Below are 59,706 nucleotides of genomic sequence, written 5' to 3'. Positions count from 1 at the left end.
TATGTCGTGTCAGCAATATGTCGTCACGATATTTGGCGATATATATCGTGGAGACTATATATCGCCCATATCACGATACGGAAAACATATCGTATCGTATCGTTTGTGTCGATATTTTCTTGACGATATATCGCGATATCAAATCTTCGATATCGTCCATTCCTAGTTGCTACATTTTACAAGTGGAAATCCGGGACGCCGCTGACCGGAGGCTGTTGGGAACGGGGGGGGGGGGGCTGGTAATATTGTGATTGATTGATTTATTTAGTTTATTTTACTTCGCATTTCTGCCGCTTTTGACTAATCGCGAAGATGGGGAAGAGTGATGATGTAATGAAATTGATGAAGAGACACTCTCAAAGAACACCCATGCCGAGGTCGGGATTTGAACCAGAGACATACACTGATACTTCCATAGGTTTCCAATGATGGTGTGGTATTTCAGAACGATAGAAGAAGCGTTTTTTCAACAAAATACACAAAATAAGAAACTTTTCGGGACACCGGGACGTATGATACCATTCCGGGATGTGTAGCAACGTATAGGTAAATGATTAAGTTGAAAATACAGTAAAATCTCGTTAATCCGGACTAATGGGGGGGGGTTAAGTTGACCGGTTTAACGAAAGTCCGGATTAACTGAAATAACCTAAAAGAACAGTTGAAAGTGCATTAAAACTCCATTTCTAGCAACAAAACACGTTTATTATTGCATTTAAAGGGCATAGGCCTAAATACACTATACAGTACAGTAAAATGTAAAGCAATAGTGTGGAGCAATATGACAAATGCGATTGTTGACTTCTAGCCACATTTAAAACCTTGCATTCTGCTTTTTTGTTTGGCCTTTTGCCTGTCCGGATTAAGCGAAGTCCGGTTTATCGGGGTCCGGATAAACGAGGTTTTACTGTAGGTCAGAATATAGATAGAATGGCATTAGTGGAAGACGAAAAAGAGCAAAGGAGAGTAACAAACATGTAAAAAGAGAAAGAGGCAAGAAGAATTCGTGAGAAAGAAAAAGACAGAGGAGAGAAGAAAAAACAAAGACAGAAATAAAATGACACGAAGGAAAGAGAGAGAGTGAGGGAGAGAGAGGGGGGAAATACACAGAAAAATACAAATAAGAAAGGGAAAGATAAAAATAAGGAGTGAGAAATTGCTGGAAAATATTTGAAACAGATAAGAACATAGAAAGAAAGAGTAGAAATTAAAACAGAAAGAAAGAGTCTACAAAAGAGAATACAGAAGACAGTTGTTAAATGAGACAGGATCATATTGCCAAAAAAGTTAGCTGGTTCAGTGGCGTGCCTAGGATCTCATTCTGTGCCCGCAGCCAGACAGGGGCCAGGGGGTACGTGTACTCTCCTCTCGAAACAATAAAATATTATCTACGGAACAGTACTTCTCAACAAATAAAAAGAAACGTATCCATTTTGAAAAATGAGATCAGGCAAACGGAACCGGTTGAACACATTCTTGAAGCAGTTTGCTCTGCCAAAACACGCAAGCGAAAAGTTTAGTTTTATTATTCTGTGCGGAATCTTGATTGTTTGAAATATATTAATGAGTTGTTAATGTAAATGCAAACGTTTCACACACCCACCCAACTTTTTTTAACTTAAATATGGACTTAAAAAGATTATAAACATCATTATGTATTGAATGCATCATTGTAATACCGTCCCTACAGAGGAAAAATTCAATGGCTCGAGTATTGGTATGGTAGAAAGGGGGGGGGGGGGTTGTAAAACAGAGCTGCCTGAGCCTTCAACGTTTTAGTTACGTCACTAGGTCATGCATTTTTTTTTGTAAAGAAAAGAACGATACGTCCCAAGAGCAGGCACGTAGCCAGGCGGGGGGGGGGGGGAGGCTAAGGAGACTGAAGCCTCCCGCCCCGAAATCCTTACAAATATCTAATTTAAATGTTATTTTTATTGTTAATAACAGAAATAAATTTATAACCACAGTAAAAACTGCATTACATCGAAAAAACTTTAGTGTATAATAGAGGTTATATCTTGATATTCTACCATTTAATCCAAAGAATAAATGAATCCACAGCTTCCAAAACTTATAGTTTTCTTTGTGAGAGGTCACAGAATATAAAATTTGGGAGTAAAATTTACCACTAACTGTTAAAACCTCTTTTGAACGATTGTGCAAAAGTTAATAACAAAATACAATAACTATGATTTTCGGTACACTAACTGTACAAAATATAAGAAAGATAATGGACAACTATTGTGTTAGGTATTCACTGATACGGTGGATTGAGTAGCAAAGTCTCCCCTTTTATGTAATAACAGCAATACATTTGGATTGAAATTGGTGTATTTTTAATTATTTATAATAGTAGTAACAGTAAAATAATAATTATTATTATTGTAATTATTATTTGCATTAAACTAGCTGATTTTCTAGCTGACCCAAGCGATATTCTAAATGGATGGAAGAACTACCGTGCGTCCATTTCGATCTGCAGCCGAGAGATCGGGAGAAGCGTGGCGGGCGGCACTGACGGAGATGCCGACATTTGCGGCCTGAAATGTCCGCTTATTTTTATGGACATATGCAGACATTTATATAAATATTGCAAAACGAGCACTAACCTGTGTTATAAGAGTATGGTTTTAATTTTAGTAGCTTAGTGACTGTATGTGCCGATGATTTTGACACGCCCACCTCTTGTGAAACACGGCGTAGAGGTTTGTTTGGAGAACGTTCTAACGCTGCACCAATATCATCGAGTTTTGCTTCGGTTAGAATCCGTCGTTTTTGCTTAGGTGTTTTAAAATTTAACGATACAGTTTCTCGTAATTTAAGGACAAGATGTCTAACCGTATCTCTGTGTGGAGTTGAAACGCATGGGAATTTCTGTACAAATTACCTACACACGTCTCGACACGAGTTTGTTTTCACGTAGGTACGTGTCATACATAAAGAAATCTTTGTTCTAACGTGAATCTTGCGGCTGGCATTCCAATCGTCTCACTGACACGTCACACATACACACTACAATAACACAAACAAGTAACTGCAAGTAACCAAGAATAACACTCTTGGGCACAGTACGAAATTAACACGCTCTTGGTTTACACTGCTCGCCACTATATTTACAACTCTGTCTTCATCTAGTCGCGAAGGAACAAAAAACTCGAGCTCGGAGATTTCGGATTGCAAGGAAGCTCACGAACACTATTGACTTTTAACGGTTTCTTCTACAGCGTAATCTTGATACAGTGTTGCACATTCAAAACCTCCAAACGATCCCCATCGGCACAAAACTCTTTCAAGGATATAAACTTAAGCAGGACGTTACTGGTCAAATCTATGATTAAAATGTTTTATTATCTGTGGCTCTTAACATCGTTTCTAAAGCGTATTTTTTTGCGTATATAAGAGCAGAACTTGGATGAATTACAGAAGAACTTTTGCGTGTTATAACACAGGTTAGTGCTCGTTTTGCAATATTTATATAAATGTCTGCATATGTCTATAAAAATAAGCGGGCATTACAGGCCGCAAATGTCGGCATCTCCGTCAGCGCCGCCCGCCACGCTTCTCCCGATCTCTCGGCTGCAGATCGAAATGAACGCACGGTACTTTAATGACCTTTTAAATGTCCATGTAGGAGATAAATCAGAAGTAAATGAAGTCCACACAGCAGAACCTTTAGTTCCAGAACCTAACTTGAATGAAGTTAAAGATGCTATTAAAAGGTGAAAGAATAACAAGGCCCCTGGCATTGATTTAATACCAGCTGAGTTAATTAAATATGGTGGATATTCATTAATATGTCAAATTCATAAATTAATTTGTTTAATATGGAATAAAGAAGAAATCCCTCAACAGTGGAAAGAATCCATAATTGTTCCTGTGTTTAAAAGAGGTGATAAAATGAACTGCAGTAATTACCGTGGAATTTCTCTACTCTCAACAACTTACAAAATATTGTCTAACATTATTTTAACAAGACTAACCCCATATGCTGATGAAATTATAGGTGATTATCAATAATGGATTTAAACGTAACAGATCAACTACAGATCAAATTTTTCACATCAGACAGACACTTGAAAAAAAGTGGGAATATAATCAAAATGTCCATCAGCTATTCATTGACTTCAAAAAAGCATATGATTCGGTCAAAAGAGATAAATTATATAATATATTAGTAGAGTTTGGAATACCTAAGAAGCTTGTTAGTATGATAAAAATATGCAGCAGTGAAACAGAAAGTAAAATTCGTGTGGGTATTAATATGTCTGACAAATTTACAATTCATGATGGGTTAAAACAAGGAGATGCATTATCTCCATTGCTCTTTAATTTTGCCTTAGAATATGCTGTTAGGAAGGTAAACGAAACTAAAGAAGGACTAAAATTAAATGGTGTGACTCAGTTGTTAGCATATGCAGATGATGTAGACTTACTGGGGGATGATGTGAATACAATTAAGAATAATGCTAAAACATTTTTCAAAACTGCTAAAGAGATAGGTTTGGAAGTTAACAAAGAGAAAACTAAATATATGCTTACAGGCCGAAACCAAGTGTTAGGTAATAATCAAAATCTAATTATTGATAACAACTCGTTTGAACCAGTTTCCAAATTCAAATACTTAGGAGTAATATTAACAAATGAAAATTATATTAAAGAGGAAATAAAAAGTAGGCTTAATTCAGGAAATGCATGTTACTTCTCTCTTCATAAACTTTTGTCTTCTCGTTTAATATCTAAGAAACTAAAAGTTAAAATATACAAAACAATAATTTTGCCTGTAGTATTATATGGATGTGAAACTTGGTCCCTTACATTGAAAGAGGAACATAAATTGAGAGTATTTGAAAATAAGATCCTTAGGAAAATCTTTGGACCTAAAAGGGATGAGGAGACAGGTGAGTGGAGAAGGTTACATAATTTAGAACTACATAATTTGTATTCATGTCCAGATATTATTAGAATAATTAAATCAAGAAGACTTAGGTGGGCAGGCCATGTGGCACGAATGGGAGAGGAAAGAGGAGTTTACAGGATTCTTGTTGGGAAACCTGATGGTAAGAGACCTGTAGGATGGCCAAGACGAAGATGGAGGGACAACGTTGAGATGGACCTAAGGGAAATCGGTAGGGATGGAAAAGAGTATATAGAACTTGCTCAAGATAGGGAAAGATGGAAGGCCTGTGTTGCTGCAGCCATGAACCTTCGGGTTTAAGAAGGCTAGAGAGTTAGTTAGTTAGTTAATTATTTGCATTAATCAAGTTTTATCCATGGCCTGATCCCTCTACAAATATTTCTGGCGACGATCTTTCTTATAAGAGATGAGCCCCCCCCCCGAAATAAAATTCTGGCTACAGGCCTGCTCAAGAGTGTCAATTTCTATCGTTGGGGGAGGGGCATACTTGGGAGGTTACCTTCACAGATATCTGTGCAACCTCTCTTGCTGACGCCCTGTTGTTAAGTTCAGACAACTTAGAGGGACAAATTGACATAACCTTAACAATATATACAGCGCAAACTAATGCTTTTGACATCATCAACCTCAGCCCATGTTATCCTGAAAACGTAGTGACCAGCTTTGTCACAGAAAGGTTCGATTTTTGGTTGAGGCACCTAGTTGGAGATTAGCTTATGTGAGTGTGAACATTTCGTTTTCAAACTCAGCACTAGATGGCGTGCGTGTCGCTTTACAGATTAACGAAATTTCAAATTTTGCCGCTAGATGTCGGGAGTGTGACTATAAATGAAAAGGACGGAAGATATGCTGCACGTAGCAAGAGCTGGCAAAAACTTCGTAAAGTTAGTGGTAAAAGGAAAAGTAGTCTCAGAAATGTGGAAAACGAAATAAAAGTAAGGATAAATAGGAAGATATCGACATTCTCGCAACTAAACACTCTAGGAAATACTTGAAAGAAATGAAAAAAGTATTATATTTAAATTATACTACCTGGTAAAGTCTCCGTCGTACGCGTCCTCATAGCAAAACAAATGTTCCGCGCACGGTACTCAGTGCCGCCTCATCAAAACCAATATTATTTACGTAAATTCTTGATGCAAATCGAGGTTGAATTACACTAGCACTTACTGGAAATCAGGGGAAATATACATGAATTCAAACGTGTCCATTTCGGACATTTTTATTATATATTAGAAGAAAAGTAAACAAAAATGACAAAGTGTCATACAATTACAAGCTTAGACTCTCGAAGCATAATGCACCAAAATATTCTTCTAAAAGTAATTAGAACTTGTCCATATACTGATGCACTAAAAAGTGAACTCACTATTCACAAAAATATTAAAGTATTTTCCAAAAAAATTCAACGTATTTTTTTTTAAAAAAATTTCAACGTATTTTTCAAAACGGGCTTAGAAAGGAACTACGAGAGGGGGCTGGAAAGTTCATTAAATCACCCAGAAGAAATAAACATTGAAACAAATCGTTGTAGCCATTAGAAATAGCATATATTGTAAACCTCTTATCCTGCATATGATCCTTTTGTCATTGTTATTTTTCTTGTTTCACGTTCAGTAAGAAGAGATGGCGGAGGACATAAGGAAATTTGAGAAGAATGAGCTTCGCAGTGTCATCAAATTTTTCATGTTGCAAGACAAATCCCCCATGGATATCCATAAAACTTTGCATGAGACTTTGGGGGAACATGCCCCAGGATATACAACAGTAGCCAAATGGGTGAAGCATTTTAAGACTGGACATGGTGAGACTGAAGATGAACCCCGCTCTGGCAGGCCTGCAAGTGCAGTGACTAGGGAAAACATTGTCAAAGTGCACGATATGTTCATGGAGGATAGGCGCATATCCACCAAAACCATTGCTGCGTATCTGGGGATATTGCATGAGCGTGTGGGTGTCATAATATCAGAGTATCTGGACATGCGGAAGCTTAGTGCGAAATGGAACCCAAAATGTCTGAATGCTGACCAGAAGAGAACACGGGTGCAGATGTCACGGGAGATCGTGAGCAAATTTCAACACCCTGATGATTTTTTGCGCTGTCTGGTGACTGAAGATGAAACATGGATTCACCATTATCACCCACAGATTAAAAAGCAACCCATGGAGTGGCGCCACCGTGGGTCTCCTCGACCGAAAAAGTTCCGAAGTCAAAGGTCAGCAGGGAAGGTTCTGGCATCGGTATTTTGGGATAAGGACTGTATCATCCTCATAAAATATCTTAAACAGGGTGAAACCATCAATGCTGCTGTTTATTCCCAATATTTGATTGAATTGAAGGCGGCTCTGAAGGAAAAACGTCGGGGAAAAGTGAGCCATGGTGTGCAATTTCTCCAGGACAATGCGCCCTCGCACAAGGCCCATCAAACCATGCAATTGCTGGCGGATCTGGGCTTTACCTGTGTACCCCACCCACCCTATTCCCCTGATCTTGCCCCATCCGACTATCACCTCTTTCCAAACCTCAAAAAACATCTCAAGGGCACACATTTTCCATCCGAAGAGGCACTGGTTGAGGAGGTGGAGGGCTGGTTTGCATGGCAGGACAAAACCTTCTATTTGAAAGGGTTACAAATGTTGAAATATCGTTGTGAAAAGTGTATTGAGCTTCGGGGGGAATACATTGAATAATGTATTAAAATGGTTGTTCCAGCTGTATTTCTTCTGGGTGATTTCATGAACTTTCCAGCCCCCCCTCGTAATTGTTCCAAAATTCTATGTCAAAATCTCTCTGACTCACAGAAGAAACAATCGAATGTAGAAAACACACCTCGAAGAAACTTACAAGATATTTTAAAATATTCAAATCTCAATTTGTTTCTCTCTTATGAGGTATACGTAAGAAAAGACATACTGACTCAAATATAAGGAACCGAATGTTGTCACTTTTCAATATCGTCATTTTCATAACTCCGACATTTCGTATGGGTACTGAAACGGTTTCTGCATACCAGTGGCGGCTGGCCAAGTGCAACAAGTGCAGATGTTTTCACCTAATTTTCAAATTAATATTGACATTTTTCATTTGCTTGTTAAATTAAACTATTTCCCAGCAGAACGCACACGATAATACTCAAATAACACGCCGCTCGGCGCTACGCACGTATTGAGTTCGTCCCAACCCAAGAGCAAACACCGCTAGGTTGCGGAAAACTTAGCCGGTTGTCATGGCAACGGTGACGTCACCTAGCGTTGGCCTTGAACGGGTGTCGCCTTCTAGATGAAGCAGTTCTCTCGTCGGAGAAAACATCGCATCCAGTGCTTGTGGCAAAATCTTCGCGTTCTCGCGAGATCTTGTTCCGCGTGTGTGTTTCGCGTTTCCTGCCGTGTGTTGTGTTCATGTGTTGAGCTGTGGTTTCTACAATGAACCCAGTAAATGACTTAGTGTGTAATTTGTTGCAGACAGCATTTTCCAGATGGACGGATGAAGACAAAAAAGACGTTTTAAATTGGGGGGGGGGGGGCACTGGCACTTACTATTTGTTTTCATTGCCTATAAATATACTTCTTCACCTGTTATTTTAGGCACGAGCCGCTACGTGAAATAATTTGCATTCCGAACAGCGTACAGTGGTTTTATTCTTCATATTTCCACCAAATTCATGACTGGAGTGCTGTGATTTAAGGTAGGAAACGTTCCGCGCGCGGTACAGTCACTTGAGGGGCGTGTAATCAACTGAAAGAAGGACAGAGAAAAGGCGCCAAAGCCTCTTACGTTTTCGGGGAAATAGTGAAGATAAGTTACCTGGTGATTTCCCGACCACGATTGCGCTGGGAAGGAAAATAATTCAAAATTTTAGAAAAGGCTGCCGCCGCGCAGGTTATGAGGGTTAATAGACCCATACCCCTTCTTTTAGTATAGTTATTTGTTCGTATAAGCATCTATTAGGATAGTTGAAACAGATTCCCAGGGAAAGAGGTGTAACTTCAGGGACGGCGACAAGGACGGGCGCGGGTGGTGGCTCTACCCACCGAACATATTAAATAAATATTTACGCTCTAGGAAAATGTCAAATTTATGGTCTTCACCCGATGTACACATATTTTTACTTTAAATATTATCGATACTAGAAATGTTCACAAATTATCAGCACACAACAAACGTTCCAGGCTGGGAAAAATAATTTAAACTTTTCTTTCAGCTTCCTTAATACTTGTTATTCGAAAGTGGCTTGTTAACCTAAAGTCGACGCCTATGCTAATCGGGACTGGACCTACAGTTTAAGGTGTGATCCGATCTACTATGTGCTCACACCGGGTATCGAACCCGGAACACTGACAAGATGATGGAGGCTGGAGAATACGTTATAATCATAAATTAAAGAAGTACATGCATCATGATATTGCAGAAATCAAGGCAAGGGGACTAAGCTGGACAGGATAATTATTAGAATGAATGACGACAGAGTAGTAAAAAAAGTTTTCTCTGTAAAACCTGAAGGCAGACGAAGTGGTCGATCCATCCACGACGACATGGATAGATGGTGTGGAGAGACAACAGGGCATAGAGGCAGAAAGTAGACACGTATCTAGTAAAATATTTCGGGGAGCAGGAGTCCGACCAAGTGTCTCAGAGATAAAAATAATACTAATATAAATGTATTTTATTTAATTAATTAATTAATGTTAATATAATTTATAGTTCTATTTATAATGTAAATTAATTAATAACTGTATTATTATTACACGAATAGGTAAAAATGCGGTATAAGAATATATTGTGTAGCTATAGCAGCACGTATTCATTATCTACTGTAGCATACGTGTAGTTAGGATCACTAAAATGTGTATAAAAGCAGCTGTCCTGGAAAGGAATTAATGTTAAAGTGATAAAGAATTGAAAATTTATTGTGTAACAAAAAGGATATTAGATCCAGTTGACGGAAAGTAAAGTTCCTGAATAATATTTTATGTATAAGTGGTGGTGTGCATAAATCTTTGGTACTGCCCTTCAAAGCCGTATGATCCAATCTAATCCTTGCTTTCCAGTAAGTTCGGCGGAAATAAAAAAAAAAAAAACTCCCACGTCACCCCATTACCGGTTGAAGATCTCCACACCTCTAGGTAGGATTGTGAGAGGGAGACTGTCAGCTGGGAGATAGGCCCATACCCTTTCGAGGGCTGTCGAGCCATGGGCTATTTAAATTGTACAACACTAATTTTAGTACTTGGTAAGTCTTTCGGGGGTCCGGACCCCCTGAACCCACATAAATACCTAACCTGGCAAAAAGGAATGGACCGGGACTGTTGAGATAGTTAAGGCTATACTGCACGGGCCATAAGGACAAAGGGATACAAGATATATATATATATATATATATATATATATATATATATATATATATATATATATATATATATTAGACACACACACACACGAGACATGTCACGGGTTTGCTATTTTTTTAAAAAAAATACCACAAAATTCACCTTTTCTCGGGAATAATGTCCAGTTTGCCGGAATACAAGTTACAAGTTAAAGTGAATTTACTTTCCGATCATCCCTTCTAAAAACCTTTCATGCATAAAAATAAACTGTCTTCCACTCCTGTCTTGTTTGAAGCGTCGTTTTAAGCATGACCTACTTGCTTCATTTCACTCATCCACTACTGTGGAGTAAAAAGCCATTATCAACCACCCCTTTCGTGGCCATTGTTTGGCCTCCCAACAAGCAATTTACAGTAAGGAAGGGGAAAAAAAGCTTTCAAACTCCAGTTTGTGTCGGACGGTTGAGTTAGCTCTACTTATTGGTAACTTCCTGCGTGTCTTCCTTCCTCCTACACTTAATTGAAGTCAAAAGCAGAAGGTGGGTGCAGGGGAGGTTTTTGCGTCACCAGTGAATGTTGTCGAACTTCCTTGTATTCTTTACTGGACCGGAAGAACACTTTCATAAAGATCTATTGATTGATTTAGTTTATTGACATTTATTGAATGTACATTCACAAACAACCAAGCCCAAGCGGGATTCGAACCCGGGACCCTTGGCGTCGCAACGCTCATAAAGGTCTAGTCCGAGGCCTCGGAGATAATACGGGCCAGCTTCTGTGACGTCACAGGACTGGTCCGGTATAATTAATTTACACAACGCACGCACCATAAAAGAAAAATATTTAGCTTTCTGACTAAATCGTTCTTTCTTATTCATTCAAACTGTTGCTTTCACATCCAAGATCATTTCACATGTATTATAACATTATCATTAACGTGAATAATACTGATAAATCGAAAATCTAATCTATACCATTCTGCTTAATCTACCAAGGGAAATAGGCGAAATAGATAAAAAAAATTGCCCTACGTTTGAAACTTTTAAACTTACTCTAAATTTGTACAGAATTCCCAACTTTCATATATATTTAATTGCTGTACAATAATTTACGAGCACATTTCCATATGCAAGATAATTATCAATGCTGTTGAATAATTATATTATAATCATTAGATGAAATTGAAAAAACACAAAGGAACGTATGTACATGCTTTAGACAGGAATCAATGCTAGAACTTCTGGAGTAAAGACCTTTTTTATTAAACATAGGATTTAGTAAAAATATTTTTACCTCACAACCAACATCAGTAAGTTGGCTTTTAACAGTTAGTAATAATATGCAGTCGTCTGTGTCAAATAACTTTATTTGTGCCTTATTTCTACACATTTCCTGTAACAAAGGAATTGTACAAAAAAAAATGATTCAGATCTTTATGAAGTCAAAAATTTATCGACACAGTATTGTAAAAATAATTGTTTTCCTTTTAAAAAAACTAGTAGAGGAAGTACATTCGCAAAAAGCACACATGTATCAAATGATAATCAGTACAAATACTACAAATGTAAGCAATGTTAAAGAAAAAAATATTTGTAGAAAAATAGTGAAGTATAAAGTTCCAAAGATGAGAATGAATATACAAAAGTCAAATTTTATGAAAATACCTAACCTCTGGAAGACTTGTTTAAAGTTACTTCATACATATATTTCAATATTAGTTCGACATACTCAAATAATTCATTATTTGATAAATTCTCAGATTTAAATTATCAATCTGTTTTAAGACATGATAATTTATGCTATGTATTAAAGTTAATGATTTCCAGTACTACCAAGTATGTCTTAATCACAAGATTATGTTTTTACATATTGTGAGGTTTCAATCTAGATTTTTTTTTACCTTTTAAACAAGTTTTCCCAGTTTACAAGATAAAAGAACCAAATAAACAGTAGCATCATCCAATGTTAATATTTAGGATCTGAGCTACTGTAACCATTAATCTTTTAACAGTTATGATTTGTATAGAGGAAAAATCACAATTCTACACAGTATTCTAAAGGTATTAGTTGATTGGTTACCCTGAGAATCAACATTTCTTAAAAACTGCTCTATTTCGTATAATGTTCGCGATATTTACATATGATAGCAAATGAAAAATATTGACATTCTTGTATATGGCGGAAGTTATAGATAAATGATCTTGGAACACTAATTTCCTCTTGTACTAAGGGAATGAACTTTCGTTGCAGCTACTTACAAATATTGTAAGGAAATACGATTTACAAAGAGAAACACAAACTCTTACTCATTCTAACACCTCTAAACATTTAGAAAGATAATGTTGGAAAGTAGCACAAACTTGCTCTAAGCAGATTTAAAGTTTAGTTTTCTACGACCGTGACTGAAAAGATATCCAATTTATTATTAACTGTAATGAAAACTCGACAATAAAAACTAAACCAACCAAAATAAAAATATATTAAGATCTAGAAATTTCAATGATTATCTTCCACAGTGATTATCTCACTACACACGTTCAAATTTTTATCAAGAGCTGCATAAACTCGAGACAAAACACACCCGTGCTTTACAACAGCGCCTTCAACGGGAAGGTGAAGAAACTGCTGCATTGTACAGATATAGGTCCTATTATTCCCAGGCCTACACAACTTCTGAAGATGAAAACTTCGAGTCCTTGAAATTAATAAATTCATTTTTCATGGTTATATGCCTTTTAAAACAAGGCTTTCTTAAGTGGAATTTAAATAAATAATTTTGTCGTAAGAGTAATTTTGTTGAGAAACACGTATCTTTTGGACACAGCCACGCACAATTTGTTCAGATCTGTAAACGCTATGTTTGAAAAGAAGATACTAATGATGCTTCAACAGACGGTTTCCTAAGCTTCATTAAATCTTTGTTTCTTTAAGCTTATATTTTGTAAAGTGAATGAATACGGTGAATGGCAAATTGTCCACACATACTTTTGTGGGTAACTACAGTCTTACAATGGACATTGTATATCAAAGGCCTCACAATAGATTAGAGTATCTTTTATATATGCAAAAATCTTCGGAAAATACACTGAACACAGATTCTGCACCAGAAATGACTGAGGGTATACAAGCAAATTTTCCTTTGCTAAACATTTACAAAATATACCTTTCTTTGTATGGAGTACATAAAAAATGCCAAGTGGAAAGATAAATGCATTATGTGTGTATGTGTCATTACAGGCACGTTTAGTCTCCAAGTCTAAACGTGAAGACTGCATCAAGGAAGAAGAATATTCCATTGATGATGGCCATAGATCCTTTACTGAGTCCCAAGTCACCTTGCTTTGTACCCTCAGAGCCCTGCCAGAAGTGAATGGTGAGACCACCACAGGCCAAGAACAAGGCACATCCAAGTAAACTGTAGAAGATGTCCTGCAAATACAAAAGAGAAGTAAAATAGGAAGTTGAAACTTCCTCGCATTTGAAGTAAGTAATATAAATTCGAAATATATGTTAACACTATGATCAAATTATTGTCATATAGGTCAAGATAGTTGATCGTGATTGAGTTCCTGCCAGTGATTGATCTGTTAGCAAACTTGTCCGTTTATCAGGAAACAGTTTTCATTCACTGACAGAATTGTTAGAGACAGCATGTGCTTGTTCTCTCTCAACAAGAACTAGACGTCCTTTGAGAGAGGAATTTGATCAAATTCACAGAGCAGGAGAGGGGAAGGCGAAGACAAATAGTAATGAATTCTCCCTCTAAGTGCTTGATCAAGTTATTGTCTATAGATCCCTTCACGGGTGGCCACTCATGCTTCAGAGAAAGTCGCATATTATAGCAAATGTGGACGCACGATGTGCCGAAGTACACATCGTATGGCACTTCGCTCCGTCCACCGGGGATGAACGGCGCCACTTTCAACTGAATGACGAAAAGACTGCTACCGGATAACCCAGTACAAAGGTAAACATTTGTGTCAATCTTTTTGAAGCTCTGGGTGATACAGTAGTCTTTCTCTTAGTGCTTGTTATATTCCATTGTTTTCTATAATGGAACTGAATATAGAAGAGGAACATATTGAGATACGGACAGCGAAAGTTATTATTACAGTCGTTAACTTTGAAATATGAGGGGGAGGGGGGGACACCGCTAACGACACTCGTGATTACACCAACAAAATATTAAAAGTTCTTGAGAAGTACTGTACTTTCAAAATTTCCATCAGATTTTCTTCTCTCCTTTCATCATTAGAAGCAAATGCTGCTTGTTCTCATCTTCTGGATCCATATTTGCAACTGAAAATATATATTTACACGGAATTTCTGACAAGCACGGGCGCGATGGTGCATTTGGGGAAAGGGGTACACTCCCCCCCACACACACAAAGTTAGGTCTCAAGTTACGCTGCTGCATTAGTGGATCATCTATAGAACTTTAGTAGCTGGACGAACAGTCAACCAAAGCCCGCACGATCAAAGAACCAACTTGGAATTCTAATTCTGTCTTTCGCGTCGGAAGGCAGGGAGGGTCACATGAATCCTTGAACCAATCAGATTGGTCCAGTTGCCATGGTGACAGAAAATTCTTGAGTTATACTGCATTGCCAAACTTATGCCTCGGAGCAACAATTCGGGATCCAGGGCGCGGATGCCTGGGTCGCCCGGCCCCTAAGCCACCCCTGGCCTCTCCCTGAACAGCGAGCGAAGGGTGCATGTTGACAGCTGATGTCATTTGCGACTGAGCAAAAATCAGGCGAGTGGCAACACCGCTTTTTGCACTTCGAAACTCCCCACATCTGGAGGCGAAAAAGTCTGTGTAGGCTCTTTGATCGTGAGGGCTTTACCGAGTCACTGCCTGGCGGGAAGTGGAATATCCTGCTTCAGAATCTAGCGTATGCTCATAAAACGCACCACAGACGGTCTACAAAAAAAATCACAAACGTGATCTTTGGTTCATTTTCTGATAAATAAACTTGTAAAACGGAAAATAATTTTAAAAATCGACTTACCACTCTCTTTGGCAACTTCAGTCCGGTGACCTGGCCTGCAAGAACACCCAAAACGACGATCAGGAAACCTCCAAACGTGGCACACAGCAGGAAGTTCTCTCTAAGGTCCTTCGCCACGAAGTTTTGGTCATGAAGACCCACGCAAACACACGCAACGATCTGGAAAACAATGTTATCTAAGTGAAATCTAATAGAAAAGTATATTTATTATTCCATTATTTTAGAAACAACTCTCTCAAAAATACTTTTTTAAAAGAATTCTATCCTATTAGACTGTGAAGATTAACAAAGTACGGCTGTTGTATTGGTCTAGTCATATTTTTTACTTACTTCTGATAATACCCAATCTATAACATAATACCAGCCTTAATTACATGAAGGCGACCCTTGATTTTCTAAAGAAAAATAATAATAGAATTTTAACAGTCTTGTGCAGTTAATTTCGTACATACCGTACGTCTCATTATGCATGGAAAGTTTAAACTGAGAAAAATACTTTCATTTTGTGCAAATTTCTAACTACCTACAACGAAAATCCGTGGACACATTGAGACATATCCTAACCCAGGCCTTGTAATCAAGGAGTCCCGAATGGGGCAAAAGTGGTTCGGATTCCACTTTAAACTGTAGGCCCAGTCCATTAACCTTCCTGTGCATAAAGTGGACTTAAAACTCAAAATCAACTCAAATCAACTCATAACCTAACTCAGGTAATCATGAGTGCGAACAGGCATTGGAGATTATGTGGCTAATTAATTAAAAATGTTGTATTGAGATTTTGGTAACTATTAATTAAATATGCTAATTTTAACTAAATTATTTGGTATGTCTAAAAGCATGGGCCTGATTTAACCAGTTACTTAAAATTTTGATGGTAGTAAGAAATCTTTTGTTTCTTGCTTATTTAAACAATGGTTTGTCTACCATTCGCCAGCACCTATATTTAGTTATTCAAGCATTTCTTTCTGTGTAAAGTAGAAATATTATAAACTAAAAGTGCAATTCATTAATATGCATTAAGAGAAAGGTTTCGTTCAACTACTAGTTATTAGTGTAACTAATCCGATGATAGAAACGAAGAAATATAAATAAAACTTGGTTTACAAATACCCGAAAACTCAACTATAATATGTACTGGGTAAAGATAAGGGATCAATGTTGCCAGGGACTTACCAGTTCCAACACCTTCAGTGCTGTAATCCTGCTGATTGTAATCGCCATTTTTCAGTCTGTTGTTCCTTGATTTGATTTGATCTAAAAAGGAAGGAAGTCATCGTTATTAGCACAATTATGTTTTAATCCAATTAAGAAATTGCAAAGAGACATAGAAGTAGCTAACTCGAAAATCCTAATTCTTGGTTTAGCGATTGGATCATTTTCCACTACGTGTTTCTTGACGTAGGAAAACCGCATTGGTAAGAAATTAAGGCGAGGAGATACAGTTACGCACCATGTGTGACTTTATTTGAATGGGCAATGCTACTGAAGAAAAACGTGGGGGTACAAGAGAGTATGAATTTCTCCACATGTAGCAGGTCGAAGCATTTTTCAAAGTTGATTACGTATTACGACCTGTAAAAAATATGACGAATAAGAATTTTCGGAATCCCATGTATTCTTTATGGGGAATCAACTTCAACATCAAGATACAGCTAATCAAATGGGAGTTTCGACTTTTCTGCTTAGCAATCAGTTCTTCAAACTGCCCTCTTCCCGTTGATATAATTTGCTATTCCATCGGAAGTTTGATATTCCCAAGATAACAAGTCAAAAAATACTCCCATATGCCCAATGCATTCCTCCTTGCCTCCTGGCAGTGTTGCCAAACATGGTGCGCATATAAGAGCTAAATTTCACCTTAAATGGAGTTAAAACTGACTTTCAAGGAGATAGATTTACGAAGTGCTTCCTAGAGTAATGTTAGTTGTCAATGGGGTGGGGCGCTGCTCTTTCCGTTAACTCTAAATTGATGACAATTTATTCTTAGTTATCACCATCTAGATCCGGCGGCATCACCCATCTCATGGTCGTACGAAATCGAAAATAAAGGATTCCCTGATAACAAAATTATGCCAATTTTACGTCAACACGGTGCTATAAAAAAGTAGCTGGGGATATAAGAGGGGATGGGGCGACGCAGCCAATATAGCAATATTACGTCACGTGCAAAATGTATAATCATGGCAAAAGTTGATCTACTGTATGTGGGCCGGAACCATTGATGGTATCATAGTGGGGCACGGGGACGAGCACCCCAGTTCACAGCCAAACGAATGCACAAAAGAGCCAGATCTGGCTCCAAGAGAGCTGAGTTGGCAACACTGACTCGGAGGGAAAAGCCGGCAGGAGACTGTCTCGCATGCCCTTAAGGATGATCAAGAAGAGGCTAAATGATAGCATAAACTGTGTACTGTACTCAGGAATTAAAACAACATTTAAAAACTTGAAAAGTCCGAAACATTTTTCTGATTCATGTCTAATGTTGGTTTTAGATTATGCTGTCCTGAGTCTACGGTGTTAATGATTGTGCATCCACTGGACTTGCATTAACAGATTGTGATTCAAAGGAAGGCAAATAACTCATGATATCCTGTGTTGTAACAAGACAGCATTCGATAACCTTATCAACCAAATTCACATTTCTATAGTTGGTTGTAATGTTAGAAATATCAAAACTTAAAAGTCACATACATTTAAAGGACGACGTGCCAGAGGTTGAAAATTCACTATGAGAAACTGCTGAAAGAATTCGCTGACATCTAATGACTTATAAATAACTATATTATTCAAAACGGGTAAAATGTTTGTAGACACTCCTCTAATTCAAGGTCGCTACAACGTTGTGTGATCATCGAAGCATTACTGGTCTCTTAGAAGAAATCTACCAACTTTAAAAGAAACAAGTTTTCCATAGCGGTAAATTATAAATCTTAATATGTGGCCTTGATTCTAAACTTGTGTGCATGCTTTACGCGTATAAATACAGGAGGCTTGTGTTTTGACTGCTCATCTGAAAGCACGACGAAGCAGCAATACGTCCCGGTAAGCGGGCAAGCCAACTTCTTTCATAGATGGCACCAGAGAAGCGACGTGATGTCATCCAATTTATGAATCAACCTGGCACACTGCCGAGGCACGGGACACGCGAGTTTGTGACGTAATACTTTCGCCCACGCCGACACACTTCACCGCTATATCAGATTTAATCCTTTTTTCTTCTGAAACTAGGCTAAAAACAACGGCCAGACTAAACATTTCTAATAATCTTGCTTTTTCATTCATAGTTGGTTAAACGTGCGTCTTTCTACTTCAAACTGAACATTAACTGTTATTTTGATTGTCAGATTTGGATCGAAGTGTGGATAAAAATATATAAGTGGGAGAGAAAAAGAGAGCATGATGATTGATTGATTAGGTTTATTTTACTTCATTTTTCTACCACTTTTGGCTGATTACAAAGATGATGATGAGTGGCGATGTGATGGAATTAATGAAGTGACACTCACAAAGAACACCCATGTCCAGGCCAGGATTGGAACCCGGAATGTCTGGCGCCGTAGCAGGAATTCGCATGATTATTTTCATTATGTATCGAACCAGATGTTTTTCCTTTAGTTATCCAACAAAACAGGTTTTATTTGAACCTACTATACAAGGCGTTCATTATTCAAGAATGCAATAGATGAAACATTATAATGAATATCAATTTTTCACACTCATCTTTTACAAGTACAGTATGTCACTTACAAAGTGTATTGCACTATGTTCCTGCAATGAATAACGTCGTTAAAAACAAAACAGGTTATTAGTTTCATTGACGAGCAAGACATGGTAGTGATTGACTGGCGATTAGTAACAGTTTCCGATAACGTTTTATAGATACAGATTGCATTGTATTGCATATAAGTTTTTTGGGTGGGGAGTTTGTGTCCCTAGTTTATTCTTCAGAGAGCTTGTTGAAAAATCATATTTGGTAAATTTTTGCCTCAATCGGTACAGATTTTCGGTCGTAGACTCTATATGGGTGATATAAAATTAGTAGTAGCAGGTGTAGCCAGGACTGGATGTTTTCTCGGTAAAAATTCAATAATATCAATGTAGGTATTTTGTTTATAGCGCACAAATGTTTTTTTTCTAGTTGTTTGTGATTATAGGTTTACATACATACAATACAATTACAAACATATGGCAAGAGTCTGTTTGAAGTTTCCTACTTCTTTGTTCGGTGTTGGCCGCCCATCACTGCTATATAAAATAAGTTTCAAAATTCGAATTGGTTACATTTGTATTGTTTATTTTTTGTTTTGTGCCTATCTAAACAATTTCAGACATATTTCAAAAAATTTAGTGAATAAATAAGTGCATATTAGCATTTCCAAGTACATAGTTTATATCTTAAGTGCTTTTAAACCCACATTCTACGTACATTGTATTACGTGTGTTTCATATTATAATGTTATGATAACCTAAGGTAGTGGAAGATTTTGAAAATGTAAATATTTAAGCTTTTGTCTCAAATTATTAAGTTGAGAGCAGCTAATCAGACACCGTATTTTCTTAAGACGTACAATTACACAAACTTCTGTGTTGAAACAACTCCATTGAATGTCAATGGAGTTGCTACCGCCCAGTTGAATATTCCAGATACCTTTTTGTAGTCCATCTTAATACTTAGTCAAAAAAAAATAGAGTCTTAGATTTATAACTGGGTGTTTCTAAACTTGGCCAAAACCAAATGTAACCGCTTTAAATGTTGTCATATAATCAGTTTGTCACATCTTTCATTTCATGCAATTCTGTCTGTATCCAATGCCATCGTAAAAGTAAAACTCTGAAACAACAATTTTCATTTATAAAACTTGTACTGGCAACTCTGAGGCATCCCTGGGTGCGTTCTAAATACCTTCACGATGACAACGTTCTGATCAGAAGCACAGGAAGCTACAGCGCCTACAGTTAGTTGCACATACGAATGTTGCCCTACTTCTCATTTCGCAGTAAAAGTTGTCCAGCAAGGCCATAACATAAATAGGTACTCCTTTAATCGTATTTTCTCGTAAAATAATGAGTACGCTTCTTTTTATGTTGAGGCCATTCCTTATTTTTTATTGTCTCGTCATGAGAGAATTCGGTTACGTGTTCAGAGAAAGCAAGTAGGATTTTACCTCCAATGGTTTAGCACTTTGCTATATTTCGGATGTTGATACCATTGATCATGTTTTAAGGATTACGTAAATGTTAAGTTAAAGATTTATTGTTGTGCACATATGGCAAGATGATGTAAATACCAAGAATAAAATAAGAATCAAAAGCTCGATATCCAATTCATGTAATGAACCATGGACGTCCGCAGGATTTTTTCCAGGGAGGGGCAAGGAAGGTATTTTTGTCCGGGGGGGCCAACATGGCATATTTTCCCCAATAATAGTGCTCATCCCTAGAAAAAACATTGCTTAAATTTGAATTTATCATGTTCGTACAATAATTAACACACATTATTGTGGCTGAAATTAAATTATATATGTGAAATATGTAATTTTTGGTTGACTTTCGTTTTCCAGGGGGGGGGGGCCACGGCCCCCCCCTTGCCCCCCTTCCGGACGTCCATGTAATGAACTGCACGTATACGTTGAACAGACACACCACACCAATTATATCAAACTATTCGGCTGTTACATAGGGTTCTCGTAGGACCCCGCCAACCAATCACGTTTCACCTAATTAATAAATCATCAAGCAAACTGACAAGCATGTTATTTAGTGTAAAAATGGCGGTAAATGTCTGTTATATCGGAAACACATTTCTAACGCATATTTTCAGTTTCAAATGGTTCGTACTTACCAATTGTGTATTGCGGAACTTATGTCAAGGTGCCATTATGCTTTTTACACGAAAATAACTTCGATTTTTCACATTACAAGTAATTCTTTGGGTCCTTTCTTCCGTGGCGGAACACAGAATATTTCGCGCACAACTGTGGATCATCACGCGTCGTGCTTGTGTTTTGTCGATTTGGAGTGGGCATGCAGTGTTGCAATTCACGATAGCCCGCAAAACCATTCACGTTAGCCCCACGAACCATTTCCGGCAGGTTAGGTTAGGTTGGGTTAGGTTAGGTAAGCATAGTTAAAAAAAATAAAAATAAAAAAATTCTGGTAAAAAAAGGCACGTTTGGAAAACACTTCTTCCTCTCGCGAGACCGCGTGACTTTCGACACTCGCGCCATCTGCAGGTTCATAATGGAAACAACGGCATAATGTTGTCGCTTCGCACAAAAGGCTACTTTATTACATCAAAAGTGCTTATTTTATGTTGTGCAGCATTCAATAGTGACAAAATACCTCCACGAAGTTTGATAAATGCAACAGAAACTCATTTCCGTAAGTAGTTTCTCCTGTAAATTTGAAGAAAAGTGTCTCCGATATAACAGACATTTACCAAAATGGCCACAGTAAAGTTCTAATAAAGCGGCTGCAGGCATAAACTGTCGACATTTTAAATACTACTACTCCTTCACTTCCACGCAAAGTGACATAAAGTATGCCGATGCATAAAAACATGCGTCCATCTTCTGCTGGAACATGCAGGAAAGCATCTATTTGCAAAATTCGATATCATTATAAAAGAATACCACATAAATTCGTACTGCACATGCAAAATAAGATGTCGTTAAGTGAAAATATATAATATTCATGAAATATCTTCTGTGATTTAGTCACTGATGGTGATTTTTTTCTGATAAAACGCAGATATGCGCGCGCATTCCGAATCTAGCTTTCATTTGCTGCAGCGACGTCATTTTTGGTGCACCAGTCTGATGCACGCTGGTGAAATCTGGAAAGCGCGATTCGTGTATACTCCGTATACGGGCGAGACCATCTTAGAGGCTCCAGTTTGAGAAGGTGATGATACGGGCCGCAACCTGATGACGTCAAAAGATTGGTCGTGTGTTTCTCAGGAAATACATGCATTTGAATAAGCGAGTTGTTCGAAAAAGAGTTCATGTAAATGTATTTATTTCAGAGTAACAATAATAATTATTATCGCAAATTAAGCATAGTTACAGTATGTAACATTGTTATTCGTACACATAGATTTCCGAGGAAAAAATGTCATATCTACTAGTAAATATAATCATTTTCATATGTACCTGGAAATTAATGTTAATGAAGGTTTCACCAACAGATGTCAATAAAAATGTATGTTCAAAGTGTATAAATAGAGCATATAACTTGTGTGAAAAGAAAAAAACATGCTGTTTCATGCAACATTGTTATTCGTACAGGCAAGAGTTTCAATCTTCCTCGCGATTTCGTGCAATTTGCAACTTCGTAACAAGTTTCAACATGCAGGCACGCTCCCCGTCAAGCGGAATGCTGGCGTAGGTATTGTTGCAGGCCTATCGCCTATCTATCAGCGTGTTCGAAATGGACAAGGTGAAGGAACTTAGTTCCGAGGATGTTATTATAAATTTGGCCCTTAGAGGTTATTCGTTAAGAAAAATTGGACAAACAGTCAATAAATCACACTCCACAGTTTAATACATAGTAAACAAATTTAGAGAGGAAGGTTCAACACAGAATGTGCCGAGAAAATCAAAAGAGAGACGGTTGAATAAACGTGATGAACGCTTTATTTTAAAAAGAGTGCGAGAAAACCCCCGACTAAGTGTTCCTCAGTTACGACCGTTAGTAGAAAATGTTGCTGGCAAGATGATGTCCGATCAAACTGTCCGACGTGCCTTGTGGAAGCATGGATATCATGGCAGAACACCACGAAAGAGGCCATATGTAAATAAGGTGAATCGCAGGAATAGACTTTCATTCGCGAAAGAGCACATCCACAAGGAACAGGAATTTTGGGATAGTGTCATATGGTCAGACGAGTCCAAGATTAATATATACGGGTCAGATGGGATAAATAGGGTCTGGAGAAAATCAAATAAAGACAATAATCACATTAACACAGTTCCAACAGTTAAACACGTGGTGGGTCATTAATGATTTGGGGCTGTATGTCGTCCAAAGGTGTTGGTACCATCCAGTTTATTGATGGTATCATGGATGCATATGTCTATTTGGACATATTGATGAACAATGTAAAGCAGAGTGCCCAAAAAATGGACATGCCGCCTATCTACAGATTCCAACAAGACAATGACAGTAAGCATAAGGCGCGAGTTAACATGAATTGGCTAATATGGAATGTGCCCAAACTACTACAAACACCAGGTCAAAATCCAGACTTAAATCCCATTGAGCATTTATGGGCAATTGAAGAGGCGAGTCCATAAAGCAGGCGTCAAATCCAAGCAAGAGTTGAAAACTGTTGTGCAAGCCCAGTGGAATAAACTAAGCTCTGAAACATGTCGGAAACTGGTTAATTCTATGAAGAACAGGTGTCAAGCAGTAATTAAAGCCAAAGGTAACGTATCAAAGTATTAGAACTGTCAGTCAATTTGCTCTGAATATACTTTCTTTCTTTTATATTATTAAGTGTACGAATAGAAAAGTTGTACAAAAAATGTCATGTTTCTCTTTCAGTTTCATTTAATTTATTATTGTCATTGGTTATACAGAATTTGGGTAAGATTTTATGTTTCTAATGATATTAATTATTGAATTGTAAAGAAACAATTTCAAAAGAGTGTATTTCCTTTCAGATATTAAAGCATTTTCTTTGAAAATCCGTGTGTACGAATAAGAATGTTACATACTGTATGTCCTGATCAGTTGCAAGTAAATTTATGCATTTCTATGTAATACAACATTTAACAACATGTTAGTAAAAAAGAAGTGTGTTCAGCCAGTGCAAAATACGACATTTAAGAATTTGTGTATGGTAATATTAATTACACGGATGCCGAACTTGTAACTACTAATTATATTCCTTTATTTAACACGAAAAATGTTGATAGTTATTTATATGTACATATTATTGCTCATACGTTGTCTGAAATTGTGTAGTTCAAAGTTCAAAAGTCACGTCTTAAACATCTTTCTTACTTTCTACATCTAGCTACAGTAAGAGATAATCACTTACTTCTTCAAGCTATGTTACGGTTCACAAGATTTATGATCTTGATGATAGACAACACGTGAAAGAAATATGACTCCGGGGTATCATTCTACAACCTCGATTTTCCGCACATTTAAAATATTTAGTTCCTCATAACAGTGTTTGTAAATAGCGCGGAAGGTAATTTTTTTTAGATCTACGTTTTTCTTAAAATTAAAATTCCTTGCCTAACGTCAATGAGGTTTTTCAGGGCTTCTATGATGGCGGATGATGGATTCATGTCACAGACGCAAGTCTGAAGATTTCGGATCATGGATTCATGTCACAGGCGCACGTCTGTTTTTTTTTCTTTTTATTCTTATGATTGACTTGTGCAATGGGAACATTTGCGATTGCGATATGTTATTTGTGTGATATATTGGCGGGTTGGACATTTCAGACATTGGATTTCATTTATGCGACTTCAGAAATTGGAATTAATTATTTCTTTTTGGCAACTGCAGGCCGAAAAGGGGAGGGTTGTATTTTCTAAATGACTTGTAGGATGGGATAATTTGCGACTTCTGATTTTTATGATGGGACGGGAGTGGAGGGTGGACTTTGAAATTTAACTTCGACCCGCAATTCAGTGCGGTAAGTTACCTTCTTAGGTTTAATTTTAGCCTCAATTTTTGGTATCTTCATGTGTCAATGTGGAAAACAGTGAGAAATAGTGTTGGGGGCAGGTGACTCCGGCCAACATGCCTTTAAAAGGGATTCTATAGATAAAGGCGGGGCCGCGGTAGCGGTAGGTCAATTACCCGAGGGGCGGAGCCCGGAATAGGTAGGAAATTTGGACTCAACAATTTAAAAAGACAATATCTCAACTTCATACGGCTGTACATTCGTAAATACTTGTTTCCGCGCTCCAAATTTTTGTTCCTCATAATTAGCATCACATAATCTTCATAAAAAGAAAAAAAAACTTCCGAAATCGAGGGTGTAGAATGAGACACCGGACCCAGAAATATAATATACATCAATAGAATTTTACGACTTTGTTAAATTTTATTAGCCTATTTCACAAACACCACGTGGATAATGTTGTACCTTTTTACTCAGTAATCGATGTTATATTTTCCCTTTGAGTCATTCCATGCGAAATCAACAGAGCCTTTGACCTGACCATCTCCGATTTTCATTAAATTTGGGGAGTTGAAACTATGCATGGAACTTAGTAAGTATAAAAATTTTTAGTCTCGTGCGTCTTATAATTGTTAAATTATTCAAGGTCAAAGTTTGCATAAATTGCCCTTTTTGAGCCCGCTTAGCTATACTAAATCTGCTGTAACTCCGCCACTATTTTGCCTAGGAAGCTCAAATAAAGCTTATTGTACAGGGAATTGAATAAGCTTTCCAGTGATATATAACAAGCCTACCTTTGGATAAAAATATAATTTTGTCACGTGACCTTGACTTTGACCTTGAATATCTCAAAACATGTCATCACCAAAAATCGTGAAAAAAATATATTTGGTCCTTCATACCATACTATAAAACATACCAAAAAATCATTCTGGGACTGCAATGGGATCAGAAGATACAAAATAATGTGTGTAACTATGTGACTGATAAAAGCTCCATTACATGAACTATGAAGAATCAAATGTCCCTTTCTCACCGGGACCTTTGGTACATGACCTCTGTTTGACACTTAGTCCGGAGACCGAAGTCCCCTTCCTAGGTGTCGGGCCCAGCTAACGGTTTTGATTCCAGGGTACGTGTGACCGGATCGGTTTTTACCCCCGACGAATAGCCGACTCGTGCATAAAGTGACGTTGAATAGTAATAATAATAATAATCAATAATAATAATAATTGATGTTAGCCAGCAGAAATGCTTTGCTGACTTAACGTTGAACTAAAATATAAATACCACCAGTTATGAGGATTAGTATACTATTTGTATGAACACAAATCATAGTCAAACCTAGATAACAAAAATGTATATTATATAACACACAAAAATAATACCTTTTACAAAACCCCTCGCTATCATTCAGCATTCACACACTCATTCAACTTCAGGGGAACAATTACATTAAGATAAGTACATTGGCCCTTTTTTAGACACCATGCGATATTTAGTTTTTCTTATGAATATTAAACTGCGCCCGAAGACGTTAATTTGCGTAGATTTAAAGATACTAAACTTTCATCTGCGCGTGCTCGTTACATTCTGCCAACGGGCATGACACGTAAACTTTTTATTCTTGCAATTTATTTAGACATTTAAATAATTATTGTAGAATTATCACTAATGCGCCTTGGAACTTCAATAACATTAGGCTTAGATATCAACTGCAAGGCACACATGTTTACAGAATAAAAATTAAGACTCTGATGTATGAATACATTAAAAATAGCACGAAGTTAACTTACTTCCTCACCTAGCAAACTTGAGAGGTGATCTATGCAAGAGATACACGATTTATGCTGTTTTTAATCAAATATTTTACCGAGTAAAGCATATAAGGTGACATAAATAAAAATTATTACTCAACAGTTCGGCGCAGAGCGTGGAAAAACAACAGTATGCTGTGAATATATCTTCCGAATTAGCAATTGTCGTGGAATTTAGATGGTGTTGGCGAGAAATAATTATAATCAATACCTTTGCGACCTTTAACTTTAAATACAGGTATCTTTTCGTCCGACGGCCGATCTTTGGAGGCTTGGGTAGATGATCACTCACACATATAGAAAATTAACAGTAGTATACTATACCATCTCGGCGTTCTAGACGTTTCAGCGACGTTTACCGTAGTCCTCGAAACGGCGGCGGGACGTCAATCCGCGGTCCTTTTTGCGACACTAACACTTCCCCACGCTACTTCTTTGTAGCGGCACTTCGCAATCTTCTGGGACACACCTTCCTTTTACGCTTCAACATCACGGCGATGTTCTTGTCGGCCTCGTAATGGAGCGATTAATTTGTTTCGCATCGTCTCTCTCTCTCTCTCTTTCTGGGGGGACGGCGAAAACGGGCGAAGTTTCCGGGGTACTCGTGGATTCTCGCTGCTAATCTCACGCGGGACGTCGGCGTCGTCTCAAGACGCAGTAGGTGTCGCTTCATTATCTCAATCTCTCTTCTAGACGGTAGATCTAAGTGTGGGCTGGTGTCGCTTCATCTTCCAATTTCTCTCTCTCTCTCTCTCCGTAGAATTCTCGTCGGGCGTCGGTGTCGGCGTCGAAGTACTCTAGGAATGCTGTTTCGACTGGCGGCTTTCGGCGGTATCATTTCATGGCTTCTAATCGGGCTGTGGGCGTCATTTGTGGCTTTTGTAGCGCTTGTGGCGGCGTTTTAGTGGTGTGGCGTCGCGACGCTGAGCGATGATCTGCTGCGTTGTCGGCTTCATGCAGGCTAGGACGACCCATAGCCCTCCTTCTCTCGTGATTAGCCCGCCATAGTGGTATTAATGTTCCTCGTCACAAAACGAATAACGCGAATCCAGTGCACAGGTCACTAATTAACACTACGTATTCGTACAACTAGTCACTGTCACTCACTCACGCAGGATAAAATACACGGCGCGGTAGAAAAAGACAAAGTCCCGAATCTTTATTCCGACTGTCGCAGAGGTGTTGTCGGTTCGAAAACTGGCGGTAGACTGTACTTGTTTGTTCGTTCTGCTACTATATAAAGACAGCTTGAAACTTCGAATACAACGGACTGACTTTTAGGCGCGGAAATCTGAAGTTACGACGTTGGTGGTCAAGCGTCCATTTTTTGCCTGGTCCAGCTTCTTCAAGCCCACGTGTTGCCTTAGAATGGGGTGAAAAGAATAGTTCTACCCTCATCCGGTACGTAACATGTTCCTTCAGTAATTGGCCTCCCAAGTTGACTTTCCGTCGCCAAATGCACAAAAGTCGCTCAAAAACAGTGAAAGATTTATCACAGCACATTGTTGGTTCCGAGCTCCTACGACCGAAAGGGGGAAAAGTTGACAAAAGCAGAAAAACACAAAAGGTTCAGAAACGTGGTGTTTTTCTACCGAAGCTTCAAGCGGATTCGAAGTTACAGAAAAATATAAAATAACGAAAACCTAGGATTAAAAAAAGTAGGTGACAAAAACTGATTGTCATACCTTAACACTCCCAACAAAATGTGAAGGAGTTATCCTGGGTATAATTGGTCATGAAAGAAATAGGTTAGGCACAGGGAGATCCCTAGCCGTGTGTGTCAAGCGCAGGTCCGGCATATTGTTGACCGCCATATTGAATTCAACGCAAAAATTTCAAAGGAAAGGGGGTGATGTGAAATATCAAATCAGGCTAGAATTTCATGAGAAATGAAGCGACGAAGGATTTTCCAACGTATCTTACGCCAGCAAAAAGTTATACACATATCTTTCACTTACGATATATGCACATTATAATGTTGTCAATGTTCCTGTGAGCACACTCGTTGACGTCTCTCACACTCGCATAGAACATTTGGCAATGTAGCATGTGCAACAACATCGCAAGCAGCAACTATGCCTTCTCTCAGATGGTCAATATCAGGGACTTTTAGTGCAAGCACCATTCTCTTCAAATGTTTCTGAAGGTAAAAGTCCTCCTAAGATGTTAGATCTGGGGAATGTGCAGGCCTTTCAATAGATCCCCGTGTGCCCATCAATCTACCTAGAAAATTACCATGAAGAAATTGCGAAAATGTCCACATAGTGTGGTCACACTCTGTCATGTTTCAAAACTCTCGAAAAGTGTCATATTTCGTAAGCAAGGGTGAAGAAACCTGTTCACTTAACTAATCCAAGAAGCCCTCACCATTTAAGGTTGCGTTGTTGAATATGGACCAACCATTTCCGTTCGCCATACATTATACCACATAATTAGCTTACCAGCAACAACCATTCGACTGAGCAAATCACAGGTATTGCATATTATTTTTATTAACTTCGCCGTGAACATAAAAATTAGCCTCGTCACTGAAGAATTTTTCATTCCAAAGGAAGTGTCACGTAATTGTTTGAGATACTTTTCCCAATATTCTTCACTATTCAACTATTTGGTGAATGTAGCTGATTAAAATCATATGCAATGGTGCGGATACTTCTTTCTCTCCCAAGATGTCAGCGTGATCTCGATGAGTTCCTAACACGTTAGGAGGATTCCAATGCTTTGTTTTTAACACCTCGAAAAGGAGAAAATGGTTACAAGCATGCAGTAATAAATTTTTGCTGGTTAAATATATGTTGGATAAACCTTCGTCACTTCATTTCTCGTGAAATTCTAGCCTGACTTGATATTTCACATCACCCCCTTTCCTTTGAAATTTTTGCGTTGAATTCAATATGGCGGTCAACAATATGCCGAACCTGCTCTTGACACACACGGCTAGGGATCTCCCTGTGCCTAACCTATTTCTTTCATGACCAATTATACCCAGGATAACTCCTTCACATTTTGTAGGGAGTGTTAAGGGACATTTGATTCTTCATAGTTCATGTAATGGGGCCTTTATCAGTCACATAGTTACACACATTATTTTGTATCTTCTGATCCCATTGCAGTCCCAGAATGATTTTTTGGTATGTTTTAGAGTATGGTATGAGGGACCAAATATATTTTTTTCACGATTTTTGGTGATGACATGTTTTGAGATATTCAAGGTCAAAAGTCAAGGTCACGTGACAAAATTATATTTTTATCCAAAGGTAGGCTTGTTATATATCACTGGAAAGCTTATTCAATTCCCTGTACAATAAGCTTTATTTGAGCTTCCTAGGCAAAATAGTGGCGGAGTTACAGTAGATTTAGTATAGCTAAGCGGGCTCAAAAAGGGCAATTTATGCAAACTTTGACCTTGAATAATTTAACAATTACAAGACGCACGAGACTAAAAATTTTCATAGTTACTAAGTTCTATGCATAGTTTCAACTCCCCAAATTTAATGAAAATCGGAGATGGTCAGGTTAAAAATTGCACATATCTGTGTTGATTTGGCATGGAATGACTCCTTTGTCGATTATTTCTGTTAAAGACAGGAAGAAATCTATTATTATTGCGATGTAGTTAGCGAACTATATAAAATGTGCACTTTGTGTCACCAACCAACATTTAAGGTTTTTGGAAATATAGACAAGTTGTAGAGAAGTTGCTTAAGTGAAAATTTACTATTAAAGAATAACGATTAATACATTTTGCATAGTCAGTCATTGTGATTTCATGTAACACATTTGCTTTATTTACATTTATGCTCTGTGGAAAAGTAGGAGAGCGAGATATTATCTCAACCTGTTCTAAATATCACAAGTACAAGGGGAAAATATAATTATCAACTTATATGTCAGCGAGTATTGCATGACACGATTTCAGTACATGTTCAGGTACAGCTAGAAGTAAATTGTCGTTGTTAGGGATGAATAAAACACACGCTGATATTTACGCCTTAATCCTGAAAAATGACTTGTCTCTTGGTTCTTACCATTATCTAGCTTGTTTACCGAAAAGGGATATAATTATAAGGATTTTAGAATACGATATTCTTTTAACCATAATCTCTTGATAGAGCATGAGGTTTATTGTGTCCTTTTACTTTTTGCTTTGGACTTCTTAATTAAAGTAAGTTGTTTGCAAGTTGCAATAATATTCTCAACGAGTTTCATTTTCCGTGATCGCAAATCCCTTTTCATAGGCTTGAATTACTGTTAGGTCATTTAAGATTTGTGTTCTTAGCCTCTAGGTATTGCGAATAGGTTAGGCTAGTACGTTTGTTGCATTAGTATTTGTACACTTTCTCTCTTTGGTTGCATGTAAGATTTTGATGCGAACAATGATTTTAAAAAAATGTAAACTTACAACCAAACCACGGGAACTTGTACATCCAAATATTTACAAGATTTCTAGAAAATTAAACATTTATCAAATTAGACACGGGAATTGAGTTTCCAAAGTTGGAAAGTTTATTTAATAAGGAATTGTAATCTTACAAGCTCTTTCCTCAACCATCTGTACGTAAACTTTTACAAAATTATCTTGCATACACAACTTCAACAGTAAGATCTCGTTCCACAGCAATTTAATAGCAATTATATACTAACGACGATAATTCTTTACGAACTTACAGTAAGTTCCAAATGTAGGATGAAATTTTATCTATATCGCCTTTTTTCATTGGTAATTTGAAAGATAAAGGTACTTTATGCAGAACGGTAAAGATTGGATTTTACTTTTATCAAAATTATTTACGTATTTTCCAATGTCATATAACATTTGAAACGTTCTTCAGGTGAAAGCAACGTTCTGAACGAATAAGAGAGGACTATTCAATCAGAAAAATAAATATTATACTCTTATAATGCGCTTTGTTAAATGTTGTAAATGGACTATACTTGACTAATCCTGTGACGTCACGGAAGCTGGTGTGAGGCCCGTACCTAAATATAAGTAGGCCCCGGATCAACTCGGGTAGTTGTGAATAAAGATTACACGTATATGTTTATCGTGATGTTTGCGTCATGTATTATTTCCCCTTGAACATTTTCGGACTGTGGTTGTAGCCAACAAAACTGGGGGAAATTATGCCCACAAGCAAGTTGCTCTTTCTGAGTCAAGGTTACTGGATTTCTGGCCCACGTCTGGGTTGTCTCTGCTAACAGTCCTACACTACGCCTTTGAGGCGAGGGCCAACACGCCAACTTATAGGTCAGAGTTCAAAGACGTTGTGAATTCCACAGTCGTGAGAGGTTCTGCTTCACAAATCTTTGTAATCTTACGCAATGCCTTCTCGCAGAAGAGAAAACGCGCAAGTTGGAGTCATTATAATAATTCCAAGAAACTGGAAGGTGATGGTTCGTCTCTCAGTCCTTCAGATAATAAACTGTACGGCCGGTTTATTTTGCCTGTGTGTACCCTGATATCTGCCAATGCTACACAATATATTAAAAATTTGCCCCTTCTAGGATTGAGTTCGCCCCCCCCCCCCACAAAGAATTCCTGGCTACGGGCCTGATTTGGGATGACATGACACTAAATAAATAAGTGTGGTATTAAGAGACGACTGTCTCGTCTCTCAATTCAACTGCAGACAGAAACTACTGTTTAAATATATAGACGAGGACAATAATTTCACTCCTCAACACAAAGTTTAGACAAGTGAAGTTTTGCCTTTCTTCATTCTCTCTCAAGATAGTAGCGTACAAAAACGCGAGAAGACACAGGCAAAATAGCATGGTTGGGACATTCAAATAACGCTGTTGCCAGAAACCACGAAAACGACACGACGAAGATCACAAAGCACTTGTAACAATAAAATATTAAATAACCTGACAGGCAAGCCAAGTATCTTTCACGTAGACTATGTATGGAACTTTCGCGATGTGAATTATATCGCAATTTTGACTAACTTTTCGTGCAAGGGCAAAACGTGGTAATGTATTTATATTTCATTTACAAAGTTAACCTTGGTGTCCCTATACACAAAGAACAAGAATAATCTAGCAAACAGACAGTCATCAGTTTTTATTAAAATAATTTTTTCATGTTTCTATTGTGATCATCTTTTAGGTTAATCGCGACGATGAGGAGAGGGTCAATGAGAAACTGGTAAAGTGAATGATCGGACAAACGCATGCATGACCAGGGTTCGAACCTGAGACTCGGACTTCGTAGCGCATTATACTAACCACTCCAATACGGAGACCAGCCTTTTTTTTTTTTTACGGACATGTACTTGGGGTTGCCTGCTTTTACAGGACAATCTGTTTTCTGCCATGTAAACTGTATTTTATGCTATAATGTGTATTGAAAAATATATAATTTAATTTGTCACTGCTGTGTTTCAGTGAGCAAAGGTGGATTTTACACTCTGGCTCATTGTGTCCTATATTGGCAAAATAGAAATATAGGAACTTGAAGCACACTGCTACTTTAAAACCAACAGTGTGGCCAAAACAATTCAGTAATCTATGTCACAATCCATAGTTTAATAAACGGTAATGCTAGTTCAAAAGAGAATAGAGGTGAGAAAAAGTGAAAATCGTCTCAAGATCATATCGGAGAACATCATAAGATTACGTCATGGTAGATCTAAAAAGGGTAAGGCAGTTGTTTTCCCTAATAGAATGCGGTTAATGTCTTGACAACTCGTGTAACTTATGGGAGAAAAAAATTAAAAGACAGACAGACAAAAAACGTGTGTTTAGATTGAACTTCCATTTAAAGGACATCACGATTCTGAATTGTACTACACAAGAGTCTTATTTAATAACGACCACCTGCTAATTATTTACATAAAACTGTTAAAATTATAATATTATTTTTCGGTGTGACGTCATTGTTCGTTGAATATCCTGCCGGGATGTGTGCATTTAAATCCGCCTCGTGACGTCATCTATCAGTGACGCAGGTGTGTCGTCAAAGATGACGTAACCCAAGACTGGCAAAAAATGGCCGAACAATCCTTTCTTTGGATACGCGGTTAACACATTCCTCCATGCAACAAGATACACGATCGCAAGGAAAGATTCGTCGACTTAGAATTCTACGCACGAACACCACAGACTCCCACGAAACCCACCCCACCCTTTAAGGAGAGCTTAAGATGCAGTCAGTCAGCATGGCGTGGGTTCCAGTGGCACACAGCCAAATATACTCCCAAGACACGTCCATGTCAGCTAAACAAAACAAGCAATGACTTGTCTTTCTCACATGAACAGAAAAAAGTTCTACTTCCTCCTTAGGTCCCATAAAGCAATTTGCCCTAAAGTCCACTGGAATTCCAGAACTCGCACGAGGTTTCTTCCGTAATCACACATAACTGGAATGTGTGCAAGTCGTTCCAACAAAACCCTGGAACAATCGTACAAGTATAAGAATTACAAAGTACTTCAGTTACAGTTATTCTTTTTTAAATATAACTCCGTTATACTTGCTTTATTCTAGATTAACTACAACCACTGTTTTATCCCTACATCCCACTATCACCCATCCGTCCAGAAAGGGGTAAGGGACGCCCCTTGAAAACGAATGTCAACCAAAAATTATATATATTTGACATGTATAGTTTAATTTCAGTCACAGTAATTTATTTCATTTATTGTAAAGGCCTTGAAGGAACATAACTTCAAATTGAGGGGGGTAATGTTATAATGTGGGGAAAATATGGCCCTCGTTTGCCTCCTGCTGGAAAAATATCCTCACTTTATAGTCATCGTGGCTTTAAATTTGCCCTTACATTCCTCAAACATTGTGGATAAACCTGACTTCAAATAATAATAATAATAGCCTTTATTAAAGCAGGCAGAATATGTTGCGTCTATGGACAAGCAGATGCTTTCTTTATTTTTACTAATGACCACGTAAACTTTACACTAAGTTTCATTAAATATAATAAACATCAAATGTTATGAACATGTAGTAGAGGTAAGAAAAGTCAAAATAATTATACGTGAAGACATCACGTCACGAAAAACATTTACTCGTAACAAATGTGTATGCGAAGATTAAAAAAAGAACAGGACATCATCTAAACCAATAAATACAATTCTGATCTTAAAAACACAGGGCATGCATGCAGAAATCTGTAAAAATAATGACAGACATTCCTATTCCCCTGCAGGGTGAAAATAACGACAGACATTTCCATTTTACTGCAGGTTATCTCCAACTCCAAACATTGCCCAACTGTACACACAAGAGACAGTCAATGCTTTAATGTTTACAAAGAATGAGGTCTCTATATCTTTCGTTGTAAATAGGTCTGTTGTATCAACCATTTTTTTATGCTTCTTTTCCTCTTCCTGTCGCTTTTTTCAAACTCTCGAATTCCCGACCCACACCCAGTTTCAGTCTATTTTTTTTGCTTCTTTCTCCTCGTGCTTTTAAAATCGTTTCCAGCTGCAGCTCGTAGAAACAAACAGAAGAAGTTAAGTGACAGTTTCTTCGTTTTGACATGAGGCATCAGGCGTTCGTTTTTGAACCTTTTTTTTTTTGTTCTGGATCTTCCTGAAGTGTTGCCATTTATATAGATTGTCCAGCGAAAGGAATAGACTGTTGCTTCAAATGGGCTTTTACTTTTCCTACATCCCCCCTCTTTTTAAATATTATTTTCACTACTGAGCGCAAAGGTGAACACACATTTGCTTTTCTTTCGAATGCAAAACGCTATTCTGGAACTGGTTAAGTTTTCAGACCAGCAAAAGTTCCTTCCAGCAGCGCGTGTTTTAAATTTTGTTTGTGCAGGGGCACGTGAACGGAGGGGAACGGCGAGCCCAGCGTTGTCGACTGCTTTCCACCCCACCCCCTCAGCCAGTACCGCGGTAGACAAAATTTCAGGGAAGGAGAGGGTGACTGACCGTTGGTTTCGACGAGGAATGACTGTGGCGGATCTGTGCTTTGGGTTGTGTTGTGCTGTAAAAAACCGTTGGTTTTAATACTGGAATATGAGCGAAAGTAGTGTAAAGAAGAGAAGGCGTGGTGAGGTTCTCAAAAGTAAAGAAAGGCAAATAGTAATGAATATTTTTGTTTATTTAAAACAGAAAAATCCGGATCGCAGTGTAAGTTGGTTAGCTAGCGAGACGGCGAAAGCAACTGGAGTTTCTCGGGCTACTGTGTATAAAATTCGGGGCGAGGTTTCTCAAGGTCCTCTTGAAACACCAGGTAAGAAACGACCCAGGAAAAGATCGCCAATTACAAGTAGAAATGTAAAATATAATGATTTTGTCAGAAGTGCTGTGCGACGTAAAGTTCACGAATTCTTTTTTAAAAACAAACCCCCAACACTTAATTCTGTTGTTGTTGCTGTTAATTCTGACTCCACATTACCGAATTTTAAAAGATCAACGTTTCATGTCTTTCTCAAAGAACTTGGCTTTTCGTATGAGAAAAGGGGCAAAAATCCATGTTAATGGAAAGAGAAGATTTAATTTCTCTTCGCCATAAATATTTAAGAGAGATTAGGAATTATAGGCGTGAAAATAGAAATATTGTTTACACTGATGAATCCTGGGTGAACACCGGAACCTCAGTCAATTATGAATGGAAAGACAAGACAATTACAACTGCAAAACAAGCGTTTCTGGCAGGTCTTTAAACTGGTTTAAAAAATCCAACATCTCGCGGAGCGCGATACGCTTTAGTGCATGCGGGTAACGAACGCGGTTTTCTGCAAAACGCCCGACTTGTGTTTCAGTGCAAAAAGAATACATCAGATGCCCATGATGAAATGGATGGAGAAACGTATGAGATGTATTTTCGGGAACAGTTGCTCGTCAATCTCCCTCCGGGATCTGTTATTGTTGTTGACTATGCCTCTTATCATAGCCGCAAGCAAGAGCCAATGCCGACAACCTCGTGGAAGAAGAATGATTTAAGAGAATGGTTGAAATCTCATGGCATACGTTATGATGACGACATGTTACGGAGAGATCTTCTGGAACTTACAAATATTCATAAAATTAAGTACGATAAGTATAAGATCGATGAGATGGCAAAACAGATGGGGCATACGGTGCTTCGTTTGCCCCCATATCATTGCGAACTGAACCCGATTGAACTTGTGTGGTCACAGGTTAAGCATTATGTGCGGTGTAACAACACTACATTCAAAACTAAAGACATTGAAAATTTAATCACTGAATCATTTAAGACAGTAACAGTTGAAAACTGGCAAAATTACGTAAAACATGTCATGGACATAGAGAAGGAAATGTGGAATGCAGATGAATTGCAGGATGACGTTGATCAGATAATAATCCACTTGGGTGAAGATTCCAGCGAGAGTGATGATCTGACAGAAGAAAATGATTCTGGTGATGATTCTGCAATGGAAGGAATTAACCCCCTGGAGTGACATGTGAGAGAAAAGTAAGTTCATTAAGAATTATTCTTTCAGTTTATGTAATTTTGTGAATTTGTTTCTTGTTTTTAATAATAGCTCACCGTGAACTTATTTCTTCAATTTGTACGTACCCGCGATTCAAGCGCCACGCACGTTTGTTTGGTCTTGTACTTTCACTGCTAGCAAGTCCGTTACTCGCCCCTGCGGCAAGCGGCAACGCTGTTCTCATATACCCAACAGTCTATTCTTTTCGCTGGACAACCTATAGCAGCAAATCCGGAGAGCTTACTGAATGTTGATGCGAAAAAGATCAATTCTATCAACTCTCCTATCCATTTACTGTTGCAGTGTTGCAATCCTCAGACTAAAATCTTCAGTAAGAGCACAGACAAATAACTTCTTAGTCTGTGCTACGAGCAAGGATTGCGTAAACAATAATATGAAGAGTACGGTACACTAGGATCTTAAACTTACATCTCATGTAATCTGTGCTTGAGACGTTGACTAGAGCCACCTACCGAATCGTTCCAAACTACTGTTTCATACGGTATTTACGAAATCGTGGCAAGCAATCATATTTAAGCTAATTAATCCACTAATTTATCAAACTAATATTTTCCCTTGTACTTGTACATCTTATTTGGTGTAAATATATCTGCAATAAATTTCCAATTCGATACAGAAACATTATAAACAATTCCATTCCGTTCAGTCGATAAGTCTGCCACCTAGCGGAACGTTCCAAATGAAAGACATTTGTATTACGGCCAATATTCTCGAGTGTTCTATCACAGATTCCATACTGGCAATCCATGGTGATTTGGTATTCAGTATTAACCTAACATTGAGAGTTGCTTCTAAATTAAAGGATAAACTATAGAGTAACAGTTCCGAGGTGTATTTCGAAATACTGAGCTGCAAAACATTTTGTGTCGAGTTGGAAAAGCCTTGCACAAATAAAGTAAGAAAATGTTTCTGTCTCGTGTTGCCGTGAAAGTTATTTTATCAGTTGGCCTAAAGTTTGGTTCACGCTGAAAGAAGAAACAAGTGGAAAGGGCAGATTATTTGTGATCACAGCATAGTTATTTCCAAACCGATACTTATGGACTTTGAACTGTATTTTTAATCAGAAATCACTTTAAAGAAACACGAGACATGGACGTTAGCTAGTAACTGCAAACTAAGCTTGTAACTGTTGTTTTTTTTTAAAAAAAAGTCCAAAAGTTCACGTATTTATCTTTCTACGCGTATACGAATAAGCACTTGGACATATCTATAACTAAGTATCGATTCTATTTTAACTTTTCTTTATAAACTTCATTCTGTTCTCAAACACAAACTGCCCGACCCTGTGGCCCTGTGGTTAGCACATCGCGCTGCGACGCCAAGGGTCCCGGGTTCGAATCCCGGTCGGGCTTGGTTGTTTGTGAATGTCCATTCATCAATTTCATCATTTCATCACTCATTCCCATCTTCGCAAATTAGCCAAGAGGCACAAAACGCGAAGTAAAATAAACTAAATCAAATAAAAAATAAAAAAAATCAAACACAAACTTTCACATTATAAAAGGTTATTTCAAATTTCAGCTAATATACTTTTAAAAAGAGCCAAATTTATTTACCCTTGTAGCCTTTCTGATAGTTTTCCAGGACCGCTTCCACAAAAGATAAGAGTATTAGCTCACCGACTAATAATAACTGGACCTGCACTTTGAATTAAATATACGGAGACACAATTGACTTTAGGCCCAAATGAAAGGATTTGGCAACACTGAGGTCGAAAACTAATCATGCCCAACTCCGATCCCGCCGACAACGAAGCGATTACAATTCCTGGATTTTGTAGTCACCTCTATATATAGGAACACCCACTGTTACATTAGGGAGACACAGATTCGACGAGATCAGTTTATGTCAAAGTTCCTTCCTTCCTAGCTAAGTAGATTCGTTTTGACATAAAATGAATGAAAAAGTAATCTCACATGTTTGTTCAGTGTTAAACAGTGGCGTGCAAATGTCTTATACGTGTGTGGATGTGTGGATATCAAATAGGTTTATCAGGACTTGACCTACAGTTTAAAGTGCGATCAAAGTCACAGTACTTCCACCCGAACCCGCGACCACTTCATTATATGACAAAGTAATTGGGAAGGCTCGTGTGTGTGCTTTCTTGTTCGTAAGGCGGAGGTGCAAGGGGGATGTCCGGCCAGTGTCTTTCAAACATCACCACTGATTTAATGTCCAAAATAATTTATGTCCTTCGTTCTCCATCCACCACAAGAACGAAGTTGATGTAAACAAAAGTACGTGACTTCTCAAAAGTAGTTCCAGAAAGAGAAAGATACTGACGGAGAGCCCAACTAAAAAATAGTTCGTTCAACTCAAAAACAAGCATTATCAATTTTTGGTAAAAGCTGTAGTCTAATCGTGACAGTGAGTGTGATGGTGATAATTGATTGATTGATATTTCACTTCGCTTTGTGCCACTTTTGGCTAATCCAGAACATGAGGGATGATATGAGGAAATTGATGAAGGGACACTCACAAAGAACACCCTTGCCCAGGTCCGGTTCGAACCCGGGACCTATGGCTTTGATTGATTGATTGATTGAAGTTAAAGTTTTAAGTCCACATTGTGCACATTAAGGGTAATCGGGACTGGAACCGCAGTTTAAAGTGGGATCCGAACCACTATGTGCCTCTACAGGGAATCGAACCCGGGACCCCTCGATTTCAAGGCGACAACGTTACCTATATGCCATCCGGGAATGGGGGGGGGGGCTTCTGTCGATGTGTTAACCACTCCGCCACGGAAGCAGGCGTCATAGTTGAAATAAATGATAGGTCATCCGTACCTTATCTGGGAATCGAACTCAAAGACTCCTGGCGTCGTGCGCGAACCACTTTCGCCACAAAGGCCAGAATGATGATTGAATCGGGCAAGGAAATGTTTCCAGCCCAGAACTCTGCTGGAGCCACCCCCTCCCCAAAAAACCTAGTTCGGCTATTCGTTAGAACATCAAGGTTTTTATTTTCACGAAGCATTTTCGTGCGTCCTTCACACAACCGTGCCCCTTTTACTTTCACGAAAGGGGGCGCGCCCCTCAGTTTGCCCCCCGGCGTGTCCAGCCCAAACGAGAGCCTTGCGTGAACATTTAATGAGACGCGTTTAGGTCTATGCATGGGTAATTTGCACATGCGTGACTTCGCCCCCCTCCTACAAAGCCCTAAAAACATTGCAGCGCCCCTGTACGAACGGAATTGCAGGAAGTGCTCTTGCCCTATTCAATTGCTCGACGTAGTTTAACGATACTTGGCCCCGCCTGCCGCTTTTCGAAAGTCTCATAGTCGCGTCGTTTATGGGCAGTAAAATATTGCATGATTACCTGTTCTGTTACAGTGCTTTTGTCACACTTGTGTTATCTTTTTTACCAGATCTTGAAATTTCTTTTGTGATTTGGCAACACTATCAAACTATGCAGATCCTACACAAGGTCGCAGGATTTTTTCTCACGGTGGGAGAATAAGATTTCATATTCTGCTCTTCAGTCAAAGAAACTTATATTTTACTATTATTATTGTTGTTGTTGTACAAATTATAAAATTGAAATTCCATATAAACATCTCTCAGTTTGTTGATGAAGAGTTCCCGACTTTTCGTCATAGTTACGACAGTCAGCATTACTGTATTTTAATGTCTGGTGAAAAAGTTCTCTAGTTATTTTGTTGGACATAGCAGTAAATTGCTGTAAATTACAACCTGTAAATCACAGACAATACTGTTTGTTACAACATATCGCTACACTTTCACTATTCGAATTACATGAACGAATCCCACATACATGTACAGTGCGATCCATGAGTATTACCGTGCAAATTGTCCATCAGCATGTTCGTGTACTTCATTTGACCCAATAAGAGCTTCAAGAATTAAAAGAAAACTCAAAACAAGCTGTTGACAACTTCTGCACCAGCATACATAAAGATCCACCGATTAAAAACACACAGAATGTAAGAGAAAAATTAATGAAAATAGTCATGGACAATTTGCACGGTAATACTCATGGATCCCACTGTACTATTGCAAACAACGTAGGCATTTGGGGGGTTCAAAGCACTTTCTACACCCCTCAAAGTACGTCAAAGGGGGCCAAGTACAGTTTTGTTTCCGCGACTCAATATTCACTCTCAGTTAAGGAATTTTATTCAAATGGCTACAGAGAGTAATACGCCGCTCCTTGTGGTGGGAGTGGTTAGGACAGCGGGCTACGACGCCAGGGGTCCCGTGTTCGAATCCCGGCCTGAGCATGGGTGTTCTTTGTGAGTGTCCTTTCTTCAATTTAATATCATCACACATCCTCGTCATCGTGATTAACCAAAGTGTCAGTAAAGCAATAGACAAAATCAAATTAAAATCAATCAGAAAGAAATATATTTATCAGAAACTGAAAAGCTTTCGTTCCTTGAATCCTCGCTTCGTTTAGTATAATCTCAGTGTGGTTAATAGTTTGTTGCAGCCATGAACCTTCGGGTTTAAGAAGGCTAGAAAGTTAGTTAGTTTGTTAATTATTCCAGAGACTGATTGGAGTAAAACAAATACAATTTCAGAAATATACAAACAAAGTGGGTCATTATCAGAAAACCTGTTTTTCAAGTAGTTTTCTTGCATTTGAGTTTATAACTTGGTGTTAGTATTTTATATTTGATTGAATTCATAATAATGTTTTCATGAGAAATTTTGTTTGTCATTTTTCACATATTGTGCTCGAAGTGGGGTGTACAGGGGAGGGATATCTCCCAGTTGGGAAAATTTAATCAAAGCATACCCCATGAGAGTTTTAGCAAACATCCGCCTACTAACAATTTCCGCCTCAAAAAATAGAAGGAAAAACATTCCCATCAGCGTTGTTTAATGTGGGGAAAACCTACGTGGCAGCATCTTGGTGAACAGTATACTGTAGAAGCTACTATTGCCAGGGGAAACCAAATTTTCTAAAAAACGCAGGCAAACTCAAAATTCTAATTGGACTCTTCATGCGATCAGTTCTTTGGCACGTTGCCTGCATTTGTGGACAAATTCTGAGCTGCCAGTGTTGCCAAGGAAGATTTTTTATGCTTGTTCCTCGTCTTCCATAAAATTACTATTCACAATCCCATCAAGAGTTGCACATATTCCTCCCTGTTGCTTGCAAAGAACAGATTCATATAGCACGAATGACAAAACTTCCCGAATAATGACTCGGCCATCATTTCTCGACTTTTTTTTCCTCCCCTCCCGAAATTGGTATTTTGGTGGTGACTTGAGCCACAGATTCATTTCCAGAATTTATTACGTGGAATAAAACTGCAAATAAAAATCTCTCATTGATCAAGCTTTCAAAATGTAACGAAATCAACATGGAACGTGCAATACTCAAACTTCCTCCTATTTTACGATGATTGCCTGGCATTTATAGAGCGTATAGTATATTATTAATTCTTAAGATTCTGTGGAGTTGTGGAAATGTTTATCTACAAAATATTAGCATCAGCATTGTTTTACTTGAATTTAATTTTATAGATTTAATATCTTTCACTTGCTTCAATATTTTGATTATTATATTGGTCATTACGTAGAAAAATGGATTTTATCCATACCACAAACATGCGCGCCATCTATTTTGTCTCCGTGGAGTGTGAAGCAAAAATATTTCACCCCAAAATGTTGACGTTTTGGATCTGTTTTGATTGATTTGTTTGAATTCTTTTCGCTCTTCTGCCACTTCTGGTTAATCGCGATGAGGATGAAAAATAACAAGATGTAATTGGTGAAAGGACAATCACAAACACACAGGGCAGGGCACAAAAACAGCCTCACACAGGATTATACTAACTGTGGATCTAGAAGCAAGAGCGAGGGGCGGTTTAAGGGGTTGGGGCGCCGCCATCAGCTCCAAACTCGGGTATCCCCCACTGACTAGCGCCAAAAAAATGTTTCTGATTACATAAGCGTGGATATGTGCTTTTAAACAGCGTTTGAAGTTACTGCTGCATAACATAGTTCAGTACGTAGTAAATATACGTATATTGCAGTAATTTAAGCTAAGAGATTGATATCATTATGTATGTATTAAATAAATGCATGCATACAACAAACGTGTTCTTACAGGTACAATATTTTAAAAAATAATGCCATTACTTTTCGTAATTAAAACATAGTGGAATTGTGAAATTGACGTCATCAAACAATTTTAAACACGTTTGACGCAATTAATTTTCCCCCACACATTCGTTAACTTGATTTGAATTATCACTGGAAAAGCCTTAATCGAAAAAAATACTCTGGAACTGTCGTTTGTGCAAATCTGTGAGTCTCCACCAAGCTACGTCACAAGAAAATCGCCCAACGCACAGATGTCTGATGGTTCCCCCTATATGCGTTCCACCTTTCTTCATTCCTTGATTTCGTGGTTGATTCCCATGGGCGCTCGCGTTCAAGGTCATACGGAGGTACGCCACAATTTATCTAGACACCCGAAATGAGGGCCAGAAGAACAAAGGGTTTCTTCAGCGATGCGTGACGTCAGCGGAGAAATATTCATAAGCGACGCTCAACAGGTTTTGGAGAAGAGGGGAAACCTTACGTTTTGGTTCCGCTGTTGAAAAAAAAATGTCTGGCTGTGCAGAGAGAATTCGATTGGAGTGGTATGTAAAAAAAAAACTAAAAAAAAAGACCAACTGATTTTTCATGCCTGATGTCCACAGGCATGAAGAACGTTTCTCGTTGCCTGTAGCAGCCAATTACTAGTACAGTGGGATCCATAGGTATTACCGTGCAAATTGTCAATCACCATATTCGTGCAGTTTATTGGACTCAATAAGAGCTTCAAGAATTAAAAGAAAACTCAAATGAAGCTGTTGACAATTTCTGCACCAGCATACATAAAAATTCATCGCTTAAAAACACATAGGATGTAAGATAAAAATTAATGAAAGTGGTTATGGACAATTTGCACGGCAATACTCATATCCCACTGTACAAAGTACCAAAACGAGACTTGTCTCGTCTATGGATGTCTTGGGCAGTCCCACAAACATTTTGTAGGGGGAGGGGGGATTAGGCCTTTGAAAAAAAATAGTAGAAGGTTATTATTTTGCAATAAACTACTACAATAAATTAATAAAAATAAACTAATCATCATCATATCCTTAGGGAGACTCTTCTAATCGATATACCAGATGAGTGAATATCCAGCACACCTATTATTTTTTACGTCATACATGAAGTGTACTGAAATGCACAGTTGTTCTATTTTGTTAACTTTTACACATTTTGTTCAAGATAAAGCTTAAAAAGTTAGGGGGAAATTTTAATCATAAAGCTTATGTTGTGTGAACTCGCAGAAAAACTTAATTTGGGGGATTTTGTAAACTGTGGAACAATTTATTCTTTCCATTAAATGGTAGAATATGGTTTGTGCATTTTACACTCAATTTTTTTCAGTTTTCGGACCCCCCCCCCCTTCCTCTCGCCGTCCATGGTGGATGCAAATGTCCGTGAGCATTGTGAGGAGGATCAAACCGGTCAATTGATCCCAGCGGCGTGCACAAGGTGGGTGGAGGTGGAAATGATGAGACCTTTACAGTTTTTTGATAATTGATTCATACTAGATTCGAGAGAACATCGTGGGCAGAATGCACTAAAATTTAGTGCTTCATTCATCCGACAAGTTGCAACACAACTGCCTGGTCTGTTTCAGAAACACAAGATAATTATTTCTGGAAGGTGTGACATAATTCCTAATGAATAACACTGCTGAAATACTACTACTACTACTAATAATAATATATATATGTCATTTATGAAAGTTATGGTATTGTCAACCACCCCAGAAATCTTTCCCAAGGCGCGCCTCTGTCAATATTGTTTCTTCGGCTGTCCTTTTTCTTTCCCATATCAAAACATGAAGGCGAATAATACTGATCAGTGATCAGAGGCATGCATATTTCGTTTTTGACGAAAATACGAAATGTGAAATAAAACATTGTAATGTTAATTTTTCATGTTTCTGAAAGGTGTGAGGTGCATTTTCCTACCCTGTTTTGTCACGAAATGATGCGAAGTGAACTGCAAAATGCGAAATAGACTCTCAAACACGAAATTTACCGTTTATGTACCGACGCGACACTTTCTGAAGTCTGAAGTATCCTGTGAGTTATGCAATTTACGGAAAATTGATTAATTCTGCTGCAAACATTCGAGAAGCAAAAATGGACCCCTTTATACAGGAATAAAATTCATATTCTGGTAATGTGCTATTAGAAGGAATGTGTTTATTTTGTGTAATAGTGCAGTTTTTAAATAAACTTTGGGATTATATTCACATTTTTAAAATCAAAATGTCATTTTATATGCCGCTTTTTCACCGCTATAACAGCGAAATTTCATTTTATTTACCGCTTTTGAACCCGAAATTGACTCTGTTTTTATACCGAAATTTTGCTTTTTTATTTACCAAAAATATGTGCCTCTAGTGATCAGATATTCTTTTAAATCCATTTCATAACCAGCAAAGAATAGAGGCGAATTAATGACACTCCCTGGTAAACAGAGGAGGGGGAGTAGAATTAACGTTTATTTCAGCTGTCAATCCTAAATTTATATGCATTCGTTCGCTGAAGACTTGCTCATATTGTTAGGTTTAAACGACTCCGGAGGACTACTATATATAATACATAAAAGGCTCTACTCTGAGGCTAATTAACATGTTTTTAGATCCATGGCGTGGCCTAGGATGGCTGGTGGGGGCCATAACCCCACTTTGGCACAGCCTTGCTAAAAAAAAAGAGCGTCGAATGTAGGAAAGCGAAATATAAGATTCTCGTGTACCTAACCTTACCCTTGATACGCCACTGTTTTAGATATCTTTGGCGTTTTTATGTAATGTTCAGTGTTTCCGTGTAAACACTGTTCTCACGGTTACCGCAAACGCACTGTTACTGCAAACGCGCTATGTTGGGATCCAGAGAGCAGGCATAATAATGTAAACATCAAGAATAATGTGTGGAATCAGTTCTCGCGAAAATAAATTTATTTGTAACATTCTCCATAGTTGTGTTATCACCAGAGTCAAGCCTGTTAAATTGTCGATGTTCGATCTCTCCATCGAAGGTTCACGTTCGATTCCCGGACTGGGTATGGTTTATCTTTGCGAGCGCCCCTTCGTCAATATCTTCTGACCATCATTCATCTTCAACGCCGCGATTAGTCTAAAGCAGATATGAGGCGTCAAATTATAAAAATACAAAAATGCATTCGCATGAACTCAAAGTTTGTTACGACGCAAAAAGAAGTGTATCAAATGATGCATTTGCATCCGCATTTAAATATGTTAATAAAGTTTCCTCCGGTGCAAAAATTACATTACACGACATTTCTTTTTATGTTCGATGCCTCTTCCGTGGCACATTGTTTTACAACAGGAATAAGATAAAAGTTATACTTTGGATGCACGAAAATACATAGACTTTTGCAAAAACGTATAGGGTTGCAAGAACAACTTCCAAAAATAACCATCATATTTATCTCGGCGCGAAAATTCTCCCCCAAATTTAGCACCCGTCACAGAAAATGGCCTACATTTGTCACTCTGCATGTGGGCGTGTCGTGAAATCAATAAAGATCGTCGATATAAATAGATGTTCCAATTCGAAAATCGACAAATACACCCCTCATTTCCGTCAACCAATGCACTACAAGGTGTAATAAGGAAAGGTGATGCCATGTACTGGAATATGACTCCCGATTGGGTAACGAACATTTTCGAGATGTCAACAGGTTTCGCTCTCAACACCAACGTCAACACTAAACATCTTCTTCACTCGTCGAAAGGGACGCGGTAATATAAATATCACTCACAGACGTGAATATAAATATACATCTTACCTTGATGCTTTTAAAAAGCTTTTTCGGAGCGCGTGTGCTGGACGTATTCCGCTGCTATCGACCGTGTAGAAGTAAACGCGCGCTCAACTTGACACAGAAATGATTATATGGGCGTCAGGCGCATGCGCAGAACGACCAGCCGAATAAAAAAGCAGCGTCTTTTTTTTTTCCAAGCACGAATTGTTTCACAAGAACAAGGGGGCAAAGCAGCAAAGAAACTATGTTACTAACCTTCCCCTAACAAGTTCCGAAACAGATACCCCCTCCCCTCCTTTTTCTTTCCCTGCTGTAATGAATGAGATTCATGTGACTCGTGGAAGAGTTGATGCATCATAAATTTCAGTGCCAGGTTTCGTATCAGCGTGAGTGAATCACGAACGGCATTGTGCAAAGGGAGAGTTTTCTTCAGACTTCAAGGATCTTTCCCTTGCTTCCGACGACACAGAAAAGTCAGTTTCATGGATGACGTCATTCTCGTGTGCGTAAAATAGCGCGTAGGAAGCCGAGCGCCTTCTGATGATACAGCAACGCATGGACAAAAACGGCTATCGATCTCACTGGGTATTATTAGTAAATTCACAGGGCGAGGTCGATCAGACAATCTACTTGATTCCCACAGCGTCGTGTGAACATCCAAGCACGTGGAGATGATCTGGCATGGCATGAGAATAACTTGTCTTTCGCGCGCAGTGGCGGCGCCAGGGATTTCGAAAGGGTCCTTGCGCACCATTTACTTTTATCCTGCACCCTTAGAAAACCTAATTTTATATTGTAGTAGCACCTACGTCATGTCGTCATAGGGTCATTCTACCATTTCGACCAATTTTTTATTAATTTGTTGTTTCAGCATTCTAAAAAAATCGACATTCAAATTTCTTTTTAGGCTCTCGTTTAGATCTAGGAGTCATTTTCAATCAGTCACGTTTATGAAAATCGCTGTAACTTCTGTTCTTTAATTCCAAATGTAATGATTCAAAAAACATTTTCTTCATAAATAAATGCCCGTTTATTTTGCTTATTACCATATTTGCTCTCATATTAGTAGTTTTCACTCTATACTGCAATGAATCAGATAGAGATTTTTTCATAATTTCTCATCTTTTGGGCAAGGGCCAAAACACCTTAATCTTACTTTTTATGTTGATTATGCGGTAACAGGTAAGTCCGAAAATTGTTAAACATATGAGGTGTTTGTGACCCCATTTTTTCCTATAAGCTCCCCAAAAATAGAACATTTTGAAAAAAATAAGAAGTTTAACGCTCAGTAATCCTAAATGGGGGACGGGAGAAAATTATGAAATTCCACGACAGTGAAACCTCTTGAGACTCAACATAATATTAAAATTTGGTGGTGTTTTTTTTCGAATAAGAAAGATATTTAAGATTAAATTGAGTCAAAATTACCCCTTTACAGTACTAAATAAAACATGTGGAATTGGGGAATGAAATTACGGGACAAAAATTAGTTTCAAATAAATTTAAAATGTAGACTTAGTACAAATGTGTTGTATGCTTCCCTTGAACAAGCTCTATTCGTTTCAAATTTCCAAACTTGTGATTATCGTTGAAATGAAGCAAATCAGTAGAAGTTTTCAGTTTTCTTGCAAATACTTTCATAGATGCCTACTAAAAGTTGATTGGCATAATTATGATGTACCTAGGTAGTGGCTAAAGCGTACGCGATTGATTGATTTGGTTTATTTTACTTCGCTTTTGTGCCACTTTTGGCTTATTTGCGATTGCGAAGATGGTCATGCGGGATGATATGATGTAATTGATGAATGGACACTCACAAACAACCATGCCCAGGCCAGGATTCGAACCTGGGACCCCTGGCGTCGCTAAAGAGTACATGCATGTGTTGCTAAAAGGGGGGGGGGGGCTGAAGATGCCCCGCATACATTCGAGGGTATGCGCTTATGTTCTGGCACCTAAAAAGACCAGAACGTCTCATCCATGGAATATCGGTTGCACGTTTCTATTTTCTCGTGACTTCAGCACCCCTAGATGATTAATCTTGGCGCCGCCGCTGTCCCCGCGTCAATCAATTGTAATTTCCAGTTTTGTGTAGGTGAGGGTGGCGACAACTTTTGAAAATGATGGGCTGAAGTCTGAGCTTTGTTTAATTTTATGCAATTACATAACGTAAGTAGGTTAAGGATTTACCCTAAGTTGGGTTTTTTGCTCATTGGCCAGAGAATGTACGCTTTTTCGTTTAAAACCAGTTTCAGGCCATTTTGAGAGGAACATATGAACTTGGCTGTTTTTGCCCATTTTAGTTATACGTACCTAATTCGAAGGTAACTAGTTTTTGAGTGCCTAATCCCGTAAAATGATGATAAATCTATCGACGTTTATTAATTTTAGTGCCCGTTCTGTATTTTTTGGTACTTTTTGCCTGCATATTTTGAAAGTTCTTAGTGCGTATCCGAGGCGAGGGGCGAATTTCACCCTGCCGAGAATCAATTCTAAGTTACTTATCTAAGCACTATCTTATACAAGCAATATACATAGCACTGTAAACAGCTGACTTAGAGATTACTAACTAACTCTCTAGCCTTCTTGAACCCGAAGGTTCATTGCTGCAGCACATGGCACAGGCCTTCCATCTGTCCCTATCCTGAGCAAGATCTATATACTCCTTTCCATCCCTACCGATTTCCTTTAGGTCCATCTAAACGTTGTCCCTCCATCTTCGTCGTGGACTTCCTACAGGTCTCGTACCATCAGGTTTCCAAACATTCGTGCTACATGGCCTGCCCACCTAAGTCTTCTTGATTGAATCATTCTAATTTTATCTGGACATGAATACAAATTATGTGTTTCTAAGTTATGTAACCTTCTCCACTCACCTGTCTCCTCATCTCTTTTAGGCCCAAATATTTTCCTAAGAATATTATTTTCAAATACTCTCAATTTATAATTTAGAGATTACTGTTCTGCAAAAATTGGGATCCAGGGCTGGATTAGATGGTTATTTATCGTACGTCGTTATCATAATCCCTCCCATTGCCACTGTAAACTGAACAATCAGATTTGAGGTTTCGATTCAGTTTGAGGCATATTGCACAGTGGTTCTGATTTATACTGAAGGTCTAGTTCCGATTAGCCAGTCGAGAGCGTAAAGTGAACTTAAATTCAATTTTAAATCAAAAATATTCTCGAGCCTGTTAAACTTGGTGATAAAAAAAGAAACATTTGAGTCTTCAAAAATATTAAGCATAATAATATATTCAAAAGCATGGCAGTTGGGAGGGGCGATTGCCCCTGTCGCTCTCCACGTGGATCCGCGCCTGTTTTCCCCACACATCTTCACAATATTTCGTCTAGTTTATGAAATGTACAGGAGAGAGGAAATAATGTATTCTTAGGAATATGTCTGACTAAAAAAATTCAGCACATTACTCCACCTTACCACTAAGGATTAGAACCCACACAGCACACAAATGTCCAAAAGATATCCATCCATCCATGTTCAAAATTTCCCAAAGCTCTGGAAATCTCGAATTCTACACGTCATTTTCACTTTAAGTGTTTGTTTCCGCATTTCTGGTACAAAAACGAATAATTTTCGATAAGTTCCAGACATTTACAATGCAGAAAACGTCGAGAATTAACGACTTTTAAAAATGACCATTCGGTATTTCCCGACTGCTCTGGATCCCGAAAAGTCGGGAATTCATTTCCCGAAGTTGGGATTGGGACGGGAATTTTTTTCCAGAATTGGATATCCAGAAATGGATATCTAATGGACATTCAATGGATATACATAATATCCATGGATATGATCTGGGCATTGTGGATAACCAATGGATATCCCTGGGAGATTTGTGCTGTATGGAAAGTGGAGTTATATCGATCTGATCCAGAATAGAATTCTTCAGGGGAGAACGATAAACAAAACCGAATTTTTGAAGTTATTCTAAGAAGGCTACACACACATCGCTTTTCCACGTAATCGCGGCGATTGAGACATTTATCAGACCGCTGGACCAACTTGTTAGAAATCATGTCCCTGCTCATTGAACCACTTCGTGGCAGCTGTCTGGACTTCATCGTCGGACGAGAACCGTGTTCCAGACAAGTGCGCTTTCAGCTGGGGAAAAAGGTAAAAGTCACTGGGAGTCAAGTTCGGGCTGTATAGAGGGTGGTTCCACACTTTCCATCTGAAATGTTGCAGCAACTGTGTACACTATGACGAGTCAAATAACAGACATTATTTCGCAACGTGTTGCCTACTGATAACACTCTCGCCATACACTTCCACGAGTTGACGATGAATATCAGCTGCCGGAACATTCCTCGCCCACAAGAAGCGTATGACACTTCGCACTTCCACGGCAGACCAATTCTGCAAGCCTCTCGCCATTGCATCGGCTACTTCGCCACTGACTGTAAATGTAAAGTTGTCGAAACTCGCCAAGCGTATATGACGCCATCTGTTGCACCTCTGGGTAAACCAATTACTTGCCTCCTATTTCGTGCATTCACAGAATGTTTGTTCTAACCTTTTTTTCTGATCCATCCAAGCATTTCAATTACAAGGTATATTGGATTTATTAGAATTACTGAAGGAAAGCAGCGGATACTTATACTTAAAATGAGCAGAAATGTTGCATTTCAACTTTATTCAACTACGTAACTCCTACCAAAACTTAACAGGTCGGTTGCAAGGTGGAATGCATACAGATGAGCCCGTCGAACATTCGTTTTGTGTTCGGGAATTTTTATGTGGTATAATATAGATTTACACAGAAAGATAGCTCTGAAGTGCTGTTTATCAATTAAGGCTTTTCAATCTACAAAATGTTAAAATAATAATACTATCGTGCGCTTTATTTAATGGATGCCATTGTATGACATCACACGGTGGAGATACCTTTCCTGTTTTGAGTAATGATGTATTCTGAACAGGTTTATGTAATTATTCTCCCAAGTGCGTTCTTTATATACATTCAGTTCTCATTGGAAAACATTAACTCGATAAAGCAATACCAAAACTAACATTTTGTTCAACTTAGCTCACACGAAAATTCCCTAATATCAAAAAGTGTTTGATGGGTTCACCTGCATGTATTCACCTTGGGATCCAGAGTGGTTCAATTTTACTACAGATCAATATTGCAAGGCAGAGGTCTTAACTTTAGTCAAATATCCACTTTCAACGTCATGTTGTGCTGGTATCTGAGTGCAGAAATTACGTCATAATTTGTCTATAATGACCAATAAAAGTACTTTTTTTATGTGAAAATTGATACACTGTTCATTTTGAATTCGAAAAGAAGATGGCGTAGTGCTTTGGTGTTAGATTTGCTGATTCAAAAGCAAACCATCTGAAGTGAGCGGTGGCCTGATCTTCAAATCATACATTCACCCACAATGAAGTAACCAGCACAATGACGTCACCACAAAGACACCGGCTCAGTCAACGTGCATCGTTCATCTTTTATGATCTAAGGAACAAGTTTTTGTTGGATTGTTACGTCGGAATGCAGAGTCTACATGCTTGCCGTCTATTATCAGCTTTAAAATAGCAATGACGGCAGAAAGCATACGAAACTGAGGTTGAAGTGAAAAACAAAAGTCAGGAAACCGGTTTTCTGCAAAAATAGTAGAGTAACATCGGATGACGAATCATCCCGCAGCGATACATCGCATTACGTCATCCACTCCTCCTAGCGGTGATTTGCGTAATTGCATTTGCTCTTTGAAAGGTCAACTGATAGCTACTGTTCCAAAGAGTGGTGGTCTGTGTACGTGGAAAAGAGTGGAGGAAAAATGAGTGAGGTAAGAATTGGTGATGAAGAAAAAGTGAAGAATCTTGTTTACATACAGCAGGGGCTGCACCTTTTCCGAAATCTATTTTCAACCTAACACACTATTAACTCTTGCAGTAACATATTACGTTTATAACTTATTAAAACCATATGGTCTTGAGTCAGGCAAGTTGTCGGTACCACTGGGGGGAGGGGGGGACGGGTTCTAATATGATTTTTTGGTAAGGTTGGGATGCCTAGAGATGCAAAATATGTGATAGCATGTCATAACTCTTTGCCTGCTGTGTGTTATCACTCAACTCCTCAGATAACCTTGATGTAAATGGAAAGTTTTGATAATTTTTAATATTTTTATTTTTACTATTAGAAATGACAATTACAGTAATTCTGATCTAAATTAATAATAATGATCACAATAATTAAGATTATAATAATAACACTAATTAAAATATGTAAATATTTTAATAATTTAAATAGTAAGTTGGATGGTATTTAACACCATTACTGGAGTCAATTGGCTATTTGCCCATCATTAATACCGATACCTCTGAATTAACAACTGAAGTGCGCAGCTGTGAGAATGACAGTAGCAGTCCAAGGATAGTGTAAAAGTTCATTGAGGAACGTGGGCAAGTGGTACAATGCCTCAAAAGTGCGATTTACCTGAATCAATGGCGTGGAGAGCCATAGAAAGGATGGAAGCTGGACAGACAGCGAGAGGTATCTGTAGCACTTGGAGTCTCAGTACCATTTCTCGCCTGTATAATCGGTTCCAAACAACGGGGAGTGTGCGACGAAGGCAAGGTCAAGGCCGTCCGCGAGCAACAACATGTTATGCTCTGTTTCTCTTCTAGGGAGAGTAACCTGCCTTGGCTCGACCTGTTACTTGTTTTCGTTACTTCCCCAGGCAAAATAACTAACAAAAACGGTTCAATCGAATATAAAGTCATAGAATAACTACCATATTCTTTACCATGGATATTAGGAAAAACTCAGTTCTTTAATTCTTGAATGATAGATCAGACGTTCTGTTTAAATACATATAAAAATACTATTTATTTCGTAGCTTAAATACATTACATATGAAATAACACCCATATAAGAAATGACGTGATCCTCTTTAATTGAAACACTGTAATTATATACTATATATCTGAGAGGTTCGTACGCTGGCCTAGACTGCAGTCCTAGTTCAAAAATGTATCTAGCTTGTCACTAGCATACATTACATGTTTCTCTAATTCCCTCCCTTTCTTGATTGTAATGAAAATTGCCACGCAAAAATAGACTAAACTTGAATGAAATTACAACAAATTATGCGCTGTTCTTGAAAATATATAAAAACAAAACTGATACGATTCTTTTTCCACCCTGTCTCAGTCCCTTTAATCCCAGATTAAATAAAAACCGTACACACTGATAGTGTTGAATCTACAAATTTAAACTAATATTTTCGCGCAACAAAGTAGTTGGCTTGTCACCAACGGATAGGCATATTCTTGTAATTAAACATGTCCCTTAATGACGTTTCTCTAAGATTAATACGAAATGTCCACCGAAAACTAAGCGTTGGCTTGTCGCCACACGAATCAAGAAAAATTGCGTGGACTTATCTATGTATTTCAATGAAAGCAAATGGTTGATCCGTGACCGCTACCGGCACCGAAGAACCTTCCAAAGGTCTCCTCTTCTTGCTCAAAAAAACGTAAGAATGCCAACCCCCCGTTACTCAATCGGTTCCCTTATATAGGCGATTGGAAAAAAAAAAAACTTTCAGGATTGAAAGGACAAGATTTTGAAACTACCCGCCTTCTGCAAGCTGGCTTTCAACGTCACGTAGGCCAACTCTGCATAAAAAAGAACTATGGCTGTCACTAAAAAAAAATTGAACATATATAAAAACTAATAATAAAAAAGGATCTTGTAGTGATTCTATCATTACAAACAGCAAGAGACAACAGGTACCTCTTGTTAACAACCTATTGGAACAGACGACAGAATGCAACAAAACTCTAACATGCCATTCTCACATCAATACGGCGCAGGTGTCATCTCAAACTGTCTGCAATCACCCCTATGCATATAGACTCATGTTGTGTGTTCCATCACCGTACAGCTTTCAGTCCCTAGAAACGTGGCTGAGGAACATCGCAATTGGGGCCACAACGAATGGGGTGGAGCTGTGTTCTCCAATGAGTCGCGATTCAGCCCCATGCCTTACAATAGATGTGCCTAATCTGGAGGGAATGTGAACACGTTATAACCCTGTTTTTGTTCAAGAAACATTCTAAAATGGAGGTGGTTGAATGATTTTGTGGGACGTACGAACCTCCACGTCATCCAAAACGGCCCTTAGATATGGAGACGAGAACCTCAGACCTCTTGCCATGCCGTGCGCAGATGCAATAGGTGATCGTTTCCTTTTCATCGGCGATAATGCTCGTCCTCGCAGAGTTCTGTTAGTCCACAACGTGCCAGAGGACGAGGGAATAGTGAGTATGGATTGATTGATTGATTTGTTTTATTTTACTTCGCTTTTTGTGCCACTTTTGGCTAATTTGCGAAGATGAGTGATGATATGACGATATTGATGAATGAACACTCACAAACATCCATGCCCAAGCCAGGATTCGAACCCGAGACCCCTGGCATCGCAGCGCGATGTGGTAACCACTCCGTCACGGTGGCCGGCTAGTGAGTATGGAGTGGCCACCGTGATTACTGAACTTAAATCTCATAGAGAATGACTGAATGCGCTTGGCAGACGCATTCTAGGTAGGATGGCACCTCCCTCAACTCTTCCAGAGCTGAAATTGCCCAAAGTGAAGAGTTTAGAGGAATCCTCCAAGCTCTCATCGATCACCTCATCGAGTCCATGACACACAGATGTGTAGCGGTGTTGGCTGTTCCAGATCACGCACCATACTAGGGGTGAGTTACTGCTGTTACCCTGTCCGTTTCTGAGCTGTTCTATTGCTCTATAGTGACGCACATCATGTGAGTATTGGTCCAAGCGGCTGTAGGGTACTTCTGTTGCCTGTAGTAACCCATACTCTACTGTATCTGTTCTTTGAATGTACTTTCAGTTGCATAAACATAGTTTTCGTCTAGTTCTTTCTGTTCCTCTCCTGATCCAAGACGAAGGCTGTGGAGGATTATGGCAGGTCAATTATCAGACAAGACACAATTTGGTCGAATTATTGTGACAGTACAGAATCGGAATCTTCAAATGGGCTTTCTCTTAGAACCAGTATCATGGGCATTAGAGGCATACTTCTCCCCTGAGGAAATATCTGGAAATTCAGCCACGCCGATTGATGGTACATGGCTCTTATTCAGAGAGTAAAGGAAGAGGAGTAACACTTTAGTGAGGTTTATCTGCCTTATCCATTGCTTTCCAGAAGAAAATACTAGTCCAAGAATCGCTGTCTGCTTGATACGTACAATGAGACGTCTATAAAGAACACTGAAAGGATAATCACATGGAAAGAACTCGGCCATCAGTCACAGTATCTCATCTTCCCAGATTGTCAGAAAGTGAAGGAATTTGAATTTGAATATAAATTTTGGAACCTAACTTGACTGAAGTTAAAGATGCTATTAAAAGGCTAATGAATAACAAAGCACCTGGCATTGATTTAATACCAGCTGAGTTAATTAAATATGGTGGAAATTCGTTAATATGTCAAATTTATAAATTAATTTGTTTAATATGGAATAAAGAAGAAATCCCTCAACAGTGGAAAGAATCCATAATTGTTCCTGTGTTTAAAAAAGGTGATAAAATGAACTGCAATAATTACCGTAGAATTTATCTACTCTCAACAACATATAAAATATTATCTAACATTCTTTTAACAAGACTAACCCCATATGCTAATGAAATTATAGATGATTATCAATGTGGATTTCAACGTAACAGACCAACTACAGATCAAATTTTTCACATTAGACAGACACTTGAAACAAAGTGGGAATATAATCAAAATGTCCATCAGCTATTCATTGATTTAAAAAAAAGCATATGATTCGGTCAAAAAAGAGAAATTATATAATATATTAGTCAAGTTTGGAATACCTAAGAAGCTTGTTAGTATGATAAAAGTATGCACCAGTGAAACAGAAAGTAAAATTCGTGTGTGTATTAATGTGTCTGACAAATTTACAATTCATGATGGGTTAAAACAAGGATATGCATTATCTCCATTGCTCTTTAATTTTGCCTTAGACTATGCTGTTAGGAAGGTAAAATAAACTAAAGAAGGACTAAAATTAAATGGTGTGACTCAGTTGTCATATGCAAATGATGTAGACTTACTAGGGAATGATATAAATACAATTAAGAATAATGCTAAAATATTTTTCAAAATTGCTAAAGAGGTTTGGAAGTTAACAAAGAGAAAAGTAAATATATGCTTACAGGCCGAAACCAAGTGTTAGGTAATAATCAAAATCTAATTATTGATAACAACTCGTTTGAACCAGTTTCCAAATTCAATACTTAGGAGTAATATTAACAAATGAAAATTATATTAAAGAGGAAATAAAAAGTAGGCTTAATTCAGGAAGTGCATGTTACTTCTCTCTTCATAAACTTTTGTCTTCTCGTTTAATATCTAAGAAACTAAAAGTTAAAATATACAAAACAATAATTTTGCCTGTAGTATTATATGTGTGTGAAACTTGGTCCCTTACATTGAAAGAGGAACATAAATTGAGAGTATTTGAAAATAAGATCCTTAGGGAAATATTTGGACCTAAAAGGGATGAGGAGACAGGTGAGTGGAGAAGGTTACATAATTTAGAACTACATAATTTGTATTCATGTCCAGATATTATTAGAATAATTAAATCAAGAAGACTTAGGTGGGCAGGCCATGTGGCACGAATGGGAGAGGAAAGAAGAGTTTACAGGATTCTTGTTGGGAAACCTGATAGTAAGAGACCTGTAGGAAGGCCAAGACGAAGATGGAGGGACAACGTTGAGATAGACCTAAAGGAAATCGGTAGGGATGGAAAAGAGTATATAGATCTTGCTCAAGATAGTTACAGATGGAAGGCCTGTATTGCTGCAGCCATGAACCTTCGGGTTTAAGAAGGCTAGAGAGTTAGTTAGTTAGTTATATAAATTTTGGATGCGTCAGCACTTAGGCTATTTTGCACCCGTCACATTATACGGGGGCCAGCTCCTTAGCATTACAAATGACAACTCTAACGTTGCATAACTAGAAAACTTAAAATATTCTGACTTCCGTTAAAAGCTGAGGCTGTAAAGGGGCACTCAGCAAACACAAGGTGCAACGTCCACCCTGGCAGAACTCAGCACCACTGTGCAGGAGTACTGGTACTGGCTTCGTTCAACACGCTAAAAACTGCAGTTGGGTGGTCGGCAAAAGTTTACCCATATGTGCTAACTGATTCAGTCGTAGTACAAAGACTCAGAAATATCTCAGGGCTTGCTGGGTGTAAAGAAAGATTAAACCAGGTTTATATATATATATATATATATCTATAAAGTTTATTATAATCTGAACACAAAGATGTCCGTTAGAACACGAGTCTTTACCTGTATCCCTTACGTGCTTTTTTACCTGTACCACCTTTAGACTCGAAGAAAAAGGGGGGGAACAGAGAACATCCAATTCATTCCTCGCAGTGAGGCGCCAGTGGGGAGAATGAGGACCTAATTTTATTTAGGGCTTGGTCGCCACAGTCGTCACGGGTTCCCCTGAAAGAGAGAGTAGGTTGTCTGGAAACCCAACGCCACACTACCCTGGCGGGGTGCCGCATGTTGATAGGGGAAGGAAACCTCTCGCAGCAAGCGGAGCGGGTCCTCTCACTCTAAAGTGGAGTTGTTCTCTCTCGCCAATAAGCGGAGTGGGGTATCTCTCACTCGAAAGTGGAGTGGGTTCTCTTGCCAAAAGTAGAGTTCAACCTCTCTCGCTGGAAAGCGGAGTGCGGCTTCTCTCGGGTGCTTGGCCTCTCGCAAGAGCGGAGTGCAACTTCCTTCCTTAGGATGCTTGGACTCTCGCAAGAGCGGAGTGATCCTTCTTCCAGGTCCGTTGGTAAGAGAGAACTTATCGTGAGCCGACCTGATAGCCAACTGAACTTCGGGCCTCGCTGCGCTGGCTTTATACTCGCGGTGGCGCATGGGTGGTGAAAATTTTAACTACAAGTACGCGTTGCTAACTCATTTTTTTACATATTGCAACTTTCGTACTGAGAAACATCCAAGAAGTAACATTAAGAAAACACTAGTGGGAAAATCACTAGTTGCACGTGTCAATATAAACTAAAACTGTGTGCATTCAGACAATACAATTGATATTGAGCCTCGCAGGACTCTTCAACGAATTGAACAGTATAAATGACAATAAATGATAAAATACAGTGACCACGCGGGGTCGAAGCTAATAAACGTAGATGTGGATCCGTTAGCGTTTACAGAATACAGCGACCACGCAGGGTCAAATAGTACGTAGAGGTGGATCCGTTAACACATTTAAACTAAAAGCGTACGCTTCGCAGGGACTTTTAGCATGCACTCTTTATCCAAACCTTCTTAACAAAATATAATATTGCGACCGCGCAGGGTCGTTAAATGTGGCGACCACGCAGGGTCGTTACAAAGGACAAAAAACAGGACAACACACACAAAGTTATACTGGCCATAGTGCCAGTCGCCAGAGCCTCGTTCGTCTGCAAAATGCAGTCCAGGATGTACTGCGTGGAAGTGAGGTTGACTTTTGGGCGCCTACGTGGAAGGTACCCCTTACACCCCAGAAAGTGAAGGAAATTTCTAAGTCACGTAATGAATAAAACAACTCTAATTGCATTTCTTGTTAACGAATAGGAAACCAGAGCATTTTGTAAATCTTTTGAATAAAACACTTCACGAACTGTGGAGA

At 38.4% G+C, this 59,706-nt stretch overlaps 1 protein-coding gene across 1 annotated transcript; it reads right to left on the bottom strand.

The window, feature by feature from the left end:
* Positions 1-11,590: 11,590 nt before the first annotated feature.
* On the bottom strand, positions 11,591-47,162 carry LOC145989961 (uncharacterized). Its single transcript, XM_083125513.1, has 4 exons — positions 47,022-47,162; positions 16,428-16,508; positions 15,255-15,413; positions 11,591-13,671 (listed from the first exon to the last, which is right to left on the bottom strand). The coding sequence occupies exons 2-4, from the start codon at positions 16,473-16,475 to the stop codon at positions 13,486-13,488; spliced, it is 393 nt and encodes a 130-aa protein (XP_082981639.1). The 5' UTR covers positions 16,476-16,508; positions 47,022-47,162; the 3' UTR covers positions 11,591-13,485.
* Positions 47,163-59,706: the final 12,544 nt, after the last annotated feature.

This window comes from Lepisma saccharinum, chromosome 7 (assembly GCF_977018435.1).
Source record: "Lepisma saccharinum chromosome 7, izLepSacc3.1, whole genome shotgun sequence".
Classification (NCBI taxonomy): Eukaryota; Metazoa; Arthropoda; class Insecta; order Zygentoma; family Lepismatidae; genus Lepisma; species Lepisma saccharinum.
The sequence above is the reverse complement of the archived record's forward strand: the minus strand, read 5'-3'. Positions and strand labels throughout refer to the sequence as shown.

Coding starts and splice junctions, on each gene's coding strand:
- LOC145989961 (XM_083125513.1), bottom strand. CDS start 16,475: ATGGCGATTACAATCAGCAGGATTACAGCACTGAAGGTGTTGGAACTG. Junction 15,414..16,427: donor CACTGAAGGTGTTGGAACTG/GTAAGTCCCTGG, acceptor ATTGTTTTCCAG/ATCGTTGCGTGTGTTTGCGT. Junction 13,672..15,254: donor TGAAGTTGCCAAAGAGAGTG/GTAAGTCGATTT, acceptor TTGTATTTGCAG/GACATCTTCTACAGTTTACT.